This window comes from Schistocerca nitens, chromosome 1 (assembly GCF_023898315.1).
Source record: "Schistocerca nitens isolate TAMUIC-IGC-003100 chromosome 1, iqSchNite1.1, whole genome shotgun sequence".
In the NCBI taxonomy this organism is placed as follows: domain Eukaryota; kingdom Metazoa; phylum Arthropoda; class Insecta; order Orthoptera; family Acrididae; genus Schistocerca; species Schistocerca nitens.
The window spans coordinates 527,186,571-527,258,659 of NC_064614.1; the positions used below are offsets into that span (position 1 = coordinate 527,186,571).

A 72,089-nucleotide genomic window follows, 5' to 3' on the forward strand; every position below is an offset into this window, starting at 1 on the left:
TCAGTAAAAACAGAGTCCTTGCATGTCACATTAAGATAGGTCAAAATCACATAGAGCAAGTACATAAATACACGTAAGATGTGTAACCTTTTCAAGAATCATGGCTTAGCAGTGACGACTACACCCTCTTCTATGGTGCTAAGACATGGAATCTGACAGAATCGTTGGGTAAGCGGCTGGAGGCTTTTGAGATGTTGCTGTACAGGAGAACGTTAAGAATACCGTGGACAGTGCATGTCACAAATGTCGAGGTTCAACGAAGAATGAAGAAAGAGAAGTAAGTACTGGTCACCGTGATAGCAAGAAAGATCCAGTACTTGGGACACATGCGGAACAACAACAGACATCATCTCCCCCAGGCCATCCTGCAAAGGAAAACACCTGGGAAGAAAAGCGTTGGTCGGAGAAGAATATCCTGGCTTAAGAACATCAGAACGTGGACTTCTAAAACATCTACAGAGCTAATTAGAGCTGCAAGTGACAGGAAAAGCACTGCCAAGATGAGTGCCAAAATCCGGAACGAATAGGAACCAGAAGAAGAAGAACTTTTCAAGAAGAGTGGAGAAATATTAACTTCTTTCCTCTTATAGATCACGAGATGGTCAAGACGATAAAATCAAGAAGTTGCAGCTGATATAGAGTGAAGCAAACCATCACTAGCTCTTTTCGCGCGCCATTCGTGAATGGAGAAACCGGGACTTTATGAGAGTCCTCGACGATTTACCATCCACATACACTATGAGATGGCTTGCGGAGTACAAATCTTCATGCAGATCATTGGAAACTGGGATCTGGTTCAGTTATATCCTCCTACAGGTAGTTCAAATGCCTCTGAGCACTATGGGACTCAACATCTTAGGTCATCAGTCCCCAAGAACTCAGAACTACTTAAACCTAACTAACCTAAGGACATCACACACATCCATGCCCGAGGCAGGATTCGAACCTGCGACCGTAGCGGTCGCGCGGTTCCAGACTAAAGCGCCTTTAACCGCTTGGCCACACTGGCCGGCCCTACAGGTAGTCATCATAGCATTTGCAAACATGGAATAGGTTGGCTGATATCGTTTCTAATTGTTGCTTCCAGTTACTACGTTCTATGCTATACAACATCTTAGCACATCAAATGAGGGCATGGCAAGGAAGAAGGAATAGATGTAATTACAAACAAATGTCATTAGTATTACGTACGGCTGATTTTTCGCTCTGGCCAGTTAAGCAGGTTGGCCAGTTACGTAGCTTCTGTAAATCTTTTAGAATACCATTAATTAGTCATTGTAGCGTTGGTAACCTTTAAAAAACTTGTTTTAAAGGGGAGATAAAAAATACTCGGCCTTCCTGTCTGCGTTTTTTGCTCTTACAAGTAATTACAATCGTGTGTTGTCATATGAGCGCAAATATTCGTAATTTAGAGACTAAAGATTCATTTTTTACAGTGTCTGCTTTAAATATGGACTCGTAAAGAGCAGTACAGCATCAGGATGAAAACATTCAAACACTCACAACGCACAAATGCAGCAAAAGACAGCTTTTGTCAGCAATTTGGATCCGAGATTGCTCTATGTGCACAATATTTTGTAGTGCTGTCGAAACAATGGGCAGAAAAGGAGCCATGAGCGAATGGTTCATGACCAGTCCGACCAGGGAAATACATTTCAATGGAAGAAGTACAATTTAAAATTAGGTTTTTGTCATTTTTATAAGCACATGTATACTCTTCAGGTTCGATGGGAGTTACGGGAGTTAGAAATGAAAATAAATACGTAAATAACAAGAATATTATATTTTCGAAATAACAATTAATTACAAGTTGTAAACAATAAAGCTATTATATTCTAATCTCTAAATAATAACATTATTATTTCGCCGAGTTTCTAGTAACGTCACAGTGTTGCAAAATGAGGGCGAGTGATGCAATTGGTCGTAATTTTCTGTAAGACATACCGCGAGCGAGATTCTCAAATTGATCAGAAGACCGTCTGAAGCATCGCTTTCGACAAGAGGAAGAGAATTGTCGACTGTGCAATATTAATTCTGAAGGAAATTAATTGTACACTCAGGGCACATGAAAAATGAAATACTAGGTAGAGTTTTTTACAGACGATATTATCTCCTGGATCAGAAAGCAAATAAATAGGAAAGAACGGCATCTGGTAGTAATGCATCTCAAGTGGCTCCAAAATAGGACCATTGCTCTGTTCTCTAACTTCGCTAGTTTAGGGGATACTAGAAGAAAATAAAATAACGTCCTCTCTGTTACACTGCTAATTCTAAAATAAATGTGAACTCAGCTCCAGGCATTAGTTGTAGCAGACATGCTAAGGCATCTACATTTCTGCAAAGATTAGGTGTACACATAATGATTTGGTCGTTTTGCTGCAAACAGCAAATGTATTCGTACTGAAGAGCAAGAGGCAGTCTGCGTCATAGACGGCCTGTGCTAGGTACAGCTGGGCAGGTGGGAGTCCCCGTTGCTAGGAGACGAGTATACAACAGGTGTCGGTGGGCCCGCAGTCCTCGGCTCTCTCCTCCCACAGCTGGCGGCCGCACTTGTGTTTGGGCCGGCACACGCCCCCGCGCGCGGAGCAGCGCCGCTCCTGCACCGACACTGAAACACGACCCGAGGAACCACATCAGTTCATCTGACTTCAGAAATCTAGGAAATAGTTCGAATACTGTGAAAATTACCACTGACTTAAACGATCTTCATGTCACAGCTTACGTACGTGACAAGACAAAAACAGCTACGATTCATTAGTTAGTTAGTTACACTTTTCATACATCATTTCAACATTTCTTCTAAAGAAACGACATGGAACGAGTCTATTTATAGGATATGTATGTGTTATTGGTGTTAGCATCAATTACCACATTATTGTTTTTAATCACACACATGCAACTACATTTTTCCTTTTTTTTTGTGACTACTAGTCTTTCAGTAGAAATTCGTCAATGGAATAGAAAGAGCTGTCCAGGAGAAATAATTTTAGATTAGATTTACAACTTTCTCCACTATCGGTCAGACATTTTATGTTACTCAGCAAATGATCAAAATTTTTGTTGCTACATACTGAACTCTTCTCTGAACTGTTGCAGCTTTCACAATGGGTACCAAAGGTCATTTTTTCCTCTGGTGTTGTAGGTATGTACATCAATGTTCTTCTCACATTCTGATGGATTATTAATAAGGAATTTTATTTGCGAATATATGTACTGTGACAGAGCAGCTAAAATGCCTATCTCCTTGAAGAGGTACCTATATGACGTCAGTGGGTGAACATCACATATTATTCTTACTGCTCGTTTTTATACAATAAGTACTTTCTTTGTATGTAATGAGTTACCGCAAAAATTATTCTATACGACATTGTTGAGTGGAAATATACAAAATAAATTAGCGGAGCTTAATTGTTTGAGAAGTTCAGTTTTTCATCAGTAGGTACACCAAAAAATTTGGAGCATTCTACCCTACCTACTATCTCCTGCTCATATACTGCATCAGTTGTTGGTATCTCTCTATTTGTTGTACAGACTGAATGTAGTGCGTTCTTCCAAAATTTAGGGAGAGTCCATTCTTCGGAAAATATCACTTACCAGCTCTTCTGTTGCTTTCTCTCAACTGGAATTTGTTATAACACTAGTATCGTCTGCAAAAAGCACCAAATTTGCTTCTTGGATATTAAGCGGAAGGTCATTCACAGATACAAGGAATAGAAGTGGACCCAAAATTGAACCCCGTGTGGCTACTTTTGTGACTCGTTTTGGGAAGTCACTAAAATTTTCTACCTTTCCTACGTTATCTGAATTCTTCAGCACAACATTTTGCATTCTTCTTGTCAAATATCATTCAAATCAGCTGTGTATAAAGCTATCAGTTCTCTTCTCTAAGAGAGTATCATGCTCTACACAATCAAACGCCGTGGAAAGATCACAAAAAATACCAACTGGCGATATGTTATTACATAAGGCTTGTACTATTTGATGAGCGGATGTATAATTAGCATTCACAGTCGTGCAGCCTTTCTGAAATCCAAACTGTGATAGGTAAATTGTTTGCGACTACTCTAGAGTACATCTCTTTTTGGAAAAAGATCTCATTAAGGAAACTGCACGATAATTGTTTAAGTCTGTCTTGTCACCATACTTATGAAGGGATTTAATAACTGCGTGAGATGCATTGCACATATCAATAAGGACATTACTCATTAACGTGGAAAAACTTTTCACAATTCTGTTTGAAATTCTATCAACCCCAAAAAGAGCTTTTGTTTTTTACAATTTTTATAATTTTATTGATTTCAGTGAAGGATACTGGTGCTACTTTTAGTTGTGTACAGAATAGTACATGATTTTTGACTCAGTATGGGGTAACCCCCCCACGTACTACGTTCAGAATCTCTAATCGTCATTATATGAAATGGAAGAGGGCCTGGAGACGTTGCTAGGTAATTTCTCCCCATGCGGTTTGAGCATGCGAATTCACAGAACACTAACAGTGGTTTCAGGGGGATTATCACACAGACATACTCCTTGAGAGACGTATCGGATGAATGCGTAGTGCAGGGGAGCAGTGGTACCTTAATTCTTCGATAGCGCTTTTTGAACGCTGTATTATTTTCAGAGCGACAGGAATTCGTTACGCGGAGTATTGGTAAGTTCACTTACTTTCGCTGACGCAACGTCAGTAAGTTCATTTTGTGATTTTGGAGTGACGCAGATAATGTTAGTTTTCTATTTGTATTTTCTAGAATCAAATTTTGTCGGAATAACAAATATGTATTGTTCTGGCGCATCCAAGTCATTTCCTTGGTAATATCTATAATTTCGTCACATTGTAAAATTTCAATACTGTTACCGGTAATCCTGTAACACAAAATATTTCGATGTAAATCCAAAATGTGCTCGTAAACAATAATGTTAAAGGTAATATAATTACAATAGCTATGGTTTCCACGCCATCTTTGTCAGTGACATACCTTCTGTGTTCGGTACAAGTAGTGTACCAGATTAGCTAGGAGCCGATTAGAAGATGGGGTTGCAGGTTGAATAAATTTATAGTGAAGAATAGACACAAATTTTGTATTTACCGCGAATTTAATCAGAAACTGTGTGTGTTATTTAAATGTGAAATATTTTCTCACTATGACAAATGTGAACTTAGTAAGGCACCTGACTTTTCCGAGGACGTTGTTCAACGACTGTCTATAATTAACTACAGTCATCAACATGAGAAACCAGATAAGCGGAAATTTAACTTTATTACACGTTTCCAATTATCCTTTAAAATGTGCATAATATTTGACATACTCTAATTAAATGATCGTATAATTGATAAATGCTGTATGGTTAAGTGACAATGAATAAGGTTACAACATCCACCACAAACGCTGGTCATCGTACTTTTAAAATATGGCTTATGAAGTTGCATGAATGTGGGTAAATGTCTCGAACTCTAACACCTCACCGATGTAACTGTGCTGTTCAGATTACCCTTAATAGATGGAAGTCCAGACCACCATGCTGCATACAATAACGCCAACCTTTACAGTTGCTATTTTTTTATGTATCAGTTTCACGTCACACTTATTACCGAGTTATCATCAAATGATCTGTTTAAAGAGGAAGAAAAAAGGGCACAGTAAAATAATAGGAAACTTAATTGTAAATAAAAATAAGTTCTACATACAACCATGTTTACTTCAGTACGTTATATAGTAACTCCTCAACTGACGAGACCCGACGAGGAGCTTACAGTACAACATAGCGCCCTGAGTCTTGAAGCTAAAGACTACAGCTGACAAAGAAATTTCTAACTCGCATCTGCATAACTAAGAATATTCAGAACAAAAATTAATCGTAAGAGAAAGACTTATCAAAGTCAAAACTAGAAAAAAGTTGCTGAACTAGTGGTGAAGATAAGGTAGATGCGCACTAGAAGCATGATAGATGACGCCCTCATGCAGGCGCGATCAGCGCTTAGTGAAATAGTACACGGCAGTCGTAAGTGCAACGAAACAGCCATTAAGAACGAACTGATAAACCAAGCCACTGTTAAAAAAGTGCAATGCGGCAGAAAAAAGAGACGCCAACAATGGAATGAGACAAAATACAGGAATAAGAAGACACATCATAACAGATCAGAAAGTGCTTCAAAAAATCTATGGAAATCGCACCGTACATTTAAGAACCGTTGTAGGTATTTTTTAAATCAATGACCTTTTTCAGTTCTTCACGGGTGTCCACGCTGCACGCTTTTGGAACATAATGACAGATATCAGGATGTGTAAATGACATCATTTAGGAACATAATGAGAGATATCAAGACGCTGTCTACCTGTATAAGGTGGTTGCCTACAACATAATGGAGGGTTAGCACAGTATACTGTTCTTATGGCACGATTTTGACAACGGAATACTGTCTCTTAAAAAAGAATTATCCCAGAATGCTTTTCCGTAAGATATTACTGAAATGAGAATAAGCAAAGTATGTTAGCTTACGAATGTGTATCTTTCCCAGGCGTGCAGTAAAATAAAGAGCAAAAGTAGCTGAAATGAGCAGTTTAAGAAACTAATTTTTTTTAAACTTAATTATGTTCGAAATGTGTTCTCCAAAAATTGCAAGACTCTGCCTTGCTCACTAACTGCTGTTCATGCTGTAAACTTATTACGATCTGATGTTCAGAACGGAATATTCTGCATTTTCTTAAAATTTAAGGTGGTGGTGGTGGTGGTTAGTGTTTAACGTCCCGTCGACAACGAGGTCATTAGAGACGGAGCGCAAGCTCGGGTTAGGGAAGGAGTGGGAAGGAAATCGGCCGTGCCCTTTCAAAGGAACCATCCCGGCATTTGCCTGAAACGATTTAGGGAAATCACGGAAAACCTAAATCAGGATGGCCGGAGACGGGATTGAACCGTCGTCCTCCCGAATGCGAAAAATTTAAGGTAAGAGAGATGTAACTTGCAGACAACCTTTAATAACTCTTCTAAAAATGTTTTTTACACCTTTCTATGTTGCTTTATGTCTATTGGTAACGATTAAAACGGTTGCATCCGTGCAAAAAGAACTGCGGGGGTTGGACAAAACAAGGAAACAACGAGACAGACGCATGCTTGGTTCAAAATGGTTCAAATGGCTCTGAGCACTATGGGACTCAACTGCTGAGGTCATTAGTCCCCTAGAACTTAGAACTAGTTAAACCTAACTAACCTAAGCACATCACAAACATCCATGCCCGAGGCAGGATTCGAACCTGCGACCGTAGCGGTCTTGCGGTTCCAGACTGCAGCGCCTTTTAACCGCACGGCCACTTCGGCCGGCAGACGCATGCTTGGACAGGCCGGATAGCGCTGTTGTATTTGACCACCAACTAGACCTGCGCAATGCCCTCAATACGTCTCAGGTATCAGCCGTAGTCCGAATAGTATTTGTGTAGTTGTGAGTGCATTATGTTGGAGCTAAGTGAATTCGAACGTGAGCAAGATGTTGGTGCGCTTGTGGTGTGTGCTTCCGTGACCAAGATATGCGAAATGTTTGTTGTTTCAAAACGCGCCGTATTAAAGAAGTGTATGCTGTATCAAGAGACACCGTATCGGAGATTCACACAACATACAGGAAAAGCAGGAAAACCTCATTCGCTAAATCACAACGCAGGTGAAAGTGTGTGTTGAGTGATCATGACGGACAGTGATTAAAGAGGATTGTGACGAGAGCCGCAAAGGTCACTGCAGGAATGAATATCGCATTCGTGGAACTTGTCGGCACGAAAATAACACGAAGGGAGCTACAATATGTGATCAAAAGTATCCGGACAACTGGCTGAAAATGACTTACAAGTTCGTGGCGCCCTCCAGCAGTAATGCTGGAATTCAGTGTGGTGTTGGTGCACCCTTAGCCCTGCGATAGTTCGCAGGCATACGTTCACTCAGGTGCTGGAAGGTTTCTTGGGGAATGGCAGCCCATTCTTCACTGAGTGCTGCACTGAGAAGAGGTATCGCTCTCGATCGGTGGGTCCTGGCAAAAAAGTCGGCGTTCCAAAACATCTCAAAGGTGTTCTACAGTGTTCAGATCAGGACTCTGCGCAGGTCAGTCCATTACAGGGATTTTATTGCCATGTAACCACTCCGCCACAGGCTGTGCTTTATGAACAGGATCGTGTTGAAAGATGCGATCGCCATTCCCGAATTGCTCTTCAACAGTGGGAAGCAAGAAGGTGCTTAAAACATCAATGTAGGCCTGTGCTGTGACAGTGCCACGCAAAACAACAAGGGGTGCAAGCCACCTCCATGAAAAACACGACCACACCGTAACACCACCGGCTCCGAATTTTAATGTTGGCACTACACACGCTGGGAGATGACGTTCACCGGGCATTCGCCATACCGACACTCTGCCATCGGATCGCCACATTGTGTACCGTGATTCGTCACCCCACACAACGTTTTTTCACTGTTCAATCGTCCGATGTTTACGTTCCTTACACCAAGTGAGGCGTCGTTTGGCCTTTACCGCCGTGATTTGTGGCTTATGAATAGCCGCTCGGCCATGAAATTCAAGTTTTCTCACCTCCCGCCTAACTATCATAGTACTAGCAGTGTATCTTGATGCAGTCTGGAATTTCTGTGTGATTGTCGGGATAGATGTCTGCCTATTGCACATTAGAACCCTCTTCAACTGTAGGTAGCCTCTGTCAGTCAAGAGACGAGGTCGACCTGTACGCTTTTGTGCTGTACGTGTCCCTTCGCGTTTCCATTTCACTATCACATCGGAAACAATGGACCTAAGGATGTTTAGGAGTGTGGAAATCTGGCGTACAGACGTATGCTACAAGTCACACCCAATCACCTGACCACGTTCGAAGTCTGTGAGTTCCATGGAGCGACCCATTCTACTCTCTCACGATGTCTAATGACTACTGAGGTCGCTGATATGGAGTACCTGGCAGTAGCTTGCAGCACACTGCACATAATATGAAAAACGTATGTTTTTGGGAGTTTCCGGATACTTTTGAACACATAGTGTACATATGCTGGGAAGTGCAAGCCGAGCTGGAATTCTGAAACCACCCATCAGGGACGCAAATGTCCGTAGCAGGAAAACGTCGTACCGAAGCCATAAAATGTGGACTATGGAGGAATGGAAGAATGTGATGTGGTCGAATGAGATTTGTTACACACTTTTTACAACTTTTGGCCGAGTTTACGTCGCAAGGGTGAGACATGACGAGTGGGGAAGGGGGGGAGGGGGAGGAGTCGGTGACGATTTGAGTAGCCACATCGAGATATTCCATGGGCCTCACTGTTACTCTATAAGATCGTATTACCGTCAAGAATTATGAGCTCATTTTGGCCAGTCAGTCCATGCCAGTGTTTATTCCCCGATGGTGATGCTGTGTTCTGAAACGACAGTGTCCGTGTTCACCTGTTCGCAAATCTCACATCGTCCAGCACTGCTTTTGAGAATTGTTGCATCTCTCCCAGCCGCTATAGTCATTAAATCTGAATATTATTGAACCTCTGTGGTCTACTATCCATCTCCGTCATAGTTACCTAAACTTGCGACTATTTTGCAGGAAGAGTGGTGTAAGATTCCGTTAAAAGCAATACGGTACCTGTATTTATCTCTTCTGAGAAGACGGGAAGCTGTTTTGAATACCAACGGCTGTCTCTACACCTTATTAGAAACGGTAATATTTATGTCCAGCCCCTATAATTCGGTTCAAATGGCTCTGAGCACTATGGGACTTAACATCTGAGGTCATCTGTCCCCTAGAACTTAGAACTACTTAAACCTAACTAACCTAAGGACATCACACACATCCATGCCCGAGGCAGGATTCGAACCTGCGACCGTAGCTGTCGTGCGGTTCCAGACTGTAGCGCCTTTAACCGCTCGGCCACTTCGGCCGGCCGATAAATGAGAAGACCCCGTATTAAATCTTTTGTGTGGAACCCCCGCACCTCCCCTCTCCTGTCTACAGCTAATTAACTATGAAGTACAACAACGTACTCTCATTTTGCTAAATAAAGCGTGAGTCGTTTGATTGCTATACCGTTAATTCCATAAAACCTCGGGCTAAGCTGTTCGCATGTCGGACGCCTGCATTGTAGCCGGAGAAAGAGGTGCGGCTTGTGTACAGTGGTGTATACTTACGGCCGTAGCAGCACTCGACGCCCTGCGGCTGCTGCTGCGGACAGAGGCCGGTGGTGTTGTGCAGCGAGCCCGGCGGGCACTCCGCGGCCAGCACGCACAGCCCGCCCTGGCGCGAGCACGCCGCCTCGGGGTGGAACGTCGCCGCCGTCGCCACCGACGCCGGACGTGGCGTCGCCTCTGCGAACACCACGAGAGCCACGTCTCACTCACTCTGCACCCAGCTTAAGTGCACTTCATATCGGCGTCAGCACAGGCGCCGATCCCCGATTCAGTTCTCACATGCCACACGCACACACACACACACACACACACACACACACACACATAAACTAACAAGCGGTCTCGCCGTTACACCCACTTTTAACGACCATAGATGCTTGAGATTTTGGTAACAAAAACAATAAAATATTTATTTTAATATAATAATATTAATTTCTTATTACTGTAAGAAACACAAAATTAGTATTAAACATAAAACACTTTGCATTGTCCCGATTTTTTTTTTTTTTTTTTTTTTTTTTTTTTTTTTGCCACGAGCCGGCTTCGGCTTCCTATGCCTTCGTCAGGTGACAAATGTCGCAAACGCAGATAAAATAACGTGCGACCTACACAGATATTATTTATACACAAGAAACAAAACATAAATTACACACTGATGAGCCAAAGAAACTGGTACACCTGCCTAATATCGTGTAGAGCCCCCGCAAGCGTGCAGAAGTTCCGCAGCACGACGTGGTACGGACTCAATTATTATCTGAAGTAGTGCTGGAGGGAATTGACACCATGAATCCTGCACGGCTGTCCATTTTTTAAATGTAATCGTATGGCTAGGGGCCGGGTGCCGGTCTTTCAACTTGACGCCACTTCGGCGACCTGCACTCGATGAGGATGATAGGATGATGATGAGGACAGCACAACACCCAGTCCCTGGGCGGAGAAAATTCCCCGACCCAACCGGGAATCGAACTCGGGCCCAGAGGATTGACAATTCGTCACTCTGACCGTTCAGCTACCGGGGGCGGACACGGCTGTCCATAAATCAGTAAGACTACGAGGGGATGAAGATCTCTTCTGAACAGCACGTTGCAAGGCATCCCAAACATCGTTAATAATGTTCATGTCTGGGGAGTTTGGCGCCAGCGTAAGTGTTTAAACTCAGAAGAGTGGTCCAGTGGTCCTAGAGACACTCTGTAGCAATTCTGGGCATGTGGGGTGTCAGACTGTTCTGCTGGAACTGCCCAAGACCGTCGGAATTCACTATGGACATGAACGGATGAAGGTCATCAGGCAGGATGCTTACAAACGTGTCACCTGTGAGAGTAGTATCTAGACGTATCAGGGGTTCACTCCAACTGCAGACGCTCCACACCATTACAGAGTCTCCACCAGCTTGAACAGTCCCCTGCTGACATGCAGGGGCCATTGATTCATGATGTTGTCTCCACACCCGTACACGTCCATCCGCTCGACACAATTTCAAATGTCTCTGAGCACTATGGGACTCAACATCTTAGGTCATAAGTCCCCTAGAACTTAGAACTACTTAAACCTAACTAACCTAAGGACATCACACACACCCATGCCCGAGGCAGGATTCGAACCTGCGACCGTAGCAGTCCCGCGGTTCCGGACTGCAGCGCCAGAACCGCTAGACCACCGCGGCCGGCTCGACACAATTTGAATCGTCCGACCAGGCAACACGTTTCCGGTCATAAATAGTCCTATGTTGGTGTTGTCGTGCCAAGGCGAGGCTAAAGCTTTTGTCGTGCAGTCATCATGGGTACACGAGTGGGCCTTCGGCTCCGAAAGCCCACATTGATGATGTTTCGTTGATTGGCTCGCACGCTGACACTTGCTGATGGCCCTGCACTGAAATCTGCAGCAATTTGCGGAAGAGTTGCACTTCTGTCACGCTAAACGATTCCCTTCAGACGTTATTGGTCCGGTTCTTGCAGGATCTTTTTCCAGCCACAGCCACGTCGGAGATTTATCCTTGTAGCAGAAGTAACCGATCTAACAACTGCGACAGACTCTTGTTTTATATGGGCGTTCCCGACCGCAGCTCCGAATTCTGCCTGTTTGCATATCTCTGCATTTGAATACGCATGCCTATACCAGTTTCTTTGGCGCTTCAGTGTATGTAAGTGTTTACAAAGGAAAGTATTACATTTTTAATACTACGCAAAAATAGTTACACTAACTAAAAGTCTTTTTCAATTGCAGATACAATGAACAAGTGTTGAAAAATAGGGTTGAATTTAAATTGTAATCCAATGTTTGTATAACTGAAACTTAATTTTTCAATAATTGTTAAACGTACCTGCACAAGGAAAAAAACTTTGTTTTATTTTTTAGTTAACGTAGCTATTTCCGCGTAATATTAAAGAAATGTAATACTTCGCTTTGCAAACACTCTATACATCATGGTTCTTGTATCTTTTGTGTCTACTGTATGGAGGTAAAACAAAAGAAGGGCAATGGCACTACAGATCTACACTGTATGTTGCTTTGAAGCCAGAGTGGTCAAGTCCTGCCGCTTTTTTTTTAAGTGGAAGGGAAGGGTTTAAATTTTGCACCCACTCCGAAGAATTTGCCGGTAGTTGATTTTATTAGTTCAATTGAACAGGCAGTTTGCAAACTACCTCCTGACGCTGCAGAGGAAGTTAGGAGGGAGGCATGCCGTGTTTTGACTAGGGCTCGTCCACCCAAGAGTAATGTAACAGCAGCAGAGAGGGCTGCTTTACGCTCTCTCAAAGTTGATCCCAGTATTGTTATTTTACCTGCTGACAAGGGCAATGCCACCGTTGTTTTAAATAAACATGATTATGTACAAAAGATGCAACGTTTACTATCTGATTCAGCGTATCGCAGAATCGATGCTGACCCCACGAAAAGTGTTGAGAGAAAGACCAACAGCCTCCTGAAGAAAAGTGGTTTGTCGCAGGACACAATCAAGAGGCTTAACACCTATAGTGCCGTTCCCCCTAGGTTATATGGCCTTCCAAAGGTTCATAAGGAAGGGGTTCCTTTCCGTCCTATAGTAAGTAACATCGGCGCTCCGACATATCGTGTATCCAAGCATCTTGCTTCTCTGTTGAGTCCACAAGTAGGACGGTGTGTACATCATATCAGGAACTCAGCTGATTTTTTACGTTTGGAGGGACTGAGGCTGAATGACTCTGATATTTTAGTGAGTTTCGATGTGGTCCCTCTCTTCACTCGTGTTCCTCTGTCTGATTCGTTGCTGTTAATTGAAGCCAGGTTTGCTGCTGATTTAACTAATCTCTTTAGGCATGTGTTGACATCCACTTACTTTTAATTTAATGACCAGTATTACGAGCAGACAGATGGAGTTGCGATGGGTAGTCCGTTGTCTCCTGTGATCGCAAATTTATTTATGGAAGACTTCGAGGAACGTGCATTGGAGTCGGCGCCTTTAAAACCCGCCTGTTTCTTAGATACGTTGACGATACCTTCGTTGTTTGGCCTCACGGTAGGGAGAATTTGAATGTCTTTCTAGAACATCTGAACTCGATCCACCCGAACATTCGTTTTACGATGGAGGTGGAAGAGGATGGTTGCCTTCCCTTTCTCGACGTGTTGGTTAGGAGGAAGGATGATGGATCATTGGGACATGCAGTCTACAGGAAACGTACTCACACCGACTTGTACTTACAAGCTAATAGTTGTCACCATTCGGCTCAGCGTGAAGGGGTACTTCGTACCTTGGTACACAGGGCACATGTCGTTTCTGACGCTGAGACTTTGCCAGCTGAGCTGTCCCATCTTGAAGTTACATTTCGTCAAAATGGTTATAGTGATAGACAGACTGAACGTGCGTTGCGCTATCGACCAACTGTACATCGGGTGATTCATGATAATTCTGAGTCGACACTTAAGTCTACTGCCTTTTTGCCTTACGTAGGAAACACGTCCAATAAGATCGGTCGTATTTTACGGAAATACGATGTGAAATGTGTTTTCCGACCTCCATCTAAAATTAGAGCACTTTTGAGTTCCGTTAAGGATGATCTTGGACTGCGTAAGGCGGGTGTATATCGTATTCCTTGTAGCTGCGGCATGGCATATATTGGTCAAACTATCAGGACCGTGGAGGACAGATGTACTGAGCATAAACGGCACACACGATTACAGCAGCCAAATAGATCTGCTATTGCCGAACATTGCTTGGATACTGGTCACCCCATGTTATATAATAACACCGAGATATTGGCATGCACGTCCAGCTATTGGGACAGTGTCATTAGGGAGGCAGTTGAGATTAAATTAGCGAGCAACCTCGTTAACAGGCATGGAGGTTTCTGTTTAAACTCTGTTTGGAATCCGGCTCTCTCCCTTGTCAAAAAACAGAGGAACAGAGTCAATGCTGCCTCACCTGCGAATTCATAGTCTCACTATCGATAGCTCTGACTTTGGTCATCTTTGGTGGCACTAGTGTTCAGTGTGTGTGTGTGTGTTATCTTGTCTGCTTCTGTCGGAGAACCGAGGTATTAAATTTGCATGTACGCCGCCTGTCCGTTGCAGTTTGCCTTGAAAATGGCGGGGTGTTCTCCCGCCGAAATATCGGCGGTCGCTGAATGTGTTACCTGGCTGAATTACCGGAAGTTATTTGAAAGTTGCTTCTTGTTCGTTATTTTTGTCGTGTGCGCGCAACAGCTATTTTAAATACTAAAATTACAGTGTTTAGTGAACAACATAGTGTAAGGAAGGCAATTTCGAAGGTTTTTCTGTTCTCCTTGCGTCTCTGCTCTAGTAAAACGACTCATTTGGCCTCCTTACCGTAACTTGCATTTTGCTACTATATTTCGGATAAGCAGAAACAGAGGGACGTGATGTGAAAACCATCCTTTCGTAATCCATTTAAATCCACTTTTACTGTATTTGTATCGATAGCAAATGAAACTGAACTATGAAACCAATGCTTGTTCGCTACTGGTATCGGTACTGCTTCTTGTTCGTTACATTTTCAGCTTTCAGCTCGTATGCACAACATTTTTAGTGTTCACGTTTGCAAAAAAGTTACCTAAGTGTTGTTTGCTAAACCCATAAAAGTGTTCAATTACTAAGAAGCAAGGAATGCTATCGTATCTTGGGCATGTCAACAAATTGAATGATTATTGAAATGTCAAAGAAACAGAACTACGTAGAGGTATAGCTTCATGCAGAATAGAGTTCTTGTTTTATTATATTGCCAGTGTACTAGTCTCCCTGTAGTTAAACCATCTTCTCACTTAGAAATCTTACCTATAACGCGTCATTCAGTGTGTGGTCAATAATAGCAATTTACTAGGTAAGAAAACGACATAATGTTTTAAACATCTTCCAGCATTGTGGAATGCTATAAATGTTATTAAGGGAATCATCTCAAACGCTTAAGACCTCTTAAAATGGATATTTTGCTTTAACATGTATCTCAATAACTTTATAGTAATGATAGCCTAGCCTTCGTAAGGTGTAGGCCTACTTTGCCAACAGTAACCTATTTGCTTTTTTTCCGAAATATTTCTCGCCGGTAGCTCTGTCAGTTTTTCAGGAATAACAAAACATAGCACAATTGGAATGTGCGTCTACTTTGATCATCTGCTTCATCTTGCTATATAAGTCTATACTTTGCTTTTTGATATACCAATAGTTAGTTGCTTAGTTTCATGTTCCATGTATCATTTGCATGATAAGTCGTAATGATATGGAACTAGTCAATATATATTGACATCATTATTTTTGTTAACATGCCTGCATGCTGATCATTTATTAGTTTTTACATTTTTTAATTAAGGACAGATAGACGCTATAACAGTAATCTTCCGCGAAGTAGGAGGAGTTACCAAAGCGAAACGTTTTCACCTCAGTTTCAAATTTTCCTTTGTTGTGTGTCAGGCATTTTATATCAATGGCTAAGTGATCAACACTTCTGGTTGCAGCACTGTCAACCCCTGTTTGTGCTACAGACAACCTTAGTGTGGCGTAATGAATTACACTTTTTTCTCCTGGTATTGTAATTATATACGTCATTGTTCCTGTTGAAGTGCTGTGGATTACTTACAACAAACTTCAAGAGGGAATAACTATATTGTGAAACGGATAGATTGCTACTCATACGCCAAGCACCAAAATACGTACGACGAAAAGAGTGTTCACAGAAATTTTCAGCCGAAGCATTCTTCGGAAAGGAAGCACAGCACACATACACATTCATACAATAACAGAGACAAATCTCAAACACATGACCGCTTTCTCCGGTTGTTCAAGCCAGAATCTTTTTTAAAGGACGAGGAAATGTGAACAGTGAATGATAATAATCGGCAGGTAACTCGGGCCATGAGATGCTGCCCCAGGAATCAGCGCGATTACGGAACCGTGTGTTGTGCGGGGACGAGACCGCTGATGCAGTGTGGCTCGGATGTCGGAGCGTTTGCGACTTGGAAGGCAGTGAAAAACACAGGAAAAAGAGAAAGAACGGACAATGAGTAAAGTAAGACAAATCTAAAGTCAAATGGCAGAAATAAAATCATTACAATAAAGGTAAACAGTGCAGCAATAATTCATGTATACAAAATAAGATACTGCTAAAACCGCTCCACTTGTGAATGAAATGTGATAAACTTTAGATTACGATCGAATTGATTAGTACACCGCTAAACAACGCAGGCTGGCTTTTTTTCTTTTTTTTATGGAACAGCTACGTTTCTACCTCTATATACAATCAAAGCACCCAACACTGTCGAAACTGGGCATGGGCGCGTCAGAGTGACGTCACAGGGAAGTATCACCGCGGTGAACTATGAAGGTATGAATGCGATGAACCTAATATTTTGGGCTAGTTAAGATGGCGGACATCGGCATCAAGTTTATGACGTAATGACATCTCCCTTCTTTCTTTTTTACCTCCATGGTCTTCCGTATAAGTAGTATATGTGTAAGTAACATGTCATTTTATCTGTGTTTGCGGCATTCAGTTGTCACCCGACGATGGCCTAAGAAACCAAAAGCCGGTTCGTGACCAAATAAATATAATTTTGAGGAACATTAGGAAGTGTTCCCTATTTAATGTTATTATGTTTTGTCATGCAGCGATGGAAAATTCGGCTAATTATATAAAATATTTTAATATAATAATAATTAGTTTACATAATTGCTTAGAACAACTTCCCACAATAACTTCAAAGGAATTGCAAATAAGAGAAATGTAGAAAGGATTAGTCCTAGAAGTAGCTATATGTTTGTCGCGTAATTGCTTTAACAACTATAATAGCATCATACTCATTCAGCTTTGCCATTTCATAATTTACACTATCTAAAATCGTAGTGTGCTCTCACCAACAGCAGTATTTCAATGAGCACAACGATAGTGAAGAAAGATATGCGGAGCTTAGCTACGTGAGTGGTAAATGGGTGGAATGTTTTTTAATCATATGCGTTCACGTTCTGGGAAACGTCAGTTTTTCCGTACTTTTTTCGTAGTGGAGAGTTTTTCTTTTCTGTCTCCCCTTATTCAATTTCCTGTTCTTTCTCTAGCGGGAATGTTCGCTGCGGGTCGCCAAGTCGGAAGCCCTTGCATATGAGCAGGCCGTCAGCAAGCAAGTGGAAAGTATTCTGTGATTCATTGGCATTTTCGAGACTCTTGGTTTTCATTCTACATCCCCTTACCCCTGGGTCGACACCTGCGACAGTAGAAACTACCCGAGCAATTGATGGGCACCTGTAGCTGTTAACAAGCATTTAGCTAGTCGATGGCATTAAACTTATCCCACCATCTAGACAGGCTATACAGAGCGTCCGGAGCGGCCGTTGAAGATATACTCCCTGATAGACTGAGAGCTCAGTTTTTAAAGTTTTTAATTGTCCAATGTTCCTTTCGGTGAGTGTTATGCGTAAGGTAACATTGTAGCCACAAATAACAATTACGTGATATATTACTTGTATATGGAAATACGGTACGTCTTACATCACTATTTCATGTCTTTCTTCATTCAATTCTACATACTTTTACAACGATATAAACTCGTGTTGTAGGCTGGGACTGTGGCGACAGTTTGTGAACTAGATATTCGCAGCAATTTTTATAGTTTCGATTCAAGGCGTTTCACTGATTATAACTGTTATGACTTACATGACATACATAAGTTGTAAAAGCAGCAGTAAAAATGCAAGAATTTTAAGAAACGCTAAACGGTAATAGTGGACTATGGAAGTTAACAGGGATAACAGAAACCGTATAGGTGCCTTGTAGAAACCCATATAATTTCTGTAAAGCATATATTTTTTCTGTGATTAATGGTGTCAAATCAATAAAATTTTGTAGTACACATTATAGAAGCAGTTGTTGCAATGCACAGGGTGGTCCATAGGTGTAGAATTGAATTTATAAAACAGAAACAGGTGCATATACAGAATCACGTAGTACGAGATGCGAGAGGGGAAACAACGCGTTGCTATGTCGTCAAAATGGGATCTATTTTGGAAGCCACAATCTTGGATGCAAATCGTAATCTTCAAATGGAAAGCGGTCCATGTGGCATACCAGACAGCTAGAGAATCACGCGAAGGACATTATGGTGTCTTTCATTTGAGCACAGATTTATTCAGTTTCGATTTATATCGCATTTTGTACAGAACAAGACAAATGCTAGTGTTAACTAAAATGGCTACAAGATGTGCTCCACTTGTAACTGTTGTACAATTCACGAAATCTAGAAGCTGGTTGCGACTCCTCGAGGACGACAGACGGAACATTTTAACAGCCTATGAGAAGCAGCGTGGAGATGTTCATTTTTCGACAGTTTATGTTGTTAAGACGAAAGTTGAAACTCACAGGGACAGGCAAAATTACGAATCAAGTTCAAACATGGCGTGAAATTACAATTAAGTGCACAATATCGAGCGCAAAGTGTTATCGGCAGTTGTGATTCTCAAAGACAAGTACACATAGGTGAAGTCATAGGACAGCGATAAGCACATATAAAGAAGGCGGTAGTATCTCTAACATAAGGTGTAAAAAGGCTGTGCATTGACGGAGCTGTTACTTATACCCAGGTGATTCACGTGAAAATGTTTCCGACGCTAATTAACAGTCCTTGAACGCGAAATGGTAGCTGGAGCTATAGGCATGGGACATTGCATTTCGGAAATCGTTAGGGAATTCAGTGTTCCGAGACCTACAATGTTAAGAGTGTGCCGAGAATCTCAAGCGTTAGGTCTCACCAAGGACAACGCAGTGGTCCAGCTGAACCTATCACTGCTCATATGCACCAATTCATGGACTTCATGTTTCCAAATAACGATGAAATTTTTGTGGATGACAATGCTCCATGTCACCGGACCACAATTGTTCGCAACTGGTTTAAGGAAGATTCTGGACAACTCAGGTGAATGATTTGACCACCCAGATCGCTCGACGTGAATCTCATCGAACATTTTTGGGACGTAATTGAGAGGTCAGTAAGTGCACAAACTCTGCACCGGACTACTATCAAAATTGCGGACGGCTGTAGAGGCACCATGCCGCAATATTTCTGTAGAGAACTTCCAACGACTTGTTGAGTCCATGTCACGTCGAGTTGCTGCTCTACGCCGGGTGAAAGGAGGTCGGACACGGTATCAGGAAACATCCCATCACTCAGCGTATTATGAGTTAGTCAAGGGGTGCGTAATTTTTCAGCGACTTCCCAGTATTACGCTGTAGAGCTAAATAGCTAGCAGAAGGTGCTGGTCAACGTATCGTGCTCGGCGGCGTTTGTTGAAGCCGATGTAAATCATGTCTTCGTGGCAACTTAAATGTTTGATTTTGTGTGACAGTTAGATTCTCTCACATCTGAACTGGGGCTACTATTCCGAACTTTTATTTTTTGTTGCAAAGGACGTTGCAAGGAACCAAAGAAGACTTTTCGCGATGTACGATTTGCGGTCCAGTGATTGGATCTTAGAGTTTCTCATGCGTAATCAGACAGGGTTCATACAAACTTTGTGGAGTTGTGACCATCTAACCTTGCCTCGTTAGTCAAAGAGGTGATCACGATCTTTATCTAAGCAATTTTTCCAGGAGATTGACATAGGACTGCAAATAATACGTTTTCTTCATCGTCAATATTGTAACCCCGTCGCCGCAAATTGCCTGTAACATTTGTAAGGGACAGGTGGAAGCTTTTCTCGCAAATGCGCTACAAGAAGAAAGAAAGCAACATAACACTAGTTGTTGCTTTTCGATGGGCATTTTTGAACGACATGCTTCTCTTTAACGCCAGTCCAGACGTTGTGCAGACATTATCACAATCCTGTAGAAAGACAACCGACAATTACTATTATTAATAACACCTATGAGGAGCCGATTGTAGTGCATCCCGTAACAATTTCTACTGGTGTCGAACTGCAGCGTAACTCTCTCTTACACAGACAGTTTCTTGTGAGAATTTTCTGCCCTTTACAGAGTAGTATTAAGATTTGTGCGGGACGAATTGTTATGAGTCACATGTCAATAGACACATTATCCGGATATGCGGATCCGAAAACTCCGCTTTGTCTCTGAGACAGAACGTAGCAACAAAAAAATAAGGTTCTTCTGTACCATTTACAAATGACTCCTTCGCATATGGGACATGGCAGCATCACACCGACAGACCAGTGCGTACAGAACGAGTGGTGACAAACGAACTCAAGACGAGTGGCCGCAAGAGCAGACACTGGTTTTTCCAAAAGGACCACACCATTAGATGATCGTACTGTTGTTCGTCTAGTTGCGACGAATAGACGAATGACAACAGTGGCACCGTGAACCATCAAGTGGCTGGAAATAGGGTTGAATTTCCCAACTGCCATCCGTTGTTTATCGCCGATATCATCCGGCAGACAGTAGGGATTGTGTTGTGTAGACCCAGAGACACCTGGGAAAGTGAGTTTCAGTCTCTGGCGTTGAGCGATGACTCCTGCTTCTGTCTGCGGTGGTCAGCAGGCGCCAAGGTACCCATAGACGACCTAGTGAAGGACCAAATAAAGTAGCGATCCTCGAGACCTATACCTGTCCATCTCCTGGGACCATGATGTTGGAATCTATATTATTTGACAACCGGACTGTTTTGGTAGTTGGTGAAGAGCTATTGAAAGGTCGCCAGTACGTGACAAGAACGGTAAAGCCCTCATTGTCTTCTCTTCATGACCAGGGTACCAAATGGCATATTACAGAAGGATAATGCAAGACCCTCACACTGCAGTTCACACCTCAAACGCCTTGAGGAAAGTGCGGATCACTCAGTAAGATGCTTGATCCCCTGATTTGCCACCCATAGAGTATGTCTGGGATACAGAAAGAACGAGTATATTGTCGTAACATCCTCCAGCCAACAATCCTCATGCCTTGCCACAGCATGTGCTTCAGGCGTAGGAAGATATTGTTCAAGATAACATTCAGAGACTGTTCTCATGCCACAACGAAAACAAGAGTACAATTGTTCCTCATATTAATGTTGATTGAGGGCTGGAAGTTTAATTATTAATATTCGTCACGTGATAAACGTCTCTACAAATGACAGACTGGTATTTTATGGTATACCACTTTCGTCTCCGCCAGTGGATCTACGGACATGCATGACTGCACTGAATGGAACATCGTTTAAAGTCATATTTCACTCTGGAGACTGAGGTTAATACGGCTAAAGTACAGGCTATCGATGTAAAGGAATCTGGGAGAGTAGTAATACATACTGTACAGCGACTGCATCACTGATAGATGCCGCGCGGATTGGCCAAGCGGTTTGAGGCGCCATGTCACGGATTGCGCGACCCCTCCCGCCGTAGGTTCGAGTCCTCCCTCGGGCATGGAAGTGTGTGTTGTTCTCAGCATGAGTTAGTTTAAGTAGTATGTAAGTCTAGGGACCGATGACCTCAGCTGTTTGGTCCCTTGGGAATTCACACACATACTCATAGATGTGTCCGTATTTGTTGTAGACTCGCGTGAAGTGCCTAACATCGTTTCTTGCGAGGCAGATTGAGGTCGCAGCGCACGCTGCTGGAAGCTTCGGTCTCGTGACGCCAACACAATGCGTGCTGCGCGAAGAGGGTCTAGGCCGCGCTTTCACTGAGCCCCACCAGTCAGTCCCGTGCTTGTATAGCTCTATGCACTCTCCGCCCTCATTCGCGACTTGAGACGCTGAAAGGCGGGGACGCTGTGACCCTTGGTAGCAGACTGCCTGCTCCCACCCCAGAAGTAGGTAAGATTCATTCTGACTTCCTTGTCCAATGGGCTTAAGATTTGTTTATAATGAGGTCGACGTCAACAGGTGCCTTTGTTTCGTCTGTGTGGACTAGATTCCACGCTCCCTGCCTCCATACACATTATCGTAGTAATAAAACTTCGCGATATACATCGTGCCGATATTCGAATGCAACCTACACTGAAAAGTTACATTACAACAATGTTTAAAAGCCTTCCACCTTCAAGAGCGTACTCTCCAATCGACAGAGGAGGGAGCAGGGGCTTCCAGCCACATTTGCCGTGTTTTTAGTATTTTATTTTACGCTCTGCTATTGTGTGAGGCCTACCGCTAATTATCAATACTTTCTTTCAGACTTTGTAATCTTTTTTCCTGTCTTATGGCTTACTGCACAGGCATTTCTGTCTGTAATATACATCTGGTAAGTCTCTCTTAAAATGTCTCTCAAGGAGTGACGTTTGGATAACAGCACATAAGAAAAATGGTTCAAATGGCTCTGAGCACTATGGGACTTAACATCTATGGTCATCAGTCCCCTAGAACTTAGAACTACTTAAACCTAACTAAGGACATCACACAACACCCAGTCATCACGAGGCAGAGAAAATCCCTGACCCCGCCGGGAATCGAATCCGGGAACCCGGGCGCGGCAAGCGAGAACGCTACCGCACGACCACGAGCTGCGGACTAACAGCACATCAGCTATCAAAAATCTTCAAACATGGCCCACAAAATGGATAATGACAAAAAAAAATTTCACATCTGTGGAAAGAAAGTGTGGTAATAATGACTACAGCGATGTAACCACAATTAATTCTTGTTTCGTTTGCGAATGTTTGCAATTATTGATGCCAATGAGTTGAAATTTGACTTCTCTGTCTGATCAGGCACTAAACTGGAAGACATGTTCAGATGCATGTCTGTTACGTAATTTCGTATATTTGGAGAAGCAAGCGATATGTTATTCACGTGTTGTTGTTGTTGTTGTGGTCTTCAGTTCAAAGACTGGTTTGATGCAACTCTCCATGCTACTCTATCATGTGCAAGCCTCTCCATCTCCGAGTAACTACTGCATTCTACATCCCTCTAAATCTGCTTATTGTATTCATCTATTGGTTCCCTCAACAATTTTTACCCCCAACGCGCTTCCCTCCAGTACTAAATTGCTGATCCCTTTATGTCTCAGAATGTGCCCTACCGCAAATTTTTTTCACCCCAATTCTATTCAGTACCTCCTCATTGGTTATGTGATCTACCCACCTAATCTTCAGCATTCTTCTGCAGCACCACATTTCAAAGGCTTCTATCCTCTTCTTGTCTAAATTGCTTATCGTCCAAATTTCACTTCTATACATGACTACACCCCACACAAATACTTCCCGTGAAGACTTCCTGACACTTAAACCTATGGCCGGCCGCGGTGGTCTCGCGGTTCTAGGCGCGCAGTCCGGAACCGTGCGACTGCTACGGTCACAGGTTCGAATCCTGCCTCGGGCATGGATGTTTGTGATGTCCTTAAGTTAGTTAGGTTTAAGTAGTTCTAAGTTCTAGGGAACTAATGACCACAGCAGTTGAGTCCCATAGTGCTCAGAGCCATTTGAACCAACACTTAAACCTACAATGAATGTTAACAAATTTCTCTTCTTCAGAAACGCTTTCCTTGCCATTGCCAATCTGCATTTTTTATCCTCCCTAATTCGACCATCATCAGTTATTTTGCTTCCCAAATAGCAAAACTCATCTACTACTTCAAGTGTCTCGTTTCCTAATCTAATCCCGTCAGCATCACCTGATTTAATTCGACTACATTCCATTATGGTCGTTTCTTTTTGTTGATGTTCTCTTATATTCTCCTTTCAAGACACTGTCCGTTCCGTTCAACTGCTCTTCCAGATCCTTACCTGTCTCTGACAGAAACACAATGTCATCGGCAAACCTCAAAGTTATTATTTGTTCTCCATGGATTTTAATTCCTACTCAAAATTTTTCTTTTGTTTCCTTTACTGCTTGCTCAATATACAGATCGAATAACATCGGGGATAGGCTACAACCCTGTCTCACTCCGTTCCCAACCACTGCTTCCCTTTCAAGCCCCTCGACTATTCTGTCATCTGGTTTGAGTAAAAATTGTAAATAGCCATTCGCTTCCTTTGTTTTACCCCTGCCACCTTTATAATTTGGAAGAGAGTATTCCAGTCAACATTGTCAAAGGCTTTCTCTAAGTCTACAGATGCTATAAACGTAGGTTTGCCTTTCATTAACCTATCTTCTATGAGAGGTCGTAGGGTTAGTATTGCCTCGCTTGTTGCTATATTTTTCCGGAATCCAAATTTATCTTCCCCAAGGTCAGCTTCTACCAGTTTTTCCATTCTTCTGTAAAGGATTCGTGTTAGTATTATACAGGCATGAGTTATTAAAGTGATAGTTCGGTAATTTTCACACCTGTCAGCACCTGCATTCTTTGTAATTGAGGTTATTATACTCTTCTTGAAGTCTGAAGCTATTTAGCCTGTCTCATATATCTTGCTCATCATATGGAAGAGTTTTCTCATGGCTGGCTGTCCCAAAGCTATCAGTAGCTCTAACGGTACGGTGTCCACTCCCGGGACTTTGTTTCGACTTAGATCTATCAGTGCTCTGTCAAATTCTTCACGCAGTATCGTATCTCCCTTCTCATCTTCCATTTCCATAATATTGCCCGCAAGCGTATCTCCCTTATATAGCCCCTCTATATACTCCTTTCACCTTTCTGCTTTCCCTTCTGTGCTTAGGACTGGTTTCCCATATGAGCTCTTGATATTCATGCAGGTGGTTCTCTTTCCTCCAAAGGTCTCTTTAATTTTCCTATAGACAGTATCTGTGTTATACCTAGTGATATATACTTCTACATCCTTACATTTGTCCTCTAGCCATTCCTGCTTAGCCATTTTGCGCTTCCTGACGGTCTCATTTTTTAGACGTTTGTATTCATTTCCGCCTGCTTCATTTATTGTATTTTTATATTTTCTCCTTTCCTCGATTAAATTCAATATCTGTAGTGTAACCCTGTCTACTAGCCCTCACTACTTCATCTCTCAAAGCTACCCATTCTTCTTCTATTATCCTTTCCCCCTGTTCTTGTCAATCGTTCCCTAATTCTCCCTCTGAAACCTCTCTACAACCTCTGGTTCTTTCAGTTTATCCAGGCCGCACCTCCTCAAATTCCTTCCATTTTGCCGTTTCTTCAGTCTTAATCTGCATTTCATAGCCAATAACCATTAAATTGTGGTCAGAGTCCACACCTGCCCCTGGAAATGTCTTACAATTTAAAATCTGTCTAACCATTATATAAGCAATCTGATACCTTTTAGTGTCTCCAAGTCTCTTCCACGTATTTAACCTTCAGTCATGATTCTTAAAGCAAGTGTTAGCTATGATTAAATTATGCTCTGTTCACAATTCTACCAGGCGGCTTCCTCTGTCATTCCTTTCCCCCCAATCCGTATTCCTCTACCACTTTGCCCTCTCTTGTTTTTACTAGTATCGAATTCCAGTCCATCATGACTACTAAATTTTCGGCTCCCTTAACCATCTGAAAAATTTACTTTATCTCATCATACATTCCCTCAATCTCCTCGTCACCTGCGGAGCTAGTTGGCACATAAACTTGTACTACGATGGTGGGTGCGGGCTTCGTGTCTGTCTTGGCTAAAATAATGCATTCGCTATGCTGTTCATAGTAGCTTGTCCGCGTTTCTATTTTTTTTTTTTTTTTTTGCTCATTATTAAACGTACTCCTGCATTACCCTTATTTGATTCTGTGTTTATAACTCTGTATTCATCTCATCAGAAGTCCTGTTTCTCCTGCCGCCGAACTTAACTAATTCCTACTATATCTAACTTTAACCTATCCAGTTCCCTTTTTAAGTTTCTAACCTACCTGCTCGATTAAGGGATCTGACATTCCACGCTTCGATCCGTAGAACGCCAGTTTTGTTTCTTCTGATAACGACGTCCTCTGAGTAGTCCCCGCTCGGTTATCCGAATGGGGGGCTATTTCACCTCCGGTATATTTTATCAAAGAGGATGCAGTCGGGAAAAACTACGGCTGTAGTTTCCCCTTGCTTTCGGCCGTTAGCGGTACCAACACAGCAAGGCCGCTTTGGTTGATGTTACAAGGCGAGATCACTCAATCATCCAGGCTGTTTCCCGTGCAACTACTGAAAAGGCTGCTGCCCCTCTTCAGGAACCACACGTTCGTCTGGCCTCTCAACAGAAAGCCCTCCGTTGTGGATGAACCTGCGGTTTGGCTGTCTGTATCGCTGAGGCACACAAGTCTCCCCACCAACGGCAAGGTCCACGGTTGTTCATAAGAAACAGTAAACGTTTTTCTTTTTACCAAAGCAATAAAACTTTCTGCAAAACTTGGTAGCACACTATTCTATGTAGAGGATTAGGCTTTCCCTGCGTGTTCTACACTCAGTGTCTTTTTTTAACGAAATTTAACCATTTTTCATTCTAATGCCTTCTCATTTAAGATGCGCGCTACATCACTGTCGGCGAATCTCTCATTCTGCCCTTACTTGCCAACACCTTGTAGTGTTCTAGCGAAACATCATATGTGGTTGTCGGATCGAAGTTTTCTGCGTTTAAATTACTGATTGAGTATTGGCTGTCTCCTTTTAATTTCTCCCGTCATTGTTTCATAATTAAACAACAAGATAGTCATGTTGTACTATGTCATAGAGTAACTCCGTCTCACAGTGACACTTTATGTGTTTCACGTTAGTGATCATCTTCTGCCTCCATCATATTTCTGTGGCTTAGAATATGTACATCTCATTTCAACATCACTTTATCAAAGATTTACTCGGATCCCCAAATGTATTAAATATAATATTACCTGTTTAGAATGCATCTGCTTAACATTAAGTTCCAAATCCACACAATGTCTCTAAATCTTGTCAATTAATCCGGTGTGGAAAACTGGCCGAAAAAGAAGAATATCAAAGGTATTTAAATACTGTACATGTAAACGATTTTGTCCTTTTGAGATGGTTATAAACTGTATTACCTGTGAAGGGGCCTAATAGTAGGTCAGAATGTTTTCTCAGGAGACATTAATTTGATATTACATAAGGTAAAACTAGTCATCAAGCAGATAGTTCCTTTAAAATTGAAAAATTACATTGTAATAAACTTCCTAATGAACGGCCGTACCCAGAATTTAATACATCGTACAGTGAGCGGTAAATGTCCTTTCCGTTTTATGTACAGTGACGCCTCTTGAAGCCGCTTTTACTCATATTCTTTTTCCTCAAAATTCAAGAAGCAGTGCTGTAGTTGACGTAGACGATAGGCACACCTGAACTGTTAACAACCATGCATCACCAATACATAGTTAATATTTGCGCGCCATTATGATATTCTGATTATACAACGGTGCTTGGCGATAACTTTCTGCTGCACTGGCTTCACCTTACGACCTTCAGAGATGACGTCGCTGCATGATTCCTGTGACTTGCATAACGTGACCCGCCCTGTTCTACATTGTAAACAGATTGGCTACACTGACGCACTGTGTCAAGGTTATCTTCAGTTCTCAGAAGCTGCACGACTGCAGTTTTCCCCACGAATCAACGAATTGACCTTTTTAGAAAAATAAGAAAAACATCACGACTTATGTAAACAAAGAAAGAAATAACTTGATATATAGGCGCGGTCATACTGTGAGTGAAATACAGGATTTGAGTTAAGAGAAGATGTAACTTACAAGCGAACATTTCCAAGTTTCAGCAAACGATCTTGATGAAGCTTGGCGAGAGGGTAGAGGGGGCAAAGTAGTGCGATACGTATTTTTTTGTTAGTGCACAATTTCACTTTTAAGGGGTAAAACACACCCCGCCATTTTAGGTTTAGAGGGAATATCTTTGAATCTTGAATGTGTATAAAAATATGTTTTTAATATAAAAGTTGACACGTAATAATGTTCTTGAAAATTGTATAATCAACTATTGAAATTTTACAAAATACCCCACCACCATTATTTAATCCTGAAAAACGAAAACTTTTGTTACAACATAAATTAAAAACGCTTTCACGCCATATAAATCCCTGCATAATAAATCTGTTTGCTGAAACGCCATTTTTGGAAAATGATCTGTACACAATGTGCTTTCGGAATATTTTCAGCGTACCTAATTAAAATATCTAAACATTAATTACTAATCGAATTATTTGTTTTACTTTGATGTGTTGTATGTTGTAAATTGTTATTTTATATTTTACATTCATTGCCTTTTTGTTTTATTGTTTACCATTTCACATACATGTTTCTGTTGACTGAAAAAAATAAGTAAGCCCAATTCATTATTATGATACAAAATAATTACAATAATGATAATCTATAAGAAAATGCTTAAAGCATGCACATAAATGAACGAAATTTCCTCACGACGGAGAATCTAATATAAAACAAAATTCAGCCAGATTTCTGATTTCACAGGTGATCCTTATCCTGATTTAGTATCAGGACTACTTCAGTACATTGGTAAGCTTGCTGAAGAGAACTGATTATGTACTAGCGACTTCAGTTGATTGTATCGTTTCTCAAGTGGAGATTCGCATCGTAGTCATTCAGCAGAACTAGATCTGAAGGTGTTCTCACAAAGTTCTTCCAACATCGAAAGCCGTACACGTCCCACGGCTGCACCTGTGCCGTCGAGTTCTTTGGGATCACCAAATGAACAAGTTCCTTGTCCTGAACGGTTCTTTCACATTGACCGCTTCAAGAATCTAACAATAATACAGACATTTCTCCCTGGGAAAGAAAACATCTTTCATATATCTTTTGACCTGGTCAGATGTTTTGTTCAGTAGATTTCGATGCTGTCACAAGGACTCTGGGGCTTGAAAAAGAGCTAAGATTCTCGAATTCTTGGTCCAAATTCACCACTAGTTTCTCTTAAAACTATGAAAAGGTGGGCGGTCAGTGTGAATAAAACCGCTTTGAGAGTCGTACCCGTGAACAAGAAACATATGGTGATCTCAAAGGGCTCGGTGGCGCAGCTACAGCTGTGGAATGAATATGGCTATCGATGTTGGAAGAACTTTGTGAGAAGTGTTTCATATCTAGTTCCGTTGAACGATTATGATGTCAATCTACACTTCAGGAACAATGCAATCAACCTACAGTCACTAGTATATAATTAATTCTCTTCGCCAAGGCTTACCAATGTACTGAGATGTGCCTGGTACAAATTAGGAAATTTACGGGATCACACCTGACGATTTGAAATTCTGTTAAATTTTGTTTTATATTTGCTCCGTCATATATATTACGTGAAGAAATTTCGTTGATTTTGCGTGCATAGTGTAAAAAACGTTATGATTTAAGCATTTCCTTATTGTAATTATTTTCTGTCATAATAATGAGTGACTTATTATTTTCAGTTATCAAAATGCACGTGTGTGAAACAGTGAACTAAACAACAAAAACCTATGAATTTAAAACGTAAAAAGAACAATTTAAAACATAAACAAAATGTAAGTAAAATAAATAGTTAGAGTAGTAATGAATGATTAGATATTTTAATTAGGTACGCCGAAAATACTCAGACAGTACATTATGTACTGTTTATTATCCAAAAATGGTATTTCAGAAACCTGCTTTATTTCACAGGGCTATATGTAGCTTGAAAGCTTCTTTAATTTATATTGTAACGAAAGTTTTAACTTTTCAAAATCAATTAATAGTGATGGGGTATTTTACAAAATTTTAAATCGTTGGAATAGTTGATCAAACAGTTTTCAAGAACATTAATTACCTATCAATTTCTATGTTAAAAACATTTTATATATATATATCGTCGTTTCGAATATATTCCCTCTAAATCTAAAATAGCAAATTACCTTTCGGGGTGTGTTTTACCCATTAAAAGTGAAACTAGACACAAACAAAAAAATATGCTTATTGCACTATTTTGCCCCTCTACAATCCGCAAAGTTTTATCAAGATCGTTTATTGACACTTGGAAATTTTCCCGTTCAAATGGTTCGAACGGCTCTGTGAACTATGGGACTTAAATTTTGAGGTCATCAGTCCCCTAGGACTTACAAAATCTCATTCTGGAAACATCCCCAAGGCTGTGGCTAAGCGATGTCTCTGCAATATCCTTTCTTTCAGGAGTGCTAGTTCTGCAAGGTTCGCAGGAGAGCTTCTGTAAAGTTTGGAAGGTAGGAGACGACGTACTGGCAGAAGTAAAGCTGTGAGGACGGGGTGTGAGTCGTCCTTGGGTAGCTCAGTTGGTAGAGCATTTGTCCGCGAAAGGCGAAGGTCCCGAGTTCGAGTCTCGGTCCGGCACACAGTTTTTATCTGCCAGGAAGTTTCATGTCAGCGCACACTCCGCTGCAGAGTGAAAATCTCATTCTGGAAACATCCCCCAGGCTGTGGCTAAGCCATGTCTCCGCAATATCCTTTCATTCAGGAGTGCTAGTTCTGCAAGTTTCGCAGGAGAGCTCCTGTAAAGTTTGGAAGGTAGGAGACGTACTGGCAGAAGTAAAGCTGTGAGGACGGGGCGTGAATCGTGCTTGGGTAGCTCAGTTGGTAGAGCACTTACCTGCGATAGGCAAAGGTTCCGAGTTCGAGTCAGTAAAAGAGACATAAAGTTTTCAAGAGGAAAACTGTGCCCTTACCCATGGTTTCCTTTAGCGCCACAGGGATGCTTTTCATAGGGAAGTTCCGGTCTCACATGGGTGCAAAGTGTCGTCTTGTTGGTAGTTCCAGAGCAATGGACGTTGGAGCAGGTGACCGAGCGACGTGGCGCAGTAGTAAGACATGACCCGCATCGGGGACGCCGACAGTGCAAATCCCCGTGAAGCCATCCAGATTCTAGTTTTCCGTGATTTTTCAAAATGGCTTAAGACAAATGCCAGGATTGTTCATTTGAAAAGGATACGCCTAATTTACTTCACCACCATCCCTCCCAAGTCCGAGCGAGTGCTCCATCTCTAGCGACCTCGTCGTCGACGGGTGGTTAAACGTAATTCTTGGATTTTTTGTTGGATCAAGCAGCGTGATCCAGCTGCTAATCTTACGGTGATCTGGCTTAGTGGTTGTGCGTCGTGTCACAGGGAAAGCAGTGAGTGTGAGGAGAAGGAACTGCGAAGCCATAAAGAAAGCTTCGTTCCCGGGCACGGAAGCCGGCGACCCGCTTCCCAGCATCCCGTGCCGCCGCGTCCCATCACGTCACGTTACGTCACCCCAGCCGCCAAGCGCCGACGGTCACGCGAAGCGCTCCGCCCGTGTGTTTCCCCATGCAAATGAGCCAACACGGGTAGCAATCGCGGCACGAGCTTTCAGCCGAGTATGGGAATTAGGACGTTCTCATACGAAACATTCCAATAAGGCGGCGCGCCCGTAAGCGCAGACGACCCAATCCGCCGCCGGGTTAGTAATTTATTCGCCGCTTACTTCACTCTTTTTTGTCGGGATTTCTCAGCGATTTGTCTCGTATCCGCCGTAATTTACCACCCTTGCTGGTAGTAGATCTATCAATTTTCCCGACTAAACGTTTCATTTTAATAATCATCATCGCGTTGCACGCGAACAGTAGCGCCCTATCGCCAAAGATTTACTGGCCTTCCGAAAGCCAACTGGCGCGAGCAGTCTCATTTTCATGGCCCTCTCAGACGACACTGCCTTGTTTTCTATTGCCTTTACACTTCTGAATTGTAACAGCAGTGTAGGCCAACCTTGACTTAAAGAAGCTGAACACTGTGGCTGGATATTCCTTTCTTTATTTTCGTTGCAGAAAAAGGGATGGTATGAAATGTCTCATACATCGTGCAATAGCTGTTACGATAGTCTTCACTTAAGAATCAATTGTGGGTGAAATTTTCATACCAGCTTAGCGAAGTCTATTTTATATAAGTTTACATACATGGTCCTTCAGCAGGCACTACGCAGGTCTGCTGTTGAATTTACACCTAACATGATAATTCACTGTTGTGATTCTAGTGTCATTCTTTAGTAAACTACAGCAAATTCTGACTCATGTAGCGTTTAGATAAAGCTGTAAGTGTTGTAATACCTGTTCCCACTTGTCCCATACATGTGTGTATTGCCGGCCGGTGTGGCCATGCAGTTCTAGGCGCTTCAGTCCGGAACCGCGCGACTGCTACGGTCGCAGGTTCGAATCCTGCCTCGGGCATGGGTGTGTTTGATGTCCTTAGGTTAGTTAGGTTTAAGTAGAATGAAATTTTCACTCTGCAGCGGAGTGTGCGCTGATATGAAACTTCCTGACAGATTAAAACTGTGTGCCCGACCGAGACTCGAACTCGGGACCTTTGCCTTTCGCGGGCAAGTGCTCTACCATCTGAGCTATGAATGAGTTATGAATATCTACTTTTAGAAGCGATAACTCAGCACGTGGATTCGATATTAATAATAATAATAATAGTAATAATCTGCATAGAGATTTAAAGACATTTACTTTGGTCCATAAGGTGTCCATTATTCAGGAACACACATATTCAATAACTTGCCACCAGCCACAAAATGTTTAGCTACTAATAAACTGCAGTTTAAGAGAAACCTAAAGGATTTAATGGCAGCCGACACGTACACCATTAACGTGTTTCAGTTGACGTGTATATTACTAGTAATACCGAATAATGTGAAGTTACATAAAATCTGACTTCTTCACACCTCGTCTTCTACACCAACATCTACATCTACGCTCCACAAACCACATAATGTTGTGCAGTAAAGTGATCAACGTAAATTGAATTTCTCTTTTATGGTGTGTGGCTTCAAAAGTCTAGGAATTGTCTTAAGCACCTCCATTTACTTATTTTGTAATAAGTGTCTTATCTCTCAAAATCTGTTTAAGATTTTTGTCTTGTTCCGCATCCATAAGGACAATTTCATTTGCGGTCTGTGGAAGGAACATTAGCATACCTCTTTTTTGTATATACAGGGTGTTTCAAAGTCTTTGTAAGAACCATCTACGGGTGATAAATCACGTCATGGGGAACAACTTTTGTTAAACACAATGTTCGCTGACGAATCCCAGCGAAGCGACATTATGCGTTGTTTAAGGCTGGTTATGCCCCTGAGAGGCGGCAGAGTGTAGGCTATCTGTGGCGTTAGTATGCAGTATGTTGCCTATCATCCAGTCATCTGCTTCAGGTGAAAGGCGGAAGGTTGTGTAAAATTGAAGTTTCTGATTCGCTTCTAAAATAATTTTATCCGCATAGAGACACCAATTGTTAAGGATTTCTTGTTGAAAATCACTCTTCCAGTTTACTGTTGAAGGTAATATAAGCCAATACCTGATTCTAATTTGTCGAAATCTACAGTTGCATATATATGGATTCTCTGCAAAACACACTTAAGTCCTAGCAGAGGGTTCATCGAACCACCTTCACAATAATTCTTTATTATTCCACCCTCGAACAGCGCGCGGAAAAAAGAAAACCTGTATCATTCCGTGCGAGATCTGATTTCCCTTATTTTATTATGACGATTGTTTCTCCCCGAGTAGGTCACCGTCAACAAAATATTTTCCCGTTCGGAGGAGAAAATTGGTGATTGAAATTTCATGAGAAGATCGCGCCGCAACGAGAAACGCCTTTGTTTTTATGATGTCACCCCAAATCCTGTATCATGTCCGTGACACTCTATCCCCTGTTTCTCGATAGTACACAAACTGCTGCCGTCTTTGAAATTTCTTGATTTACTTCGTTATTTCTATCAGGTAAGTGCCCCACACGTGCAGCACCACTCCAGAAAAGGACGGACAAGCGTAGTGTAGGCAGTCGCTTTATATCTTGCATCTTTTAAACGTTCTTCCAATAAAACGCAGCCTTTGGTTCGTCTTCAACACAGCATTTTCAGTTTGTGCTTTCCAATTTGTGTTGTTCGAACTCGTAATTCCTAGGTATTTAATTGAATTTACGGCTTTTAGAGATGATTGATTCATCGCGTAACCGAAGTTTACGTACTCAAGTGGATGACCTCACACTTTTCATTATTTTAGGTCACTTGCCAATTTTCGCACCATGCAGGTATCTTTTTTTTTAAATCGTTTCGCAATTTGTTTTAACTTCTGATAACTTTACTGGAGATAAACAACAGCATCATCTGCATACAACCTAAGAAGGCTGCTCAGATTTTCTCCTAAATCGTTTATATAGATGAGGAACAACAGAGAGCCTATAACACTACTTTGAAAAACACCAGAAATCAATTCTGTTTTACTCGATGACTTTCCGTCTGTTATTACGAACTCTGACATCTCTGACAGGAAATCACGAAACCTATCGCGCATCTGAAACGATATTCCATAAGCTGCAATTTGATTACAAGTCGCTTGTCTGGTTCGGTATCAAAAGCATTCTGGAAATCTACAAATACGGAATCAATTTGAAATACCTTCTCGATAACACTCAAAACTTCATGTTAGTAAAAGGCTAGTTGTGTTTCACAAGAACAATGTTTTCTAAATCTGTGTTGACAGTGTGGCAAATGACCGTTCTCTTCGAGGTAATTCATAATGTTCAAACACAGTATTTGTTCCAAAATCCTGCTTCATAATGCCGTTAATGACATGGTCCTGTAATTTCTTGACCTGTACAACTTTCCAGCCTTTGGGTGCGAATCTTCCGTCGAGCGAGCTGTTGTAAATGATTATTAAATTTAGAGCTATTGCATCAGTATACTCTGAAAGGGACCAATTGGTATACAGTCTGGACAGGAAGACCTGCTTTTATTAAGTGATTTAAGTTGACTCACTACTCCGAGGATATTTGCTTCTAAGTTACTCGTGTTGGCAGCTGTTGTTGTTTCGAATTCTAGAATATTTACTTCGTCTTCTTTGGTGAAGGAATTTCGGAAGGGCGTGTTTAGTAATCCTGCTTTAGCAGTACTGTCATCGACAGGATTTCCGTAGCCATTCCGCAGAGAAGGCAATGATTATGTATGGTGCCAGCATACTTTACATGCGACTTAAATATATTTAGACTTTCTGCCAGGTTGTTGGAAACTATTAAAAGCATCTCGCATTGAAATCCACGCAAAATTTCGAGCTTCTGTAAACTAAAGCCAATCCTGGGAATTTTGCATTCGTACGATCAACTCTGTCGTCCCAGAATCACCAAATACTAAAGGATGACGTTGGGAAGCGTCAGCGAACACTTTGTCTCCAATAAAAGTTGTTCCCCATAACTTGATCTACCAATACTAGACGTTTGCCACAAAGGCTTTGAAGTACCCCGTACATATAATGTATTCTTCAACTCTGCCACAGCCGATCCAAAGCCCAGTGAGAGAGGAAAGGGGGGGGGGGGGCAGTAACATCGCGACAAACAACCTTGGTTCACATGGCCTGGGTGAGGTACCCCAGCTTTTATGGATCAAATGAAAGAAACGTCCAAAACCACTAGCGTCTGTTCTGAAATCAATTGGTTTGTGGTCAGCGTCTTTTCACCTACTTGGTGCGGCTGCTACATGCCCTGCTGATTCCATCAGTAACGTCGTAAACATGTGATCCTGCACAGATCATAACAAAACTAATTTCGAACTTCAGTATGCGTGATGGAACAATAGGAAATAATTCCAAAACCCCAGGGATTAATTTCGACACTGAATTTACCCGGTCATCGCACCCTCGAGGACAAGGAACATCATGCGCAGGAAAGTCAGAGCTGCCACAAAATCTCTACGACCAATATAAAAAAAAAACTAGACGGTAAAAGCTAAACAAAAAAATCCAAAGTAGGTAAAATAAAACAATCACAAACGCTATGGAAAAATTCCACATAAAAATCCTTGCGATACAAGAAACGCGGTTTACCGACGTGAATCATTTTCATTCAAAAAACTTCAGAATCTATAAAGCAAAACATGCAGTACAGCTGAACCAAGGACCCAAACAAATTGTCACAGCGTTTGCTGTGCACAAATCCATCATACATTCCACTCATCGTCGGAAAGAACCTATCTCTTACATTGGGGATGACAGGCCACTATATGGAAGAATTATTACGACATTTTTAGTGTGGGACGAGTAAAACACTGAGACTTTAGAAGCTATTCGACAATGGCTTCGTGTACGCTAATATAGCGTGTTTCTGTACGAGAAAGTGACTTGGTACCGCCAAGGAATGTAAAAACCTGTTACGCACTTTGACAAGTGGTTGCTTACCTTCGACTAGTATGTCGATGTAATCGTTCTTCTTTGTTCTGACTTAAATAGCACTTTGAATACAAACTAGAAAGGACAGGTGCTTCTTGACATTATCCCGCCTAAGTGAGAAGACTTGCGCAAAACGCTGATGAGAGGGTATTTCCCAGGGTTATCCTTCATGGAAAGGCGGACGGACGGGCGATAAGACCTTCCTGCGACGACCTGAAACTAGCCACGTGACCGTAGCAACTTACGTTCCACCGCTAATGTAAGTTGCGTACTGGCACAGAGAAAAGCTGTTCATCGTGTTCCTCAAAGTGGTAGAAAGGTATTGCGCAAATCACCTCCAAATTTTCTGTAATACAATCCCATTACGGTCTTCAGAACTGATTGCAACGAGTCACTTTTTTGTGATGGTACAATTCCTTTTTTGACTAGCCAGAACATTACGACCACCGACCCACTATCGATATAAACCCGCCCAGGCGGTAGCAGCGTCACCTGGCGAGGAGTGACTGGTAGTCAGACACAAGCACGGTGCATGTACTATCAGTGAGAGTGCTGTCCATAAGTAGAAAAGGGAAGGCGCGCAGTGCATTTGAGTTTGATCGAAGGCAGATCGGAGAACTGTGGCGGAAATACGAGTAATATCAGACTTTAACGTTGGGCAGAGTACAGTGTGTCAATACACGGTGCACCGAGCACTCGTAACGATGGGCCTCCGCAGCCGACGACCCATGCATTTGCCAACGTCAACACCACAACATAGGCAGCTACGACTGAAACGGGCACGTGACCATCGGCACTGGACGTTGGCGCATTGGGAGAGCGTTGTACGGTCTGATAAATCTCGATACCTTTTTCATCGTGCCGAAGAGAGGGCGCAAATCCTTCGTCTTCAAGGTGAACAGTTCCTTGATACCTGTGCTGCGGGACGGAGACAACCTCTCCATTATACTCTGGAGAACATTAAAGTGGGCATCCGTGGCTCCAGTGTAGTTCGTGCAAGACAACATGATGGCCAAGGAGTATCGTACACTGGCTGCAGACCACGTACACCCCTTCATGAGGATCATGTTTTCCGACGGCTGTGGCATTTTTCAACAAGATAATGCGTCATGTCATAAGGCAAGGAGTGTGAAGGACTGGTCCGAGGAACACAGTGGCGAGTTCCAATTCATGTGCTGGCCAAATCTGAATCCGCTCGAACACATCTGGGATGTGATTGTATGTGGCGTCAGAGCTCATCGCCCCCTCCCCGGAAATTACGGGAATTAGTTGACTCGTGTGTGCAGATGTGGTGCCAACACCCTCTACCGACCTACCAAGGCCTCACTGCCTCCACGTCACGACGCGTCGCCGCTGTTATCCGTGCCAAGGGTGGACATACCGGCTATTAGGTACAATAGTTATAATTTTCTGGCTGATCAGTGTATTTCTGCGTGATTGTTTATAACACTGCGGGAGTCGTTGTGTAGAGTTATTTGAATTCATGGGGTTAATCCTGGAGTACAAATCGCCTTGAAAAACGCAGCTTAAGTTTTTGAATTATGTTAATTTCACAGGACTCACAAACTCTGCCACGTGTAAAAGCAATAGTCTTAGGAAAGTTAGATGCCAGACAGATTCATTGGAATAATCGTCAGGAAGTGACCACTCATAAAGGAGTTACCCTACAAAACCCCCTTTCGACCATCCGAGTATTGCTGTCCAGTCTGGAACCCTTGTAAGATAGCGCTATAGAGGAAACATAGAACATCCAAAGAAGAACAGCTTGTTCTGTTACAGGATCATTTAGTAAGTGCGAAAACTTGTCAGAGATGCTCGTCGAACTCCAGTGACAAACGCTAAAAAAGAGGTGCCATAAATCACGGTGTGCTTTACTGCTGAAATTGCGAGAGCGCACGTTCCTGAAGTTTGATGATGTTTGGTTTGTAGGGCGCTCAACTGCACGGTCATCAGCGCCCATACAAAGTCACAATTTTGACACAGCCACTGTCACGAATGATGATGACGATGAAATGATGAGGACCAGAAAAACACCCAGTCCCGTTCCTGAAGTCAATCAATATATTGCTTCCTCCTATCTACATATCACGAAAAGAGCACAAAGGTAAAATTAGAAAGGAGACTCGCTGGTGCAAGTTGCCACTTCGGCGACTTCCGCATCGATGATAATGATGATGAGGAGGAGGACAACACACAAACCGTATGAAGATCGTATCTGTTCTTTCGGACACGTCCGAAAAAACAGACACCATCTTCATATAGTTAAGGCTAACCGGCCATTGACCTTCTTCTTCTGTGCGGATGCACTCGCATTGCCCGAACTCTTACGGGACTCGATAAGATTGTCTGCCGCGAGTAATGAGTGTAGTGGGCAGGGGCACTACGAATGTAGTTTGTGGACATTAAGTTGGGAATGTGGGTCTCACGGGGAGCGTGCAAGGATAAATCCCTGCAGTCGCACTATCCTCTGTGCCCTCGGTGGCTCAGATGGATAGAGTGTCTGCCATGTAAGCAGGAGATCCCGGGTTCGAGTCCCGCTTGGGGCACACATTTTCAACTGTCCCCGTTGATGTATATCAACGCCCGTCGACAGCTTAGGATCTTGATTTAATTATCATTACACACAAACCGAATTCCGAGCGGAGGAAATCTCCAACACCGCCGGGAATCGAACCGGGGGCCTCGTCATCGACAGTCAGTAACGCTATCCATAAGACCACGAACTACTGATGGTAAAACTAGTCTTGCTCGCACGGAGACTTACCATCAATCGTTCTTTTCACGCACCATTCGCGAATGGAACAGGACAGAGGGGCAGTGACAGTGGTTCGCCCACCAGACACCATAACTTGACTTGCGGAGTGTACATCTAGATGCAGATGTAAGTAAACTTGCTGAATTGAGGAACAAGCGCATCTACGAACTCTAGCGTCATTTTAATCGATTTTAGCTTTTCAAGCTAGAGTGCTTCCCTTGTTAGCAATAAGGCGCCATCAACTCTGGATTCATCCAACTTTGTTGAACTGCCTCTGGGGAACTCTGAAGTTGTCATCTCTACACACACACCACTGACATCCTGGCAGTACTTCTGTCAAAGAAGACCACATTGTGCTTTGTGTGTGACAGAGTGCGTATCTTGCGGGACCTTCTTTTTTTTTTTTTTTTTTTTTTCGAGCTGTATTTTGACTGCTAGGGCCCGCCATCTTATTACTTTATGCAAGCCGTGTGCTTCATATAGACCCCTCAGCCATCATTACCCACGACCACCACTGCGCAGCAATATCATGCTACGCAGTTGAGGCCACGGGCACTGTTGCCCAGGCAGCACCACGTCCGGCTGGGGCTGCGTGGAGTTCTTTTGTCTACTCTTTGGTATTATTTTTCATTTACTTACGGCAACTAAACTTAATTTTTCAAAGAAAAATTCATAACTTTGGAAGTGGGAAACTGTAAATTTATGGCATAATTTAAGAAGGGAATAAAAATACAGGAAAGAGTGGATATAAATGTCCCTTCACCAACACCAGGTGGGGAAGGGGATTTGGTACTGAAGTTCAAGTCCAGTGTGGTGTTACCCATTTTAGTATTATCTGCATGAACCTCTCCTCGAGAAAATTAGATTTGTTCAGTCCATGCAGATATAATGTAATATATGCTTGGTGTCGTTTGTTAGTGTGCTATGCGAGTTAATGTTTGTTTTGTCACATAACAACTACTAATACTAAGTTAGTTAGTAAACAAATTTTACATGGCTTTGGAACAATATCCTGCCTCGATGCAATCCAGTTAAGTTATACACAGATCTTATGCAGCTGTAGCAGAAATAACAAGCCACAACTAACCCAGCTATTAACCTTGTAAAAATATATATATATATATATATATATATATATATATATATATATATATATATATATATATATATATATATATATATTTGTGTGATACAGCTCGTTTCTCTGAGTAGTGCACTTGCACTTGTTAATCTTGCATATATAGCATAATATGCATGATCTGTTACTCAGGTTACCTCCCATTGGGAAAGTGGGTGCACTCATCGACTCTTATGTGATTTGTAAATTACAGAGCGCAGCAATCAGTCGTCCTTTTCTTGTAGGTTTTATTACGCAAATCCAGATTTCGGCGAGTGCCTAGCCATTATCAATGCAACATTTTTCTAATCTCGATGCATGGTAGTTCCCTGTTGTTGACTGACGCCCAAACAACAGGGAACTAACATTCATCGAGATTAGAAAATCTAGATTTGCGTAATAAAACCTACAAAACAAAGACGACTGATTGGTTCGCTCTATAATTTATAAATTTATATGATCTGTTGCTGTTGTGTATTAACACTGTTTGAATTACTGCTTACATATCTTACATTACATTCGCATTATTACATTTACAATGATTCATTCATTTATATTACTACTTAACAATGATGTGCACAGGTTTTCACGTGGATTCTAGAATAATATCTATTCACGGACTATTCTAATTACTTCTTCTTTTAATTTCATTCATGAATAATGAGACATAAATTGCGATCTTTGACTTATGTCCATGTTAATTGTTGCGCATGTTTTATGTGTTTCATGTTACATGTGTTTTGTGTGCCTGTGTTATGTCAGTGTTGTCACTGTCACTGGTTTCATCGTCAAACACATTTCCACACTCTAAGTTATTTTATTCGGTTTTTAGCTTTTCGAGCTAGAGTAATTCCCTTGTTAGTAATAAGACAGCATCGATCCTGGTTTCACCCAACTTTGTTGAACAGTCTCTGGTAACCTATTTGAAGCGATCGTGTCTACAGGCACACCACTGACATTCTGGCACTATTTCTGTCGAAGAAGACAGCACTGTGCTTTGAATGTGGCCACCGGAGACACGGGGCTAGGGCGCTCTGGCATATGTTGCGGGACTCCCCAGTTCTGCGTAGGCGACGAGGCGAAAGCGCACTTTCGCTGCTACGTCACCTGACGTCACGCCCACGCGCACTCTCGCGGCAGCCAGTGCGCAGGACACGTAACAGGGCAGCGCTCCAAGGGCAGCTGGCCATCCCAGCCTCGAGCGGGGAATCACCACTTACTGCTAGCCGGGGAACTTCTCGGCCATGCGCGCCTTTTATCACCTTGTGAGGCGTGAGTCTTCCCGAAAATATATTACGTAATGATTGATGTTTCTACACATACCAAGTTATTCATCCTTGTCATTATTCGGCTGCACAACAACGAAACTGTCAGACCAGAGTGTAGATGTTATGCTTCTGTCGCGCGGCAGATACAAGCTGCATAGTGCTGGTGAAATAATCAGCTGTTAGCAATTTCATTGTAGATCTGCTACCGACCAGGAGCAAAAGATAAATTATACGGTACTCACATCAGATATAAAACAACATCAAGTTGTTCGTTATGTAAAGATGGTTTTAAGTAGAGTAGGGTGAGCGTCTTCTAATAACTAATTCAGCATAACTCGAAAACTACGCGTTAAGCGTCTATTTTCCTCCACCTAGGACCTCAGCAACATACTACGAATACTGACGACAGATATGCTTTGATACTTTGCAGACTCTTCGTCGTCTTTTCAGACAGACCGCTTTCTGCGTCACTTCAGTACAGTTTTTCGCGCTAATCTTTTAGACATTCTTGCCACAGATCAGTCCTCTGGATCCTCCTGCTTCTCCACATATTTCTCACTCCTTCCACCTACCGCAGTGCAAAGATTTTTGTGTGCTTGTTACGGCACGGTCGTCGTAAAATGCGTCTTTATGTGTTTCATGGTGCACAGCCCTGTAAGCATAAGCTGCTGGAATGAAAACTAGCCACGCAGATTTTCAGCGACATATTCGGAGACTTCACAATTTAGAATTCGTTCAGGACTGGCGGTTATTGCTGGCAAGAAATCAGTAACTATCCCATCCGCAGAGGCTCCCAAGACTTGGTGTGCATACAGGCGATCGCGCTGTTTTTAGACATCTCGTTTTGACGGGTTCTCTGTGACGTAGGTTCCATAGATTGGAAACAGGCCTGGAGTAATCATGTCGGGAGTGAAAATGCGAGAGACAAGAATCATTAACATTTATTCGCCTTCTTCGCTAGGTCTGCGAATAATGCGACCGCTCTCAGATCTAAATACACCAGTTTCGTTGAACATTAAGAAAAAAATTGCGTGTATTTAATTATCAGTAGCCAGCGTATTGTTAATGCTGCATCACTGATTATAGCTGCAGTATGATAAAGAGTATATCGTTCACACCTATAGATGTTTCAGAATCACTGAAATAATATGAAATATTTTGTGTAGTTGCTCACGGGCCTAAGGTATTTGACATACTTCTCTACGATAGTTCTTTCAGGACTGTATGTAGAATAGGGGAGTGTCTAATAGTAGATCTGCAGATCAGACAACATATCCGTAATTTTGTGAGGTTTTTTATTTATAAGACCATGGAGTGATTCAGATTTTGTAAAACAACTTTACGTATAATGTTCAGCTAATTATCTCTATATATACAGGGCAATGTCCCGAGTGACGGACTGGCTCTCATCATCCAGCTCAAATTGATAAGGATAGAAACATGTAATTTGGAGAAGGTGTGGATCTTATACTGTAGGCGTTGTTTAAGAGAGGATTTTTCGAAATTCCAACCCTAGGTGAAGTAGAGGATGAAGGTTTGTTTAAAAAAATCACTATTAACACAATTTTGAAGCTAGACCTACAGTAATTGGTATTCGGTCAGAAATAAAGAAATACATGTTCCAGCATTTTTGAAAATTTTACCCAATGGGAGTGAAATAGTGGGTGAAAGTTTTATTGAAAATAAGTAATTACTAAAGAACGACTAAAGGATTTTTAAGGCTACATCAATGACGACTGGTATTTGACTTCTCGGTTACAAATAAAAAGAAATGCGTTCGAGCGTTTCTGGAAATTCAACCCCTAAGGGAGTGCAATAGGGGATGAAAATTTTTTAGAAAATATTTAGTTACATTAAAAAAATTTTAAAGATAAATTTACGAAAACTGGTATTTCACTTCTCGGTTAGATATAAAGAAATATTTGTTATGGGATGAAAGTTGCTATGGAAATATCTCCATAGGAACGCACACGGCATGATTAACACAAACTTTGGACTCCAGCTACCAGAATCGCTTTTTGGTCAGAAGTACATTCGGAAAAGACCATGCTTATGCACCCTTAATTAGCATGAAAACCGTAAAAGGTGTTGCAATTGGTGAACAACATAAAAATTCGATTAATTAAAATCAAAGGAAAAATCTCTGCAAGCCATAAGTGTACTCGAGCGAATCAGCGAGCGCGAAGCTAGTTTCTTATATAATATTGTCAATAAATTATTATGCAACCTGAAGATGTTCAGAACTGACCGATGTGGCATGTTTAATAATGGAAAAGCAAAGCTGTGTGAATATGCAATGAAGTTTCTCAAGAAATAACATCTTCAGCAGACGCAGGCATCGCCCTGCAGGGGAACAGTGATGGTTGGGAATTACTGTACATATCAATCGCCACAGGTCGGCTATTAGACATTACTAGTACCCCTCATCAGACATATCTTCAGATATTCATTGTCCTCATACGGTCATGTGTATAATTTCACTGCATATGATTCAACTGAATTAATATAAGAAGAAGAAATGCGTGTTATCTGGCGGAATTAGCGAACAAACAACGGATGATTAATGATGAAAGCGGAAGGATTTTTAGGCCTCCGATACGGTAGGATAATAGTGTCACCACATTGGAAATGACAGCAACCAGAGGCGCACAAGGGTAACGAGTTTCGAAGTCATGGTACAAAGAGGCCGCGAGCACGTTCCAAGTCGACGTTCTGAGAAGGGCTGACGTGAGAACAGCCTTGGCGCTGCATCGTAAATCTGGGTCACCATCAACAGCGGTAGTTGGTGCTAGGTCAGGCGCTTTCGGGTTGGAGGACACGTACTTTGTTAGGCAACGTTCAAGAACACACAACAACCGTAGTTTGTCGTATAAAAACGCTGCTGTAAAATAAGTGTTTCAGTTTTGACCCTTTTGTGCTGTCTGTTATTCCGGTGAGCTTTGCACTTGAACGTTACAGTTTTCTACTGATAACGATTATTGCCAAAGATTATAGAGTATCCTGAGTAAGTTTTGAATTGCAAATTTCTCAATAAGACAATATACTGAAATGAAGCGAAATTAGACAGGTCTGAGTTTATAACTGCAACACAATCTTTCCCAGAATTTACAGTACGATTATTTACAACGGACAAACGTCGACTGCAGTCATGGACTGTGCGGCTGGTCCCGGCGGAGGTTCGAATCCTCCCTCGGGCATTGGTGTGTGTGTTTGTCCTTAGGATACTTTAAGTTAAGTAGTGTGTAAGCTTAAAGACTGATGACCTTAGCAGTTAAGTCCCATAAGATTTCACACACATTTGAACAACAAACGTTGGAAGAGCACAATTCCTGTATGATCATTATCGTTGTATGTAGCGATCCAAAAGCAACTAGATCCTTCGCACAATGCGTGATCCCATACAGAAATGCTCTCAATGTCTCTCTCTCTCTCTCTCTCTCTCTCTGTGTGTGTGTGTGTGTATGTGTCTGTAGTATACCTTCGTACTCTGAGTATTATTTCCTCATTGTAGTGCGATAACATGACGAATAATACGGGTTGAAACTAGAGCACAGTAGCATGAATATCCCCCCCCCCCCCCTCTTACCTCCCTTGCGAACCCTTTGTGGACTACACTGTTTCCGACTCTATTCTAGAAATTCCTTTCGTAGTGGTTGCGGACTGACTTAATCTCTGTAGTCATAAATAGCCATGATGGCGATTAGGAGCGTTCCACGTTGTTTTCTTGCCAAGGTCATGTAACTGCTTTGTGCGAATGACTAGCGAATGCTCATGCAACGAGTGCTCATTAGGATAAATATGGAGACGAAAGAAATGGAGAGAATGAAACTCGATGCCGCCACGTTGTCCTCGCCCTATAAGACTACCGACAGGTTCTGAATTTGTCACAGGACTTTCACTATCATTTTAGTGATCGCGAATTGTTCACCACTGGCTCGCGTGATAATACGATCCCGTAATCGAAATGAATAAAGTTAAACAACTTACTGGGACCAGCACTTCGAAGAAGTACAATTTATCTTCACGTTTGGTGTAGTTAAAATTCTTTTGCTCTGATCATTTTCTAAGTGATCCTGAAATGCAATTTTCTCCGCCTAGAGGTTCCGTTGGCCAGTGGTAACACCGGTTCCCGTCAGATCACCGAAGTTAAGCGCTGTAGGGGTGGGCTAGCACTTTGATGGGTTACCATCCGGTCTGCCGAGCGCTGTTGGCAAGCGGGATGCACTCAGCCCTTGTGAGGCAAACTGAGGAGCTACTTGATTGAGAAGTAGGGGCTCCGGTCTCGGAAACTGACATACGGCCGGGAGAGCGGTGTGCTGACCACATGCCCTTCCATATCCGCATCCAGTGACGCCTGTGGGTTGAGGATTACACGGCGGCCAGTCGGTACCTCTGCCGGCCTGTGCGGGAGGAGTTTAGTTTAGTTTTTTAGAGGTTCCGTTGTACGCAATTTGATATCTCAGAACCACAATCTACAGCGTTCTAGGGTTCCCGGGTTCGATTCCCGGCGGCGTCAGGGATTTTCTCTGCCTCGTGATGGCTGGGTGTTGTGTGCTGTCCTTAGGTTAGTTAGGTTTAAGTAGTTCTAAGTTCTAGGGGACTTATGACCACAGCAGTTGAGTCCCATAGTGCTCAGAGCCATTTGAACCATACAGCGTCCTAGTCGTGGACCTTTGAATTCGTGGAATGCCCCTCCAACGTTCCCACTATCACGGCCAGTTTCACGTTGTTAAGTCAGTTATGACTGGAAATAAAAAAATTAGACCGTGCAGCACATACAGAACAATACTGCCGCAAACGTTCGCCACGTTGATCTTGCTAATATCAGACACAGTTTTCCAGAGACAGCTGAACGACAGCGAACGCACGATAAGCTAATGAGATGGCGTCCATATCGGAGCGGCGCGGCATAGAGTCGGTCAATATGCGAAGCCCTCGGACACACGTGTGACATTGACACGTGTGGCTTAACGAGATCTGCGCGGCTACGAAGAGAAACTATTCCTCTGTATTATGTTTATTTTAGTTAATCTTTACTCAGTTCAACACTTTTGACAGGAACGGAGTGCTATATAAATTAATCAAATACACGGAAACGAAATTGATCGAGCAAATTAATATATACAAAACTTATTGAAAGAAAACAATAAAACATGATACTGCGGCATGCCAAAATGAAAATACCACGGAAAACAACAAGAATAATGATAACAACACACAGGACTAGAATTTGCTTCTGTTAACAAAAACATTGTGGGATTTGATAAGGAGAAGAAGTGACTGACTTCGGCACAGTACACTAGCCGTATACAGGGTAGTTACAATTAAATTGTCACTACTTCAGCCAGGTAGACGGAAGACTATTTACGGTACAGGAACCCAACTTTATAGGAATGATGTTCAGACTGTGCGCTGTAGGATTTGCGTTGTTGGCAGTGATAGTATCATAACTTGCAGTTAGGTGCCGGGGCAGTACGGCACGTAGGGTTGAAACACAGGCATCGGTGCGGATTATAGTTGCAGTCAACATAGGTGAGCGGGGATGTATTCGCACAGTTGTTTTATCAAAACAACAGCAATAGTGCTGCTGCTATTCGCGTGTATCGACGAATTACAGGAAAACGGAGAGGTCTTCTTTCCGCAACGGGGTTTAAGAACACGTTTCGGAAGCTATAATTAAGTGGCTATTTGGGAGTTGCCCCTGGAATAAACTAGCGACCAACTGCACTAAAAACTGCTGAAGAAGTTACTGTTGCCACGGTTGAGAACGCTGAACGCAGTGTACGATCTTCAAGCGATCCACGAGCTGTGTCAGGACAGCTTTCGACAAGTGCTGCGAACAACTGGGAAACGGTATCTCTAGTGCGGTTCCATGTTGTCGTCGATGCAGATGGTCGTCAGATTGAGCAACGCCTGTAACGTGGAAAGTAAACGTGGTACGTAATTAACAAATGTTACCCACTCGTGTGGAAATTAAAATATGTTTCTTTAAATTCTTTATTCGATAATTCTCTTCCGCGTGTCCTTGCCGATGTTTCCGAAATGTTGCATCGCCCTACGACCACTCGTTTTTCATGGGGGCCCTCTGAAGAAGCGAAAGTGTAATTAAAACTAGCCTGTATTTCAAAGGCCAAAATGGAAAGAGAAGTATAAATTCATCATCATCACATTCAAAATGTGAAAACTGCACCGTCTACGGTCTGGAATTAGACAGAACTCGAAGAAGAGCTCTACTGTCATTACACGTGAACAGATGCGTGATTTGTTCTACTTGAATCACTCTCCAAGTTTGTGTTTCAGTACTATATACTCTTTGCCCGATTAAAAAATTATTTATTAATAATCGATACTGTGGAAGTCATCCTGACGGCCGCGCGGGATTAGCCGAGCGGTCATATCTCTGCTTAGCAACGTAAACAGAGATCGCAGTTTGGTTCGCATTGTGAAATAATTTAAAAATATAGTTGTATTACAGACAGTTATACTTTGAGCGGTGTCCATTATCGTTCATACCCTTCTGACAAGCAATTACACAAAAGTTTCGTTTATCTGGGACCAGAATATCGGCTTTTGCGGCCGTCCTGAGCGGACGCGCTGTGGCGCTTCTGTTTGGATTTCATGACTCTGCGTAACAGTGTTGTGTAAGCTTGTGATTGTGGTGACGCAGCATTTTAGTTTCCTTGTTTTCGCGAGCTGTTAACTGCTGATATGGCAACAATGTTTCCCAGAAAGCTTACCCTAAGATTTGGATTTGACAAAGCAACCCGTAATGTTCAGCCAAGTTCACTAGAAATTCATGACTGGATCGTTGACGTTATTGGCATTACTTCGGATCAGACGCACACTGCTTATTATGACTTGGAGCAATACTGCTTTTTTGTGAAGCTGCTTTCCCCGTTGGTGCTGGAACGGATTTTGCAGAAATTTGAAGGAAAAGCTGAATTCCGCCATTGCGATAATTCGGTGAGTACAGTTACCATTTCAAATGCTGATGTTGATTATAAACAAGTCAGAGTATTTAATTTGCCCCCTGAGGTAGAAAACTGCTACTTAAAAGACGCATTATCTAAATACGGTGACATCAGGCAAATTCGTCATGAACGATGGTCAAGCCAGCATAGATTGCAATGCTTTAGTGGTGTTCGTTCTGTCGATATGCAAGTCAAACAAAACATTCCATCTCATATTTTGGTTTGTGGCTACAAAGCGCACGTTATATACAATGGACAGACTTTGACTTGTCATATATGTAATGAAAGTGGGCATCTCCGGCAAAACTGTCCAAAAAAGGTGTTTATATTGCAGAATAATTTACAACAGCGTAAAAGGTTAACATTGGCTGATCTTGTGACTGAAAATCAGATGACGGGTGGTGAAGTTTCCAGCATTTCGGGGAATGTAGACGACAGGCCACAAAATACTCTTGAAGCATTTCCACCATTACTCAGGAAAGACACTGTAGACAATCCGGCTGGAAAAAGTAGTATAGCCACTAAGAAGAGACGTCGAACTTGTGACGGCAGTAGCACAGATGAAGAAGATATCAACCTGTCGCTGAAAGCTGTAGGTGACATTCAGAAAACAGTACTGCAAACTGTTTCAGACAATATTGTCAGGATAGATTCGAACTCTGAGTCAAGTACATCAGTAGACAAATCGAATACGCTACCATCACCGGAACAGGTCGAAGTGACATCAGAGTCCCATTCTGTAGCGCTGGACGCGCCAGTAGATGGCAATGCGCTGCTCTTGGTGACGCCACAACCCAGCGCTGCAGTACCAGTACGTCAACCAATGCAGACAGATTCACTCGCGGATGCAACTGAAAGCAAACATGACGAGGTAGCGAGTGATTGTCAACAACAGGCGACGTCACAGCCCAAATCCCAAGACGAAGAAGCGGAGTTTTACAGCAATAACACACAAACAGTAAACGAAAGTGTTCGTAGAAGTGATGGGGCGTTGGAAGAATGTTTGCAAACTGCTTCTGCGTCGCCTTTGGCAGACGAGATGGTGGCACACGACTGCCCCTCAGATCCACCGACACCGCCCTCGGTGGAAAACTGCTCAGGGGGTGGGCGGAGCAGACATTCGGTGAAGGCTAGTGTCAATGCAAACCGCAAGAAAAGTAAAAAGAAAGGTTCTAATGCAAACCGTGACGGTGGTCTCCAGTCAGATTCTCAGGAAGTGTCCGGCATGGAGTGGCATGAAATGATAGACTAGCGGGAAAAAGGTCACTCCCCTATGTTACAGTCATATACGATTACCACGTTAAACATTAATAGGATACAGTCGGATGTTAAAATAGCTGCTCTGAAACAGTTTCTGTATGAGTCAGCGACGGATATTGCTCTCCTACAGGAAGTGGTATTCCCACAATTAAATTTTTCCAATTACGTTGATTTTTACAATATTTCCACTGAAACGAATGTTGGCACGGCCATTTTAGTTAGAGAAGGCATCCCCGTACATGACGTTGATAAATTAGAATCGGGGCGAGGTATTGGAATAAATGTAGCAGGAGTTACTATAGTCAATTTATATGCTCCTTCTGGCAGCAGTAATAGAGCTGCAAGAGCCACATTCTTTAATGAAAGCGTAATTTATTTACTGAGGAAAAACCCCCTCCAACTTATAATAGGGGGAGATTTTAATTGTGTATTGAGTCGAAAGGATCAAATCCCCAACTTCAATTACTCAACTGAATTGAGACGTCTTGTTGTTGATTTAAAATTAAAAGATGCGTGGGAAATAAAATACCCAACAATGGTGAACTTCACTCATATTGTTGCGAATTCCTGTAGTAGAATTGACAGAATTTACGTATCGGAAAATTTAGCAGATAAAGTACTGAAAACAGAAACTGTTCCCGTTAGTTTTTCCGATCACAGTGCGTTGTTGACCTGCGTAAATTTATCACCACAACCCACCCGAAGAGTAAGAAGCCAGTGGAATCTAAATATAACGTTATTATCAGAAGAAGACTTACAAGATGCCCTAACCAGAGCTTGGGAAATGTGTCTCCGTTCACTGAGCAACTTTCCAAGTGTGATAGAATGGTGGACACAACGAGCGAAACCGAAGCTAAGGAAAGTTTTAATATTTTTTAGTATATATATGGCCAGAGAAAGGAAACAGACTATAGAATTCTACTATAGCGTGCTCAGGGACCTCTACGATCAGACAGATGCAATTCCTACAAGATTAAAAGACATCAAGAAAATAAAAGCAAAGTTAATAAGTCTGAAACGTAAGGAACTGGAGGGACTTAAAATAAAATCCAAAGCAAAGTCAGTCACTGAAGATGAGACTGCTGCATTGTACCACCTTGTCAGACACGCCAAGAATAGAAGAAGAAGTTTCATGGATGAACTTCAAATAGATGATGGTACCATAATCACCACCCAGAAGGAAATAATTAAAGAGATCTCAGCGTACTATGAAAGTATGTATGCGTCAGGGGAAACAAACGAAGAAGAATACGATGAGCTCTTTGGTACATATCTTCCACGAATATCGCGAGATGATGATGAGAACATTTCTTCGAACATCACCAAGGAAGATGTATTAGAAATCGTGTGCAGCTCCCCTGCTAGAAAATCTCCAGGACCTGACGGATTGCCCATTGAATTCTATAAACGATTTTGGACCCTAATAGGAGAAAAGTTCACCGAAATTGTCAATGAAGTCTTACAAGGAAAGCCAGTGCCTGCAGAGTTCAAACAATGCAAAATCGTGTTGATCCCGAAGAACAGAGGCTGCAAAAAAATAAACAACCTACGGCCGATTTCGCTTTTAAATTCAGATTATAAAATTATAGCTCGAGTAATTAACAAGCGCTTTACACCATGCACTGCTGACATCATAGGCCAACAGCAGACTTGTGCTTTTAGAAGAACGATTTTACAAACTGCGGCTTTGTATCGCGATGTCATTGCGCTAGCGCAGGCTCGTAACATAAAATGTGGACTGCTTTTCATAGACTTCCATAAGGCATTTGATCAAATTAATCACAAATACCTGATAGAGATAATGCGCCGAATGGACTTCCTGCCAAAAACCACCGACATCATCAAGAACATGGCTATGGGTGTTACTGCACAAATCTCCGTTAACTGTCGACTAACAAAAAAAATTGAAATAAAAAGAGGTGTTACCCAAGGAAGTCCCTTATCCATGCTCCTGTTCGTTATATCGCTGGAACCTTTCTTGAGACAGCTACAGCACAGGCTGACAGGCATTACCATTCAAGGAACAAAGACCGTGGTTGGTGCTTACGCGGACGATGTAGGCGTAATCATCAGAGACCAAACAGATGTGACACAACTAGAGATGATACTTGCAAAATACTGTTCCGCATCAGGTGCGAGGGTAAATGAAAATAAAAGTAAATTTCTAAATATAAAGCGGCTTGCTAACTTACGCATTGAGTGGGCGAACAATGTTAATGAACACAAAGCTCTTGGAATGGCATTGACAACGTCCCTTTTAAAAATGATAGCAATAAATTGGCGGGAGGTGGCAAGAAAAATCAAAGGAGCTTTGATTGAAAACTGTCAACGTAGCATAGACCAGTTCCAGAGAATACTGTTTATCAACACGTGTATTTTATCCAAGGCCTACTACATAGCACAGGTTCTCCCCATTCCACCAGTGGTGGCGAAGACGATCATGTCCACCTTAGCAAAGTTCTTGTGGAAAGGGGAATTGTTTCGAGTGCCGGTGAAGACAGCAGTTTTGGATCCAAGCAATGGAGGAATGGGTCTAACCGACATCAAGTCTAAAGCGATGGCACTGTATGTCAAACGAACATGGAGCATAATGTGTAATGATCCAGGGTGCATTACAGCAAAACTATACGATATTGTCAGGCCAGAAAGTGTAGAGCCGCCGATAAACATACAAAAAATAAGTTTTAAGCTGAAACACATTAGGGAGTATTATCTTGAACTAAGTTATCTCAGCAAAAAGATTTTAAACTCTAAAAACGTTACAGCAAAGGCGATTTTAGCTGAAAGACGGAAACATGAAAGGAAAAATAAAATAGAAACCAAATATGCTGGAATAGCATGGAATGTGGTCTGGAAAAACATCAGTAGTGATGTTCTTTCGTCTGACGTGAGAACAGCGTGGTACAAGGTAGTCAATAACATCATCAGCACTAATGAGCGTCTCTTTGCCATCGGTTTAAGTGACACAAATCTCTGCAGCGAATGCAACCTCGTTGATAGTGTGCCTCATCGTTACACTTGTGGAGATCGGATTATCAACTGGAGGTGGACCAGGGAGAAAATTGCTCAAATAACAAGAACTTCAGCAAACAATGTACCGACTAACATTTTCTTCAGACCAGAGGAAAGTTACTACCCTCAGGCAAAAAATAACGCAGTGATTTGGTTAATGGGCAAATATACAAGTTACGTTTTTAACAATATTGGGAGCGATGAACATATTGAATACAAGATGTATATGGAAAATGAATTCGAGAAAATACTCAAATATCAGAATCACAATAAGAAATATGGTAACATGCTCCGAATTGTCTTCAACCGAATGCGTATAGATTAGGAACTGGATTCCTAGTAGAGAGGGAATGGATTGGGTCACGTTTCCGACCCTAACCTCACCTGCAAGTCACACATGAAAAATAAATCAGCAGTACAGCAGATACAAGAATATGGCGAGAAACATCTAGTGTCTGATATATAGGAAGATCTTGAACTCCATATAGATGCGTTTAGAAGGCTGGAACTGACAAAAATAACAAGGCAGTGAAATATTTTGCGATGTCGCTGTTCGGGACTTCTCTTCTGTCCATGTAATTTACCCTGGAAGGAACACACATCAAGGATTTACTGAATGATTAATTTTGGTCTGGGAAATGATTATGAGGAACCGGCTGCAGAAGAAGAAAATGTGCATGCTGATCTGCCACCAGTTGAAGGTGACAGTGAAGGTGCTAAATTGTGTTACTGCTAAAGACTCATTTTTTGAATGCTGTAATTTATGACTGCAATTATCTGTCACCTTATTTATGTCATTTCATTGTAGCCATTTTTGTTACTGTTTTTGGTGAATAAAAAAAAAAGCGGTCTAAGGCGCTGCAGTCATGGGCTGTGCGGCTGGTTCCGGCGGAGGTTCGAATCCTCCCTCGGGCATGGGTGTGTGTGTTTGTCCTTAGGATAATTTAGGTTAAGTAATGTGTAAGCTTAGGGACTGATGACGTTAGCAGTTAAGTCCCATAAGATTTCACACACATTTGAACATTTTTTCATCCTGACACACAGAATAAACAATCACAGCAGGAGGTAATCAGGTGAAGTGCCGTGAACAAAGGGAACTTCGTGCGTTACTCAATAAAGAAGTTTCCTAAAATACTGAGAACCATTAGGTACATGTACACAGCGTAAATTGAAATCTCCTGACGTATTAAATCGTTTCTTTCTTCCTGTTCAGCGTATGTTGAGATTGCTTGTTCTAATGGGGTTCGCGCAATGATATGCAATTTAAAAATTTACAATACATCCAGCGGCGTTAGAAATTTGGCCTGTGCAGGTCCTTGACCATAAACAAAGATATAAATCAGAAAACTTTCTAAGTTTCGTATTAAAGCCATCTGTAAATATCCACTAGCTCAATACAACCTATCTGGTCGTCACATCAAGTTCCACGATAAAGCGCTCCTTTCAACTTTCCTTCTACTGTTTCACGAAATAGCGGTGTTATATGAACCAACATGATGGATGCACTAAATCACACCCTGTTCGAACTCAGTTCATTCTTTCGTTGAGCCGTTCTGCAGAGACTTTATATCATCAGATGTTGATTCTTTGCATCTGCGCTTGTATGTATACATCTCAAGATGGGTAGTCTGACACAGGAGAATTTCGGTGGAGTATCTGGTAACGTTTATTCGCAGCCGGCCGCGGTGGTCTCGCGGTTCTAGGCGCGCAGTCCGGAACCGTGCGACTGCTACGGTCGCAGGTTCGAATCCTGCCTCGGGCATGGATGTGTGTGATGTCCTTAGGTTAGTTAGGTTTAAGTAGTTCTAAGTTCTAGGGGACTGATGACCACAGCAGTTGAGTCCCATAGTGCTCAGAGCCATATGAACCATTTTTTTTGTTTATTCGCATGGTACGTCATCGGAACTGGTACAGTCCTGTACGATGACGTAACAGACTAACGATAACGTTCTCCCTATTGAATTTTGCTTGTAAAAAAAAGTACTGAATTCCTTGCCTAGGTCGAATGTATTTCAGGAAGTGCCATTTCAGAAATCAGTTGCAGGCCATTGCTCAATTTTCAGGTCTTCATGAGCATTACGTCCTATTAAAAAGTATTATACTCTGTGGAACATCTGCTGAGACGGTGATGATGTGTGGGAAAACAGTTCTTTTTCATGGGTATGAAGAATAATCCTAGCTAACGTACAAAGGCTCTGCTGCCTCAACATCAAGGTAAGAGAAAAAGCTGCATGTGGCGCTGTAACGGGAAGACTGAAATTTAATCCCCTTTCTGAGTGGTTTGAGTCGTGTGTCTCGTTAAACCACTTTCTCTAGATGCTTGGCGTGTTGGTTTCTGCAGACTTCGTGGGAAGATTTTCTGTACGACTTGCACATTCTCCTCGGTGCTGGATGTCGAGAGCGACTTTTATGGAACGGCATTTCTGTGTCGCCTATACAACTATCGGAGAACACGATACTATAACACCATGTAGTCCCCTCTGTGCTCGTATCAATAGGCGACAAATATCGAATTGTAGCTCCAGCTGTGATCAAAGCTCAGTGTGACATTAAATGCTGAACCTTGATTGACTACTAATATTTCTTGTTAAGGAAACTGTAACAGGGTGTGGAACAAGGATCTTTTTCATACGACTCTTTAAAAAAGAAAACAAAAGAAATATTCTGTGCGAGCCACATTCCATCTATTCCACTGGTGTATGGATCTTTCTCTGCTGATAACATCAGACGCTGAACCATGGTCTGCAACTAAGATTTCATATTAAATAAATTACACCAGTGTACGGAACAACATTCCTATTTCGTAAGACTCTTTCAAATAATAAAAAAGGAAGGAAATATTCAAGTAGGATTGCATTGCTTTCGGGACATATCAGTCCTGATAACAACGCATCAGCGACTAGACCTGCTGTGTTAATGTTTACTCTTACAATGGAGTTTTAATTTCCTCTCTGTATAAAGTGGACAAAAAAACCATTAGATTCAATGGTGAATGAGATTTCAACGTCATTTACGACAGAGACATGATTTGAAGGTGGATTAAAAATAACTTGACGCAAACTAATGTAAAATGACCTGATGAAAGAGAAGTGTGGCACGGGGCATGGAGATGCTATTTAGGGACACTGTTTGCCTCTTCTTACTATTGCGCAGTCGGAGGATTTTCCAGTCGTTAGAATTAGTTAGGGAAACATTAAAAAATCAAGGTAGTTAAACTGTATCCGAGTTGTTACATGTGAATATTCATCACATCACTTCCTTATGCAAGGGGAGGGGGAAGTCAGTCCAATCAAATATCCCACATAATCGCATATAAGTAATGAAACTTTCCATGTCCCATTTGCGAACTGTACAGCAGGATAATTTCACTTATCAGGCAAAGGAAAAATTTCTCAGGCTCTCACAGAGATCAGGTTGGCAAAACTAATGTATTTTTTTCCTCGTGTTGATATACATTGCGCAAGTCAAGAGTGAACTTGATCAGCGGAATAGCTTGATTCATACTAAGTTTCAAAAAGTTCGTGTTGTGTGTGGTTTGTTGTACGGATAAATGGAATATCGTACGATCATTAACTCTCAAGTAGGATTGCATTGCTTGTTTTCTACTTCATTTTCAGCATTTCAGAAATGAGTGGTTGCATTCAAACACGAAGCACCGCTTTCGAAACTGATCCACAAGAACAACATTCCGAAACTTCAGCCAAAGATGTAAGATATTATTGAATTGCACAGCATGAAAGATGGGCAGTTAACAGACTACGAAACTGCTGAAGCCGTAGGCATATCAGAAAAATACAGTTCGTTCCACATGAAGAATTAACTATGAAAACATTAAGAGGAATATTGTTCCTGCATTCGTTTAATGTTGACGAAATGGAAGTATGAAAATATCTCTGCAATGTTTGCAGAATTTTAAAGCGGATACAGCTGTATTTGTGCGTTTATTTGTAACTGCGTAGAAGTTTGACTTCTTCTCTTGGAAAAGTTGTGAGCAGTGTTTTCTGGAATACATCAAAGATTGTTACTATTGATTAACTTGAAATGTATGTTACTATTGATTAACTTGAAATGTATGATAAGTGCCTGGACTGCACTGCAAAAGAAAAAAAAAACAGAACGACTCACAAGCTTAAAAACGTGCTTTGTCATTGGGAGAACTGGTGAATTTCAAGTACGAATTATTCGAGTGTCCGTCCTGTTTACCAGATTTGGCACTGTGTATATTCGATATGCAGGTATTCCAACATGTAAAGTATTCGTGGTCGTACAGTTATTCAATTTCAATGAAGAGATTAAGGCGTCACTGGCTGGTTGTTTCGTAGACGTAGTAGAACTATACTTCAGCGATGAATCTAGTTATTGCAAAACCGTTTGACAAAGTGCGCAGGTGCAAAAGGAAGGAAAGGAAGGAAGATGAGGATCTAACGTCGCGTGACGACATGGCCGTTGGAGGTGAAGTGGCAGCTCGTGTAGGGAAACTGTAAGAAATGAAATACACAATGTAATTTTCAAAAGAACTACCCCTGCATTCACCGTATGTCATTTAGAGTAATGATGGGAAACGTAAATTACGGTGGTCAGGTGGAGAGTGGAGCCCCTACCTCCACAATGAGAATGCAATGCTCTATTGTGCCACTTCGAATGGGTACATAAAAGGAGGTCACGTCGAAAAGCAGGAGAATTTTACCTGTAACAAGCAGACTTTCCCTGGTAACGTAGCCTTACCATTCCTCTATAGTACTGGACTAAAATAGAATTTTTAAATTGTTACGATTTGTCTAGAGTAATTTCGTAACGTGAAACTGATGATAAGTTCCAGGTTCGAATTCGCAGACCAGACTGTTTGATTTTCGTTCAGCTCCTTCTACGCCAGTCCTGTAGGGCTTTTGAAGTTCTGTCGTATCTACTGACAGCGTTGGGAGAGCCAGCGCTGACAAAACTCTACCATCTGGTGAGCAAGATGGGAGGCAGGCGAAATACCCTCAGACTTCAAGAAGAATATAATAATTCCAATCCCAAAGAAAGAAGGTGTTGACAGATGTGAAAAGTACCGAACTATCAGTTTAATAAGTCAAGGCTCCAAATTCAAATGAATTCCTTAAAGACGAATAGAAAAACTGTTAGAAGCCGACCTCGGAGAAGATCAGTTTGAATTCCGTAGAAATGGTGGAACGCGTGAGGCAATACTGACTCTAAGACTTATCTTAGAAGAAAGATTAAGGAAAGGCAAACCTACGTTTCTAGCATTTGTAGACTTAGAGAAAGATTTTGACAATGTTGACTGCAATACTCTCTTTCAAATTCTGAAGGTGGAAGGGGTAAAATACAGGGAGCGAAACGCAATTTACAATTTGTACAGAAACCAGATGGCAGTTATAAGAGTCGAGGGACATGAAAGGGAAGCAGCGGTTGGGAAGGGAGTGAGAGAGGGTTGTAGCCTCTCCCCGATGTTATTACATCTGTATATTGAGCAAGCAGTAAAGGAAACAAAAGAAAAATTCGTAGTAGGTATTAAAATCCATGGAGAAGAAATAAAAACTTTGAGGTTCGCAGATGACAATGTAATTCTGTCAGAGACAGCAACGGACTTGGAAAAGCAGTTGAACGGAATGGACAGTGTCTTGAAAGGAGGATATAAGATGAACATCAACAAAAGCAAAACGAGGATAATGGAATGTAGTCGAATTAAGTCGGGTGATGCTGAGGGAATTAGATTAGAAAATGAGACACTTAAAGTAGTAAAGGAGTTTTGCTATTTGGGGAGCAAAATAACTGATGATGGTCGAAGTAGAGAGGATATAAAATGTAGACTGGCAATGGCAAGGAAAGCGTTTCTGAAGAAGAGACATTTGTTGACATCGAGTATTGATTTAAGTGCCAGGAAGTCGTTGCTGAAAGTATTTGTATGGAGTGTAGCCATGCATGGAAGTGGAACGTGGACGATAAATAGTTTGGACAAGAAGAGAATAGACGCTTTCGAAATGTGGTGGTACAGAAGAATGCTGAAGATTAGATGGGTAGATCACATAACTAATGAGGACGTATTAAATATAATTGGGGAGAAGAGGAGTTTGTGGCATAACTTGACAAGAAGAAGGGATCGGTTGGTAGGACATAATCTGAGGCATCAAGGGATCACAAATTTAGCACTGGAGGGCAGCGTAGAGGGTAAAAATCGTAGATGGAGACCAAGAAATGAATACACTGAGCAGATTCAGAAGGATGTAGGATGTAGTAGGTACTGGGAGCTGAAGAAGCTTGCATAGGATAGAGTAGCATGGAGAGCTGCATCAGACCAGTCTCAGGACTGAAGACCACAACAACAACGACATCGTAGTAATAATAGTCGGCAAATACGTAGGTAAGTAAGTACTAGTTTCCATTCGTTCCATCCACAAATAGAGGTATATCTACAGATGGGGGCGCAATAAAAAGTAACATCCGCAGCGCACAGTAAAGAGAACAGGTTTATATAGACGCCGATGTCTTGCTAAAACGCGAGTACAGGTCCTACGTTCTCTGAAGCTGTCAATAACGACAGACCAAAGCCCGTAGAGCACCTGTTGTCAGCGACCCTATGCCCACCACAGCCGAGAGCAATACGAGGCCGGCGCTCACCTGCAGAGTCGGCTTCTAGCGGCGCGGCGTGGTCGCCGGCGAATAGTGCAGCAGCTGCGAGCAGCAGCAGCAGCGCCGTAGCCTCAGCAGACATGGTGATGACTCGGCGGTGGCAGCGCGCGGGGCGCCTCATATAGCGGCGGCCGGGCTGCCGTGGGAGGGGGCCCCCATCCCGGCGGCAAACGGGGGCAGGCGGCGGGAACACCCGGGTCGTTCACCACGGCCGCTGTCGCCTCCCCGGAGAAAGCGGCGGGGCGGCCACTCACCCCTGCGTCGCCTCTCTAAACATGACGGCTATCTCGACAGCAACTTGCGTTTGGTTACCACTAGTTGCACGTCATGACTTTTCACTACCTGTGTTGACGCTATTGTCTACAGAGAAGTCGTAAGTGCTAGACAGTTATAACGAAATGCGAAACAGCAGTGCCTGCACGATGCAATGGCCCTGCATGTCCGAAGGAACAATGATGGTACTTCGTAAGGGAGACATACGCGAAAATAATCAAAATTGCTAAAATTTTCTACATGGTATTCAAATCGAGGTGGGAATTTAAGGAGACGGGGACTGGATAAGCTGAAAGAACCAGAGGTTGTAGAGACTTTTAGAGAGAGCATTAGGGAACGATTGACAAGAATGGGGGAAACAAATACAGTAGAAGAAGAATGGGTAGCTTTGAGAGATGAAATAGTGAAGGCAGCGGAGGATCAAGTAGGTAAAGAGACAAAGGCTAGTAGAAATCCTTGGGTAACAGAAGAGATACTGAATTTAATTGATGAAAGTAGAAAATATAAAAACGCAGTAAATGAAGCAGGCGAAAAGGAGTACAAACGTCTCAAAGTTTCAAAGAAAATGAAAGAGATCTTTGGAGAAAAGAGAACCACTTGCATGAATATTACGAGCTCAGATGGAAAACCAGTCCTAAGCACACAAGGGAAAGCAGAAATATGGAAGGAGTATATAGAGGGGCTATACAAGGGGGATGTACTTGCGGGCAATATTATGGAAATGGAAGAGGACGTAGAGGAAGGTGAGAAGGGAATAATGATGCTGCGTGAAGAATTTGACAGAGCGCTGAATGACCTAACTCGAAACAAGGCCCCATGGGTAGTCAACATTCCATTAGAACTACTGATAGCCTTGGGAGAGCCATCCCTGACAAAACTCTACCATCTGGTGAGCAAGATGTATGAGACAGGCGAAATACCCTCAGACTTCAAGAAGAATATAATAATTCCAATCCCAAAGAAAGCAAGTGTTGACAGGTGGAAGACAAGTGTTGACAGGTGTGAAAATTACCGAACTATCAGTTTAATAAGTCATGGCTGCAAAATACTAACATGAATTCTTTGCAGACGAATGGAAAAACTGCTAAAAGCCGACCTCGGGGAAGATCAGTTTGGATTCCGTAGAAATGTTGGAACACGTGAGGCAATACTGACCCTACGACTTATCTTAGAAGACAGATTAATCATTTATAGACTTACAGAAAGCTTTTGATAGTGTTTACTGGAATACTCTGTTTCAAATTCTGAAGGTGGCTGGCGTCAAATAAGGGTACGAAAGGCTACATACAACTGTACAAAAACCAGACGGCAGTTATAAGAGTCGAGGGGCATGAAGGGGGAGCAGTGGTTGAGAAGGAAGTGAGACAGGGTTGTAGCCCATCCACAATGTTATTCAATCTGTGTATTCAGCAAGCAGTAAAGCAAACAAAAGAAAAATTTGGGGCAGAAATTAAAACCCATGGAGAAGAAATAAAAACTTTGAGCTTTGCTGATGACATTGTAATTCTGTCAGAGACAGCAAAGGACCTGGAAGAGCATTTGAACTGAATGGACAGTGTCTTGAAAGGAGGATACAAGATGAACATCAACAAAAGCAAAACTAGAATAACGGAATGTAGTCGAATTAAATCAGGTGATGCTGAGGGAATTAGATTAGGTAATAAGACAAAGTAGTAGATGAGTTTTGCTATTTTGGGAGCAAAATAACTTATGATGCTCGAAGTAGGAAGGATATAAAATGTAGACTGGCGAAGGCAAGGAAAACCTTTCTGAAGAAGAGAAATTTGTTAACAACGAGTCTAGATTTAAGTGTCAGGAATCTTTTCTGAAAGTATTTGTATGGAGTGTAGTCATGTATGGAAGTGAAACATGAGCAATAAATAGTTTAGACAAGAAGAGAATAGAAGTTTTCGAAATGTGGTGCTACAGAAGAATGATTAGATGGGTGGATCACGTTACTAATGAGGAGGTACTGAACAGGATTGGGGAGAAGAGGAATTTGTGGCACAACTTGACTAGAAGAAAGGATCGGTTGGTAGGACACGTTCTGAGGCCTCAAGTGATAATCAGTTTAGTATTTGAGGGAAGTGCGGAGGGTAAAAATCGTAGAGGGAGACTAAGGCATGAATACACTAAACAGATTCAGAAGTATGTAGGTTGCAGTTGTTACTCGGAGATGAAGAAGCACGCATAGGATGAAATAGCATGGAGAGCTGCACCAAACAAATCTCTGGACTCAAGACCACAACAACACAACATTCAAGTTTCATTTCCTGAATATTATGTTTGTAAAATAATAACAAAACCTTCACGGGACCTCGCCCCCTTGTCGTTGATGTATTTCCTCATATTATTTGTTCATGTGGTGTTTTCTTTCAGATTCATGCTGTCAAAATGTGGGAGATATTTCGGTGTTTAGCAGATCCGGAACTTCTGCAAAAGTACGTGCTTGGAAAATTCTAATGAAAGCTATAACTCTCTTATAGGAAAACAATGACCAAAAACAACATTTGTTCCCGAAAGTTCTAATGTTGCAGCGTATGACACGTGTTTAGTTTTTAACTGTGCTAAAAGGAGAATCGATCCAGCTGACATTACTGTTACTCATTTTGAAAATCAAGGTGATCTAAGTGGATAAGCTAAAAACAGACTGCGTAAGGATGAAGAGGAGAATGCATATGGTTTGCACCAGTTCACCCAGATAAGGTGAGGAATAATAAAAACACTGTCAACTCTTTGATTCGTGTTTTCCGTAACTTACATTTTGGGAACTTTATGTACCTTTTCCTCATAAACCACTGACATTACAATACTTAAATTTGACAAGCTATTAGTCAGTACTATGGTGAAACATTCTATGGAAGGAATTTCCATTTACTACAACAGTAAGGTATTTATGTAAGAGCAAAGCCCTAAGATTTGGTATATACTGGAAGTCCAGTCACAGCTGTATGGGGAATGGTCAAGCAACTTACATTTGGAACTTGACAAGTTTTCCAAATTTCTGTGTAAGTATATGTGGACGACGTTGTGAGGAAGTAAACTACACATGCGCTCAACATGTGAAGTCTTTCTTTTTTCTCCCTCATATAGTGTTGAACTGATTGTTCTGCCACAGACCGAAACCTGCTGTACTTTTCTGTCACAAAAGATGGCTTTCTCCTATGGGAATTGGGAGATGGGATGTAAGAGAGGGCGCTTCTCCCCCTTTTCCCTCTTCCCCTGAAATCTGGAATACTGAGTTTTCATGCACTTCAGAATTCTCATAAACTTGTAGAAGTGTGTGCATAGACACAATTATCTGGGATATACTAAGTTATTTTTGTGTCCTATAAACTTTAGTTTTTGCAGCACAACACGTCTCGAAACGAACTAATTTGTAACAAAAATTGTAGTTTTAGTTTTTAGTCTCGCCCCCCCCCCCCCCTCCCCCTCTGTCCCTGACTTCCTAGTCGGCGCACAGGTTCGTGAACCGTCATCAGAGTACAGCGAGAAGAAGATGCTCTCTTATACAGACTTCTTGTCCAATTGTTGTTGTCTGTCTTTTGTACTTTTACAAACCTTGATTCGATAAAGGGAATTCTTTAAAATGTTTCTTTCCTTGTAATTGTTTACGATATGAGTCATGAGTTTCATAAATACCGTAAAGACATTTATGGTAATGATTAATTCACAAATCCCCAAAGTATGTATACTTCGGTTCTAAGTTTCTTGCCTTGATTCAGTTCGACGGCGTCAACAGAAAAGTTACAGTTACTGTTGACATATGAGTTGCTTTGATACAAGGCTGAGAACTTTCCAGTGAACATCGTTACGAAACACCATAATGAGCTAAGTCATTTACGGTAGGTGCTTGTCAAGTACTACGTAATACGCAAGTTGGAAAAGATATCCTGTTACACGCTCTTAGCGTATGTATGTTCTCAAATGGACGAAAATATGTTGTTGTTGTTGCTACTGTTGTTATCTTCAGTCTTAAGACTGATTTGATGCATCTCTCCAAGTTAGTCTCCCCTGTGCCTGTATATATATATTTGAATTTAATTACTGGACGTTCGCTTAGTCTCTCTCTACAGTACCCTATCCCGAACATGCCTCCATTATCACTTTTAACTGTTTCTTGTGTCTTCAGGACGTGTCCTATCAACTAATTCCGTCTTTTATTCAAGTGGTGCCATAAAACTCTTTTCTCCCCGGTTTTATTCAGAATAAACACTTCGACAAACTTTGGGTATAGGATCATTACAGCGAAATGAGGGGCAAAGTATCATATAAACTATGTCTAGAAATATTAACGTTTCGTCAGATGTACCTCGTTCGTTATATGTTACTGTAAAAACAATGGATAATGTCACGTTACTGTTTGCAGTTCTCGAATCACAGGAATTTTACAAATTATCATCAACTCACACATAACGCATTTTCCGAGAAAGGGCACGTCCCTTAAGAAGCTTCGAAAACTCCATGGCAAATAATGAAACTCAAATTCTTATGGAATGTGCATTACACAAACAAGTTCTCTTTGGTAGTTCTGCCGGTAAATATAACAAAGGAAAAAAACTCGTCGTCACCGCCCTTGTCATCCCGCCCTGTTTGTCAGACATCTGAACTGGGATTTGTCAGCCATCTGAACTGAGATCATCTTTCACGGAATCGTTGCCTTCCGTTGTTCACTTTTACATACGTTGTTTTACAGTCATATTAGACGAGTACCCGGCATTGGCTGGGTATGTATTTATTACAATCTTCTTTTAGTCCATCTCCTCCTTCCTGCTCTCTCTGTCCATCTGCTCCTCTCCCCTTGTCCATCATCTGCTCCTTCTCCCTCTGACCATCACCCCCCCCCCTTTTTCTCTCTAAGGCCACCTGCAGAAGCCAAAATGTTACGGTATAGAAAATTTCTTCTCCAAGAAACCGATATTACAGCCCAATCAGAAGCTGCTATTGCGTTCTAGATATCGACGACCCACAGTGGCACTTGTTTTAACGTCATTGGTGGGAGCTTCCGCGAAAGAGTGTTACATAAAACATACGAGATAGAGCATTGCTCGGTCTATGTCCAGTCTTACTCATTTATTGCTCCTACGCTGTTTTATGCAGGTTCAGCGTGTGGATTCATCCAGGCTGTGCTGTATGAGTACATATATAATTTTGAATTTATACGCTATTAAAAAAAATGTTACATTTTAGTTACTACTACTCTTCGGGTGAATCAAATTTTTGCTACAGCAGGTTCAAGGTCGCCTCCACAAACGCCGTCATCGAGGTGAACGGCGGCTCGAAACATGCGGCGTACCATGGACGCAGGCTGGTAGGAGCAATATTATGCTGTGGGAGACATTCTCCTGCGCTTGTATGGGACCTGTGGCAGTAGACGAAGACAAGCTGACAACTGCGAACCACGTGCATTCTTTCATGCGTGATATCCTCCCCGACGACGATGTCATCCTTCAGCAGTATAACTGTCCGTATCTCGGAGCCAGAACCGTGCTGCAGTGGTTTGAGGAGCATTATAATAGACTCACTGAGATGTCTTGGCGACCAAATTCGCCTTAAATCCTATTGAACTCATCTGGGTCGCTATCGGGTGCCGTCACCGCGTACGCAGATCAGCGGCCCGTAATTTAAGCACATGATCTGTGCATACACATCTAATGCCACGTACCTCCACAAACCCACCAGTTAACTGTCAGATCTCTGATACGCAGAATCAGTTACGTATTTTGTTCCGAAGACTTACAAACAAGCTGTTAAGCAGGTAATCATAATTTCTTGAATCATCGGTGTAGGACTAGCAGGGGATATAGAACGAGTACAGACAGAGGCAGCATGGTGGTTACAGGTTTGTTTGACCCACGGGAGAATGTCACAGAGGTGACGAAGAAACTGAACTGGCAGACTCTTGAAGATAGACGGAAACCATCCCGAGAAAGTCGACTGACGAAGTTGCAAGAATCAGTTTTAAATGATGGTTCTAGGAATATAATACAGCCCCCTGAATATAGCTCCCATAAGGAACGTGAGAACAGGATTAGATTAATTTCAGTAGGCACAGAGGCGTTTAAAAAATCAATCTTCCTGTGCTTCATCGTGAATGTAACGGGAAAAAGCCCTAATAACTGGTACAGCGGGGAATACCCTCCGCCATGCACTTCACAGTGGCTCGCAGGATAGAGATGTTCGAGGGTAAGTCAATTATTATCCGCAAAGTAGTTACAAAATTTTATTGTAATCAAGTAGGAAACTTATAAGAATTTTCGACATAGTCTCCTTGCGTTTCAACGCACTTGGTCCATCGTTGTACAAACTTCCTGATGCCCCCATGAAAGAAGGTTCTCGGTTGAGCTGCGAGCCAGGAATGCACCGCTTCTTTCACTGTTTCGTCCGAGGTAAATTCCATCATGTTTCGTCACCAGTAATGATACTGTCTAAGAAATTGTCCGCTTCGTTACCACAGAGTTTTTATTTTTTTTTTATTTTTTATTTTTTTTTTTTTTTTATTTTTTTTTTGCAGATGTCCAAGCACGTTTGTTTGTGCAACTATGTGAGTTGTTTTGGTGGGAACCATCTTGCACAAACTTTATGAAACCCAAGTCTGTTGTGGATGATTTCGTAGGCAGAACCGTGACTAATTTGCAGACGATGTGCCAGTTCGTCAATAGTTAATCGTCTGTTTAAGAGAATCATTTCACGTGAACGCTCAATGGTTTCTTCATTTGTGGCGGTAAACTGTCGTCCAACTCCTTCATCGTGCATAACACTTGTGCGACCATTTCGAAATTTTTCAATCCATTCGTAGACACTCCGTTGTGGCCAAACACTGTTCCTGTACTGTACCGAAAGTCTTCGATGAATTTCGGCTCCTTATACAAGAAACGGATCACTCTTCTTTGGTGCAAATAGACATCGGAGCAGCCATGATTAACAGCACGGCAGCAATAACGAAACTAACCTAGCAGCTTGAAAATTGCAAAGATATGACAACAAATAAATAAAGCATGTGTCGTCAACGTAAAACGACAGTACTACTAAAATAAACAAAAACATAACTAAATTGCGGATAATAATTGACTTCCCCTCGTAGCTGTAGAACAGTGGTACCACATACATACGATCACACCAGGTCCTTGACCCGTGTGACGATGACGAATACTATCTGGATATGTTCGTTCTCTTCAGAGCCTCTGTATGTGGATATGTCCATCGCGGTGCTGTACAGAGAACTGGGACTCGACTGAAAAGATAACGTGGTGCCCGTGTCTAGTATTGTTGGTGGGTGCAACGCTGTCCGCACGCCTTTCCCTTGGTGCCGTAACAAGGGATGCCGCATCAACGGCCACCGTGCCTTCAGTCCGTGGTACTTCAGACGCCGTCGTACTATTCATGTGGATACCTGCCTTACTGCGAAAAAGGTACATGACGTGACTCTATGTAGTGCACGGCAATTTGTGTATCCTCTCTGGCACTAGTCGCATGGGACTGGTGAGATCCTTCGTGGCGTTGAGTGTGGCCCTCCTAAACTCAACGACTCGATATTCACATGACAGTCGTTGGATAATGACCAGTACGAGCAGCAGGATCACTGTACTATAAACTGCAGTGTTGAAAGCCCGTGATCCAACCGCTGTCGTTCTCCGACAGGTCTTGGTAGAAGGTTTTCCTCCTTATACGAGGCATAACATGACCATCTCACATACAAGCACCGTTCAGGCGCGAGCTCTGATTTATTATCCCATTGCGTAATCTTCCTTGTATTCAGAAAGTAGATCGCCTTACTCTTACCTACTGTGTACGACCGAGCGAGGTAGCGCAGTCGTTAGCACACTGGACTCGCATTCAAGACGACGCCAGTTCAGATCACCATTTGGTCATCCAGGTTTAGGTTTTCCGTGATTTCCCTAATTCACTTAAGACAAATGTGGAGACGGTTACTCTGAAAAGACTGGCCGAATTTCTTCCCGATCCCGCCCTAATCTGAGGTTGTGCTCACTCTCTAATGACCTCATTGTCAAAGGGATGTTACACACTAATCTCTCTTCCTCCCTATTGTGCACGGTTACTCTGAAGTGCTCGTCATTTCCACAGCCATTTGATCCCAATTTGACGTTTGCTGCATGATATATTTAAAGCGTTGCAGTTTGAATGATCAGCAGTGTAGAAAAGGATGTATTTAATCCAGTGCGGTATGTTACTCGATACACAACAAATGAACGGCACCTCACAAAGACAGCTCCATGACAATAAACTAAAAGACACTTGCAAAAACTTCTTTAACCCTCAACTGCGCGGCTCTGGTAGGGTCTTAAACACAAATTAGAATGTAATTGTTTAAAAAATAAATTAGGAATTTTATTTGATTTTTACTTATTCACTATTTTAGGTCTGTTGCCATATGGCAACAACATAAGTATGACAACTTTTTTTATTTTCTTATATGTATAAACCATTTTATCAACGACATAACATAATATACGTCTAAATAACCAGAGGAAAAGTTTTATATAAAAAAATTGTTGTTTCTTTCATTTTATTTACAATTTTTCTAAAACTTTTTAGTTGTAATCTTGAACAGTTTTGTACCTCATCTCATCATGTAACACTGTAATTTCAAGAAACATTTCTTATTAGCAGAGAAATAAAAATATACTTTCCATTTTACGCACTTCATACTAATTATTCAATAGCATGATGGAACCTTGCACCATCCTTTCATATCCATAACAGGCAAATATACTGTGCCATCCTCTTGCACATCTTTTCCATACATTATTACAGCGCCATCTTTATCCTTTTTTGTGACGGAAAATCTCTCAGTAGAATTACTTCTAGAACTTCCTTGTTTTCTTGCTTCACTTTTACTCTGGAACAGCAAAGGTCCACCCGTGACATTCTTGAACTCGGCTACGACAAATGGGGTTTAGCAATGCATCACACATGGTGCTGCAGCTCTTCTGTAAAGAAACTAAGCATTCACTACCATCATATCAAGAATATGAAAAAAATATTCTGTAATACATCATTTTTAACATATCTGGACTCCTACAGAAGGCCATGACGGAATCCACAGGATCTACACCTCCCATGAATTGATTATACAGGGTGTCCCACTCAAACCTCCCTGATTTCAAAGACCGAGGAAACGAACACAGTAGAGCATTTCAAATAATTTAGTTATTTATCATCAATACACCTCTACATGTGAACCATTTGTAGCACGAAGACTATCGAGTCTACATTCGATTTCTTGCCAAGTTCTTTGTAACATTTCCTCTGCTATTGTTGCAATCGCATTAGTGATACGATCTCGCAACACTGGAATATCGTCCACTTTGGTCACATACCTGTGGTCGTTCACGAGTCCCCACATGAAGAAATCAAGCGGCGTAATGTCGGGTGTACGTAGTGGCCAGGCAATGGGTCCTCCACGTCCGATCCAACGACTGGGAAATTTCCTATCCAGGAACTTGCGAACAGTCGTTGACCAATGTGGCGGAGCTCCATCTAGTTGAAAAATGATGTTGGGTTGCAAGTCTTGGAGCAGTTTCTGTACCCTCAGATACAGCATGTCCAGATACACAGACCCATTCACTGTTTGTTCCGCAAAGAAGAACGGCCCAACAATCCTGTTGTGCAATAGCCCGCACCGGACGTTTAGTTTAGGGCTATCACGAACATGTTCAATGACAATGTGTGGATTTTGCGAACCCCAAATCCGAACATTATGCCTATTAACCCGTCCTGAAAGATGAAAGGTTGCCTCATCTGAAAATAACCATCTTTCCAGGAAGCTGGCATCCATATCAAAACGCTGCAGCACATCTGCAGCAAATTGTTGCCGGCGTGGTTTGTCGTTTGGCGTCTGATGTTGCAGAATTTGCACTTTGTAAGCACCCATACGAAGACGCTGGTGAACTGCATGATGCAATGTTGATCGAGGTACATCAAGCTGCCTAGATGCTTGACGGATTGACTTACATGGGCTTCTGAGAAACGTTTGTCTGATGTCCTCCAATGTCTCTTCTGAAACCCCATAACATGCATCGTCAGAATGTTTCAGAACACTTCCTGTTGCAAGAAACTTCCTATACCATTCCTTAAGTGTTTTCACATCAGGTGGATCACATTCATACACACGACGATAGTTTCTTGGCACAGTAATCGGCGATTTTGTTTCTGCAAACCACACTACTGCTTGTGCGCTCTGCTGTGGAGTCGCCATTTTCACTTCATGCGACTGTGCTGCACTCTGGCAACGATACTTAGCACTTCTGACGTGGGAATATAAATTCTTTGAGATGAGATGCTCTAGAATATGGTGCATTTTTCACTGTCGTATCTACCGTGGTTCTTCTCTCCTGGGTCCTTGAAATCAGGGAGGTTTGAGTGGAACACCCTGTATTGTACAACTGGGGTTAGTTACCTTGACTGATTTCTTAAGCTTCATGTCATATCTTTCTACTTCAGCCATTGGTTTTCCTCGTACAAAATTTCTGGGTAATGTCAGAAATCTCTTCTCATGTCAGCAGAACAATGTCTTTCATGTTTTGCAACCAATTCTAGATTTTTCATATCGCTGACGCAGTCGAACATACTTCCCTTTAAATGGTGGTATATATTAGTAGGTTCCACTTCTGCTAGTTCAGTTTGCAAATCTAAGCTACAGAACCAACTGTCAAAAAATACACTCCTGGAAATTGAAATAAGAACACCGTGAATTCATTGTCCCAGGAAGGGGAAACTTTATTGACACATTCCTGGGGTCAGATACATCACATGATCACACTGACAGAACCACAGGCACATAGACACAGGCAACAGAGCATGCACAATGTCGGCACTAGTACAGTGTATATCCACCTTTCGCAGCAATGCAGGCTGCTATTCTCCCATGGAGACGATCGTAGAGATGCTGGATGTAGTCCTGTGGAACGGCTTGCCATGCCATTTCCACCTGGCGCCTCAGTTGGACCAGCGTTCGTGCTGGACGTGCAGACCGCGTGAGACGACGCTTCATCCAGTCCCAAACATGCTCAATGGGGGACAGATCCGGAGATCTTGCTGGCCAGGGTAGTTGACTTACACCTTCTAGAGCACGTTGGGTGGCACGGGATACATGCGGACGTGCATTGTCCTGTTGGAACAGCAAGTTCCCTTGCCGGTCTAGGAATGGTAGAACGATGGGTTCGATGACAGTTTGGATGTACCGTGCACTATTCAGTGTCCCCTCGACGATCACCAGTGGTGTACGGCCAGTGTAGGAGATCGCTCCCCACACCATGATGCCGGGTGTTGGCCCTGTGTGCCTCGGTCGTATGCAGTCCTGATTGTGGCGCTCACCTGCACAGCGCCAAACACGCATACGACCATCATTGGCACCAAGGCAGAAGCGACTCTCATCGCTGAAGACGACACGTCTCCATTCGTCCCTCCATTCACGCCTGTCGCCACACCACTGGAGGCGGGCTGCACGATGTTGGGGCGTGAGCGGAAGACGGCCTAACGGTGTGCGGGACCGTAGCCCAGCTTCATGGAGACGGTTGCGAATAGTCCTCGCCGATACCCCAGGAGCAACAGTGTCCCTAATTTGCTGGGAAGTGGCGGTGCGGTCCCCTACGGCACTGCGTAGGATCCTACGGTCTTGGCGTGCATCCGTGCGTCGCTGCGGTCCGGTCCCAGGTCGACGGGCACGTGCACCTTCCGCCGACCACTGGCGACAACATCGATGTACTGTGGAGACCTCACGCCCCACGTGTTGAGAAATTCGGCGGTACGTCCACCCGGCCTCCCGCATGCCCACTATACACCCTCGCTCAAAGTCCGTCAACTGCACATACGGTTCACGTCCACGCTGTCGCGGCATGCTACCAGTGTTAAAGACTGCGATGGAGCTCCGTATGCCACGGCAAACTGGCTGACACTGACGGCGGCGGTGCACAAATGCTGCGCAGCTAGCGCCATTCGACGGCCAACACCGCGGTTCCTGGCGTGTCCGCTGTGCCGTGCGTGTGATCATTGCTTGTACAGCCCTCTCGCAGTGTCCGGAGCAAGTATGGTGGGTCTGACACACCGGTGTCAATGTGTTCTTTTTTCCATTTCCAGGAGTGTATTTTACAATTTTTTTCTGTTGTGTAACACTAGTGATTTTTAGCACATTTCCATTGGCATCTATGTGAGGGATACGATCCTTTTGGCTACACGGGCCAGCAGACAGTTCAAAGACGTACACTAAGCATTTCACATCAGATAGTACAA

General features: G+C 42.3%; 1 protein-coding gene across 1 annotated transcript; it reads right to left on the bottom strand.

Moving 5' to 3' along the window:
- Window positions 1-1,764: 1,764 nt before the first annotated feature.
- On the bottom strand, window positions 1,765-59,656 carry LOC126236285 (U-scoloptoxin(19)-Sm1a). Its single transcript, XM_049945473.1, has 3 exons — window positions 59,553-59,656; window positions 10,151-10,327; window positions 1,765-2,608 (listed from the first exon to the last, which is right to left on the bottom strand). Exons 1-3 carry the CDS (start codon window positions 59,644-59,646, stop codon window positions 2,475-2,477), a joined length of 405 nt encoding a protein of 134 aa, XP_049801430.1. The 5' UTR covers window positions 59,647-59,656; the 3' UTR covers window positions 1,765-2,474.
- Window positions 59,657-72,089: the final 12,433 nt, after the last annotated feature.

Coding starts and splice junctions, on each gene's coding strand:
- LOC126236285 (XM_049945473.1), bottom strand. CDS start 59,646: ATGTCTGCTGAGGCTACGGCGCTGCTGCTGCTGCTCGCAGCTGCTGCA. Junction 10,328..59,552: donor GCTAGAAGCCGACTCTGCAG/GTGAGCGCCGGC, acceptor TGGTGTTCGCAG/AGGCGACGCCACGTCCGGCG. Junction 2,609..10,150: donor CGTCGAGTGCTGCTACGGCC/GTAAGTATACAC, acceptor GTCGTGTTTCAG/TGTCGGTGCAGGAGCGGCGC.